The sequence below is a fragment of the Pinus tabuliformis genome, chromosome 9, assembly GCF_031772625.1.
Source record: "Pinus tabuliformis cultivar Carrire ecotype Pingquan chromosome 9, CPIR1, whole genome shotgun sequence".
NCBI lineage: Eukaryota > Viridiplantae > Streptophyta > Pinopsida > Pinales > Pinaceae > Pinus > Pinus tabuliformis.
Window position 1 is genome coordinate 1,816,172,604 of NC_142307.1, and position 72,089 is coordinate 1,816,244,692.

The following is a 72,089-nucleotide window of genomic DNA, read 5'->3' on the forward strand; positions in this document are numbered from 1 at the left end:
AATAATGGGCTAGCGGCCATGAGCCCACTGGACCCCCAACCACCATACCACATTACATATACAAATAGGCGTTGGGTGGGCCACCTCCAATGGACCTGACCCATGCTCCACCTCTCATTGCCACTTATCAAGAACTGGAGGTGACGAGCTTGAACCCGCTTGGCTGCCCCACCTCCCGGTTGCCTCCACACAATTCCAACGTAACCAACCCAAAACCACAAATAGTAATATATGTTAATAACACCGGTGGGAGTTGAACCCCTAGCCGGCAGGTCTGCTGGTGCCACCCACACGGTGACCCCACATTCAATGTTGCCACACCTATTTAGTACAATCCAAACATAAAACAATGGTTGCCACACCAAACATGCACATGGTTACCAAAATGGTTCAATATCACAACAAACTGTGCCCTAAAAAATAAATGTACACGGATTCTTGGGCGATATGTTGGCCCAACGTTATATAACCCTCATTTGCTTAGTGTTATCACTCAGGTTGTCCTTCTGGTCAGCTCAAAAGGATACGACCGAGGTAACCACAGACCAATCTTTGGACTGCAGGTTCTAGCCCACCTATAATCAGAGAGGGCTCTCTCCTTCTGATTTAGCTTTGTTGATATGGTTTTAGGCTAGTTATTGAATTCAAGGGGTTTTGTTTTGATTTTGGTGGGAAGGATGATGCTTTCAAGTAAAGAGGCAGGGATAGCATGAAAGTTTTAGAACCATTGGGCATGGAGTCAAGGAGTAGGACTGCTGGTGCGTTTTCTTGGTCACAAGAGGGAATTATGGAGCAAGACAGTTGCTTATGAAACAATCATTCAAGGTAAAAGAGATGGATTAAAGGCTAAGGAATGAGGGTCAATTAAGAATCTCTCATTCAGGTTAGCAGAAGGAAGATAAATGAGCCCTATCTAGGAGCAGTTAAGAATTCCTAGATGACAGTCATTTATATGTGAAGTAGATCAAACATGAGCCATAACAGAATTCATATTTATGCCTAAATCAAGAGGAAAACATTAAGAAGCCACAGAAACTTAGCATAGAGTGCAGCTAAGCAAATTCTAAACCAATCCTTTGCTCAGTGACTGAAGTATATGTGAAATTGAAATAACAGAGGTAAGGAACACTTATTGATTCATACTGCAGCACAAGAATTCCACATTCAATTCTTCAAACCATTAGACACAGAGCAGACATTCTTTGCTCCAAAGCTTTTCAACAATCTTTGATTAAGTAAAACATCTCAGATATCCAATGCGACTCTCTAATGAAGATTATCAACCAACCAACCCTCTTAACAATGCAGAGGGTCGTATAAATAGGGAAAATTATCCAGAATTAATCTATTACAGCTGACCTAAACATATCTAAAAGAAAATGATTACTTTAACCTAATCTTATCCAGAAATAAAGGCATGAAAATATCTTTGAGCTGCGCTGAGGGCAGCTGTATCAAACTGAGTTAATGTCTATCCTGGGTGGCTTGGTGCAGTCTTTCTGTAATAACTGTGATTTGTCTTTTACCTCCACCTCTAACTTGGTTCTGTTGTTTTTTGGTGGCATTAATGTGCACTACCAGATAAGTTTTTAAATGGCCTTAATTGCTTTGCTGACTTCGATGAAGGTTTTTAATTTTCACCTGCTTTGATGTTGTTGAAATGATACTCTTTGCCACTTCCTGATACTCTTTGGCACTTAACCTATCCTCTTTAATGCCTTCTGAGTACTTTAGACTGTCCCATCAACCTTTATGGCAGCTATTCGACCCTCTGTTTCTTTAAAAACTGTGTTCGCCCCTTTCTGAACGCTTCGCGAAGAAAATCTGGTCATTTTGCGCCTTTTGGGAATGCTGGAGGGCGAGTCACGAAGGGGCTTTCCATTTCGGCCTATTTCCTGTAGCTATGCGCGATTAGCACTAGGCGCTAATTGTTCATTAAAAACTGCCTCAGATTGTGATTCCGGGCTTCCTAGGCTGCGATTTGTGCCTTTCGCACTTTTTGACGGTGACGTTAGCAGGCAGGTCCCAGTACGACGGTGATGTGGCAGGGTGACGTCAGCGGGGTGACGTCAACAGTACGGCCGGGTGACGTGGCGGTACGATGGAGGAGGTGACATGGTAGTACGATGGCAGCTACGTGGCAAGGACATGGTGGCAGGGGGCTGACACGGGATGGTGATGTCAGCGGTGACATGGTGTTGACGCAGGAGGGGGGAAGGCGGTTTACAGTTTCGGGTGCACCGCCTTAGAGCAGAAGTGGTTTCGGAGGGGGCTCCACCACAACCGAGGAGGTGACGCGTGGCAGGAGTATGATGGCAAAGCCGCCCATCTCCCAGGTGCTAACCATCGGCAGATCGGTGGATGGAAAGACCTGCCCACCGTTGATCTGCAGCGCGAGCAATCGGACGGCTGGCGGAACAAACAAGGCGGCGGAGGAATAAAGGACCCGGCCCGCGGCGAATATCCAAATTTTTATACAGCGTTGCGGGGGGTTTAAAACTTAGGAAATGTGGGTTTTATGGATTTATGAGCAAGCGAGTTAAATATTTTACATTTGAGACTTTGGAATAAAGGCGAAACATGGGTTTTGTAGGGCTAGGGTTAGGGGAAAAGGTTGTTAGTCTGACCAGATATTAGACTAACTCCAGCTAGGACACGGACGGGCTAAAAATAGCCCCAGATGGACTGATATTTCCCGGACTTAGGAAAATATGGCTATAATGCCGGGAAAGGGGTATTTATTATTATTTATTTTTTTTTTGGGATTTTTTATATACTTTTTCATATTAAGGGATAGGGAAATGATTTAGGGAGCTAAATAATAGAGTTAGGAGTTAATGTGAAAATGACAAGAAAGCGCTAAGGTGAGGGACCTTAGGCTATTTGAAGGGGAACAGGACTCATAGAGTGAAACAACAGTGCTCCTAAGCAAAGAGGACCTTTACTTAGGCAAATATAATGGGAGATGATGAACTAAAGAGTTATCAAGCAGACCTTGACCTCTTCAAGGAAGTTAGTAAGTGATTTGGGGGAAGAGGAAGAAGGGGAGGTTAGAGATGTCCAGTTCGAGCTCTTCCAAATGGAAAACTGCCTCCAAATTGTGATCTGAAGTACAATATCACTTTAAAACACAAAATTGATCACATATCAACATTCTGCAACCTCAAAAACTACCTACCCAGCCTACTTATCTAGCATTTTTTCTTCTTTTTGGTTTGGGTGCACTTAGACTTGCAGACCCTGCTTTACAATTTTTCTTTTGACTTCCCTCCTATCTAAATCTACACTTATTTCTGCCAAGGGCCCAGATTAAGCAGTTGGGCCCCTTTGATTCTCTACCTATCTACAAGTCTGCCAAGATTAAGTTGTTTGGACAGATATTCATTCTCTATTTCTAAAGCAAGAAATTGAAACCTAGGGAGGCCAAGATTAAGATGTTTGGCCTTACATTTTACAAAACATTCTTCAAAAATGGTTAAGTCATCAAAATTGGAATACAACAGTGGAATTTAGACTGGCACACTCTCATGGCCTCTTCTTTGGCCTCTTTAGGAAATATGGAGCATTGCAGCATGCAAAGTATGACATATTTGGTATGTAAAACTGTCAATCATGAAATATGAACACGTGCTGCAACAGGCGGCTAACACTTAGTACGTGGAGGCCAAGGATAGCACAGAGACCAAGACACATATTTTTTTTAATTAATTTTTGCAGGTGGAACCATGATCCTGGAAAGGAGCATGCAGAACTATGATTGAGCCAAATTTCCAGGAGGGAGAAATTTTGCGAGTGTCCAAATTGGACAAACTTTATGTCGATCCTACACCTCTCATCGACACAAACCAGATGCAATAGACAGAATTTGGATCTGAGCAACAGATCTTCAGATGGCCCAAGGAGGGAATCTTTGAGGAATCTAGGGGGAATCTAAAAGATTCTTGTAGCCCCAGATTTCCACTTTGTCAGAATTTAGAAATTATACAGTCAATTTTACACTATTTGATACCACAAATCTCATGGCACAAATAGATTTTTGATTTGATCATTCCATTTTTCAGCCACTTTTCAAAGTGGAGTGTAGGTGTCAGCATTCAATGTGTGAGCAGTCATTTCCATGAGATTCAACACCCTGAGATTGATGGTACAACCAGATCTATAATTTTATCATCCTCTTCTTTAGATAACTCCTTGATGTGAGGTATATGCAGTGGGATCATGTATTCGTTTATCTCTTTGCTTGATATGCATTGTGTTGTATAAATCCCTGTTTGATGTTTGATGTGGGATCTTGTTTACTTCTTGATGTGAGATGTACTTATTGTCATGTTTTCATTGATATCCCTTTGTCGTCATGTTGAAGGGATACTCTTGTTATAGCCATGTATGTCTAAATTGAGATCCCTTTGATGCCATGTTGGCGATATGCTCATTATTAACATATGTGAAGTTATGTCATGTTAATAGGAATCCCTTTTTGAGTGAGAGTTCCTGTAGCGGAACATGTCTTGGAGCCACTCCTGCGTGAGGGCATATTCCTTGTATGATAGAGAAAAAAATGCATGCATGTACATCATCACTCTTTCCAGCACTTAATGCAGTAGCCTACAGCATCTTGGAACCATGGCCCGGAGACGTAGTCCCTCTTGGACGAACTCTGTTATCAACATCTTTTGTTTTATGTTGTTGATTCTTGTCATGTTCCTTCTTCTTTACAACATGAATATATGTTCGTTTATACTATCTTAAATGCAAATTTAATCACATCATGAAAGCAAAATATCTTGGTTAAATCCGGGAGTGGAGTCAACTTAGATCAACATAATATCCAAGAAGAAACTAGAACAGAATATCCAATGAGACGTAGCTAAGAAATTTTCCCTCAAGGCTACACATTGCCCAAATTATAAATCACCCAATTTTCCAAGTGGTCTCTTCATTTAAATAAATGTTGGTTTATTTCCTAGAACATTAGATCATGAGTCTATTGCATCATATCAAGCTACAACCATGTGTTTTGGGCAAACATTTGTTTGAGTAATGCCATAAACTGAATCTTAAGCAATCGTTCATTAATTAATTATATTTTGAATGAGGACATGGATGGATTGAAGTGCTATGAATGTACATTAAAAATTAGACTGCATTTATTGCTATAGATAGCAACAAGAGATTCAAATATTGTCCTTGAAATAAATTGTGAATTAAAATCGAATTATATTCTCATAGCAACTTGTAAATACTTAATTAAGTTTAATTGACTTTTTCGAGTTGGAATTCTATCTAGAGTCATGTAAGTGTGATCCCTAAATTTTAGGGGTCCGGGTTGAGTTCTTTGGAGTTTTAATTATATAACTCAATACAACTAAGTTATAGTCAATTAAAATAGTTCTAATTGTTGGAGGAACTAGTAGATGTTTAGTCGTGAATGAGTGCACTAGTGCATCCTCAGTGCCACACTAGTTAACTAAAGATTCACTCACAAATAGTTCATGCATGTCAATTCAGAGGAAGACCTAGTTGAGACTAGAGTGAAGGAACAATGTAGTATCAGTTGTATGATTTTATGTGCTATACAGATCATGCATGCAATCAGTTATGGACCTAAGTTTGGATTGAAAAATTTTGGATGAAGGATTTCCCAATTAAATATGGGTTGATTCTCTCAGGAATTGTGCAAGGAAATAGGGGATTGGAAGGTAGTAGAATTGGCTAAGCATTGGCTAGAGAGGGCTTGTGAAGTACAGAATTGATTATACTTGTGCATGAATTGTTCTAGTGAGAACACGCATTGTATTTCTTCTTGGATTTCTGATTAATGCAATCTAGATATTCGGGGTTTTGAGTAGTTTCTTTCCCCATAGAAATATTGTGTTTTGTGCAATTGATATTCTTCCTCTTGTTGATTATTGTTTTCATCAATCATTATTGGTTTCTGTTGTTAAGAGTAGATTATATTCTTGTCTTTTGTTTTAGAAAATTACCTAAGTTATTGAATTTATGAAAAAATCTACATGGTATCAGAGCTGAAGACAACATAGAAGATGATATTTCTAGTTTTTATGTAGGTGAAATTGAAATTTACAGTTCATACTTCATAGTCAGAAAATGGCTTTCTATGGTTTGAGACTAAAGTATGCCTTAGAAGGCAGCTCGAATTACATATCCTGGAAGGACATGATGGAAGCAGTGCTGGAAGACAATGGCCTCAAGGAATTCATTGATCAAGACATTTGTAGTATACATAGGGGGGATAGTATCGGGTATAGAGGGAGGCACCCAAGGGAATAATGTAATAATGGGACGGGTCATAGTTAATAAATAAAGTGGTTAACCTACATTAGGTAAGGGACCACACGTAGTTAGCAATAATGTGATAAGTCCATTGTATTAGATATATGGTATTGAGAGAACCATGGTAATGACCCATGGTATTGTATGTATGAATCATATATAGAGGCTAGAGAATCCCCATGGATAGATGTCAATGATTATTGTATTGGCAAGCACATGGCTTGTGGAGTGTTCTCCTTACTTAAGGAGTGATTTTATGGTGTTACCCTACCTAAAGGGTTTGATCAATAAAGAAGCATGTCATATTACATTATTGGATCAATTTTGTTATTTCTGGGCATTTTTTATTTTTATTTTTTTGGTAGGTAAGCACCCACGTGGGATTTGAACCGGTGACCTATCGTAAGGAGTTCCTTAACAGTGCACCCATTCATCATCAATCCAAAGCCACATGGGTGGAATTTTTCTATTTTCATTATATTTGCAGGTTGGATATATTACAAGTGGTATCATAGCACTTTCTTTGGAAAGTGTAGAGATATTTTTATTTTTACTTTTTGCAAGAATTTTTTGGGGTGGCAAGTTTGCAGATCAAATTTGAAACTACTATTGAAAAATTTTCCGAAACAAACTGCGAAAAAACCCAAATTCAAAAAAAAATCATCCAAATCAGAGTTCGGATGAGGGAGATATCATTGATTTGAAAATCAGTTATGTTGTAGAAATATTTTGATGAAAATTCATGGATGGCAGATCTCTAGTTAAATTTTGTCATTTTTGTGGGGAATTTTAAGAAAATAATTATATATTTGAGATCCTCTTGAAAAATTACCCAATTTCAGAAAAAATCAGTTGAGTTGAAGTCCGGATGAGGGAGATATCACTAATTTAGAATCAGCTCTTTTTTAAGAATTTTTTGTGATGGTGGAACAGTTGCAGTGCATATCTAAAATTTCAGCATGCCTATATTGGGATTTCTATCACATGGGAAGATGCAGAATGGTGGTTCGATTTCCGAAAATAGGTCATAATAAGGATTATGAGCAATATTGACTAAACTGTGGCCATTTTAAATTTTCACTGAGTAAGTGATTTTTTTAAAACCCTCTACATGGCTTCTAGAAAGATGTTTTTTTACAGGAAAAGATGACGACCCTACTATTGAAGAATACACAAGGGAAAAGTCAGTATATGGGAAAAACTGGAAAGATTTCATATGTCTTGGGTTGAAAGATGAGGCTAACATATGGTGGAGCTCACTTGATAGAAAGAAGTACCAACTTTCATATGAAGAATTTGAAAAAATCCTTTTGGACAAATTGTCTCATGCTAGAGAACAGGAGAATGAGAAATGTAAGGGGTTATTTTCAGATGGTATCTCCTTATTACAAGTTCATGGATGTATTTAGAAATAGAAGATAATTGTGTCTATCAATCCTAATATCAAGCATAGTTTTATTAATGTTCATTTGGTTAAAAGATTGTGAGTCCCAGGCAAACAAATGGAGCACACACAAGTTAATAATGAGGAGGTGCAAGTGTATAAAGATTTGAAGATTTCTATGGAAAAGTATGTATTACATTCTAATTTTTATGCTTCAAATATGGCTAATGTGGATGTTGTTTTGGGGTACCCTTCGATGGAATCTGTTGGTACTATCAATATTAATGTGTAGAAACTCTTGAAGCTCTGGTATAAAAAGAAGGAAATTAAATTAAAGGATATTTCCATTAATAAACAAGTAGAGTCCAAGGAGGCTGAAGCAGAAGATGTTCCAGGGACTAACACATCAGATGAGGAATCCATGGTTGAAGTAATATTGAAGGATATAAAACAACAACAGGAGCCCCAACATGTACCGATACCAATCAGGCTCAATTAGGTGGTGAATTAAAGCAAGATACACCATTGGTTAAAACATTAGCATATCAGCACCCACATCACCCAGCAAGAAAACAACCAAGAAGATGGAAATGAATTAGCAACAAGGACAACAAACCCTGCATGACAAATAAAGAAGTGTGACAATCCACCCACAACACATCAATATCGAGGAACTGTCAGGATCAACTCCCATATCAAGTGAGCAAGGCACTGGTAGATCGAGTAATCACTTGTCTCTGGGATGGCTAGATGCACGAGCATATTACCAGTGGAGTACTCTTTTGAGTATATCTTATTATTTATGTTTCAAGGACGAAACATTTTTAAGGGGGGTGGAATGTAGTATACCTAGGTGGGATAGTATGGGGTACAGAGCTAAGTAGCCAAGGGAATAATGTAATAATGGGATGGATCATAGTTAATAAATAAAGTGGTTAACCCACATCATGTTAGGGACCACAAGTAGTTAAAAATAATGTAATATGTCCATTGTATTAGATATATGATATTGAGAGAACCATGGTAATGACCCATGGTATTGTATGTATGAATCATATATAAAGGCTAGAGACTCCCCATGGACAGATGTCAAGGATTATTGTATTGGCAAGCATATGCCTTGTGGAGTGTTCTCCTTCCTTAAGGAGTGATTGTATGGTGTTACTCTACCTCAAGGGTTTGATCAATAAATAAGCATTTCATATTATATTATTGGATCGATCCTGTTATTTCTGGGCATTTTTCTATTTTCATTAAGGAAGGAGAACACTCCATAAGTGATATGTGTGCCAATACAATAATCCTTGGCATCCATCCATCGGGAGTCTCTAGCCTCAATATGTGATTCGTACATACAATACCATGGATCATTACCATGGTTCTCTCAATACCATATATCTAATACAATGGGCTTATCACATTATTGGTAACTACTTGTGGTCCCTTACATGATGTGGGTTAACCACTTTATTTATTAACTATGACCCATCCCATTATTGCATTATTCCATTGGGTACCTCCATTTGTACCCGATACTACCCACTCTAGATATATAACAACATTTCTAAGCCTCCAGCGTTGAATGCTAATGATTTGGCCGAATGGAGAAAGTGTATGGCAAACGCGAGGTAGATTATTCTTGAGGGAATTCGAGACCATATTGTCTCGAGTCTCCATGGCAAGGACACTACATATGCTATGTGGAAGGCATTGACAGACCTTTTAAGAATAGTAGTGACCATAGGAATTTAGCACTAAAGGACAAACTCAGAAAGATCAAGATGGAGAAGGGCGACTCAATTCTGAAATACTTGACCAAGTTTAGTCATTGTCGAGATGAGCTTGGAAGTGTTGGGATTACCATTGCCGAGGATGATATGGTGAGCCTAACTCTTGTAGGACTACCCAAGAGATGGCACAGTTATTAGGACTTTGTCAATGGAAGGGAGCAACTTCCAGATTGGGAATGACTATGGTTGGATTTGGTACAAGAAGAGATTTGGAGGAGCACTAGGGATGGATCATCATCAAAGACTGATGATGAGGAAAATTGTGCCTTAGCAGGTAAGACAAAGAAAGGGAAGGGGAAGGCATCCCATTCCAAATCAGATTCTTTTCATGGAGGAAAGAAGAAGGACACGTCGAAATTCAAGTTCTTTCATTGTCACGATTTGGGATATTTTTATATAAATTTTCCACTCAAGAAGTCCAAGAAGAAGTCCTTAGGAGGAGCAGCAGGTGAAGCTCTTGCCTCGCAATTCAAATTGGACTTTACCCTCATCACATGAATGGTGTCATCGATGGTGGGTAGTGTATGGTAGCTAGACAATTGAGCTTCTTTCCACATTACTAGTAACAAGGAGCTCTTCAGTGACTTAGAGGAGAAGGATCTGCAGATGCATATCGAGATGGGTGATGACGGGAGGTATAGTGCTATCAAGTTTGGTACAGTTACCTTTAAGAGGGATTCAGGTGCTCCCCTCACTCTGTGAGATGTTATGTATGTTCCTGGTTTGAAGAAGAACTTGGTATCTTTTGCTATGTTGGAATATAGAGGCTATGATGTGATCTTTAAAAAAGGAAAGGCGTTCCTTCATCACATAGCCATAGGATAGGTAAAGAGGGGAGGGATTTAGGTGAAGAATCTTTATAAGTTGGTGTTATAGACATTTTTGTGCCTTACAGCATTGAGCATGAAATGTTCGTAATCTAAGGGATCCAAAGTCCCTAAACATTTTGTTCCTACCCCTAGAGGAACAAGGCTAACAAACCACAGCAATTCACAGAAGTTCTCCACCAGAAACTGCTCAAAAACAAGTCAATTCAGGATCAATTCAGTGGCTCCACTAGCTGTCTGTGCTGAATGTCAAAGCGAACACTGGCTACCTACACTGCAACGCAGGTAGAAGCACTACCAGGGTGCGCTGAGCGAGAGTTGACAAATGGCAAGTTCATTCCAAGAGGTGTCAAGACCCAGGAAGCTTCCAGAATCTTCCTCAATGACACTTGCCTCAGTGAATTCGACTAGTGATGAGTAAGAGGTTCCCAATCTCCAAGTGGAATCAAGAACTGACAGAGGGAGAGGACACTAGTCAGATCTCAAGCTGACTCATCTTCTCTCCAAACATCTATATATGGATCTCTCCTCCATGAGATCTAGAGGCTGGAATTTTGTTATTGCAAAGAATTGCTGTTGGTTTGAGTTTGGAATCATTGGGTGCTTAATGCTTTGAGGGAAGGTGAAGATAGGAATTTCATTTTCTCGGAAGGAGATGCTGGATTGGAGCCCTCTGGGTTGTATCTCTTCCTGAACCTTGTTATTCATCAATAAAGCTATCTTGGTTTCTCCTATATACTGATGTATCTTTGATGAATGATTGCATTATTATGTTTAGTTTATTTCTAATCCTGAACTAGTTATGAATATGAATCCATGTCTTGTGTAGTGTTCTCTTCTTGTGATCTTCCAGAAACCTCTTGAATCTGGGCGAGCGAGAAGGCAAGTAGCTGGGAACTCTCCAAGAGAAGGGAAACCAGATCGAGGGACAAACAGAAGACACCGGTTAGTCCATCCATATCTCTTCATTCTTAATTCATAAAGGAAAAATACTAGAATAGTTGTCTCTGTTTGTTGCTAAGGCACTGTCACACCATAGGTGGATAGGATCATCCTGCATAGGCATTTTTCCCCACAACAAATTGGCGACTCCGCTGGGGAGATCTGTTTAGTCATTTTATTTGTGTCTCTATCATTGTTTGTTTCATAGACTCAACAGTAACAATCGAACTGCATCTTCTATTCTCAGATGCAAAGTAGACAGCTGTTGCTTTGATCCAATCACTGGATTTGTCTATGATCTGAACAATGGACTCACAAATGATTTGATGATCCTTTGTGATAGATCTTAGCCCTTCCTCAAAGCATCCCTTTGATTGTACCTTGCTTGTTGCTTTGATTTGGCCTGAAACTGTAGATTAAATAGCAATATGTGACCCAGAAACCAGTGAGAAACTCTCGTTTCTCCTTCAGCGCAGACCCTGTGAAGAGGTTCTGCATTTCAACGCAGGTCCCGTGAAGGCTACCTGCGCTGAATGTCAAAACCCCTGTGTTGAGGTTGCGCTGATCCAGTTAGGCCTTGTGCAGCTAGGGTTCTCTGCTCTGTTTTGCCTTGTTTTGATCTCTGATTTTTGCAGCCTGTAACCAGCATAGGTACCAGTCTGATAACTCCTTTTCTCTGCTTAAATTCCGCCTCCTTTTGTACAAAAAGACTGTGAGTGTTTTTATGTGTTTGTGGCGTCATTTACAGTTTTCCTTTGCAAGAGTGAAATAGTCATCCTGTAGCCCTTGATTCAGATCTATTGATTGTGATCTTAGGAGAGAGTTCATTGGTTGTTTACAGTTGATTATACATTTACTTTTGATTTTGGTTTGAGTTTGTCTCTTTTAAGTGTCGAAACAAGTATTCATTTCGAAAATCGTTAAGTGTTGTAATCTCTTATACCCTCTCTGATTTCGAAAAAGTAAACTTGTTTGTATTTGTCATTTAAAAGCAAATTCAAAGTTGTACAAAAATCTTTCTTTGTAGGCATCAATACTAAGAAAGCGGAAAACAAACACCTGCATTGTGCATTTGCATCTTGATAGTTTGCATGTTTGATTTAGGAAAAGTTCATTAGAGTGTGTTGATTTCTCTTTGAGAAAATATGGTGTCTTTCTTTTCCCTTTGTAGCTAGGATTTTCATAAGTTGAAAAGATATAAAGCTTGCTTATCATCTTTAGACTGCATTTAGGAATTGTACCATACATCTCGTCGTGAACCTCAAAAGGCAAACTTCTAAAAAGATCAACCTAAAATAATTTTAATGAACTTAACAACGCTTTGCAACATAACGCACAACATAGAGGTCTAGGCTAGAGATGTGTTCCGGCATCGTAAAGCCTGGTGATTGTCGATCTCGTTGATGGTGGGTGATTCCTCTTAAGGGACGATAGCGCCAGTACGGATTGTGCTCCCATGTACCGTCGCGTATATATTGGGAGACCCCTATAGGCATAAAACCTTTATCCTTAGGAAGCCGTGTCAGCCGCCCTACTGATCGCAATGCACTGAACACAGCATTCAGGAAGATCGACCGCCCGTACCCTAAAAAGTATTCTGCGGTTTTGCGAAAAGTTTGGCACACCCTCTACCTAGAACTCCAGAGCAGTTCCTTTTGGCCTTTTTCAGACTCTATAACGGAAAAAGTCCATCCGAGCATTTGTCACTTCGGGCTCGTTAAAACATCGAAGGAGACTAGAGTCATCTTCAGCTTTTTCTTGACTCTTTAAAATTGAAAAAGCAAGTTGTGTCTAAAGCGTTGTTAAAATTTATTTTAAACAGAACAATCACCCCTATTCCTGCGTTGATCTTTAGGTTGAGAAAATGGAGCACACCAACCAAGGAATTCCCCTTGGTGGAAATCCTAGTCCCTTCTCCTCTTGGTGAGATGTTGGTGCGCCCCATATGGCCACATTGTCGCTTCCAGGACTGACAATTGGCCTGCCGGTCTGGCTCTTCTCAACCAATGTCATTCAGAACACCACTATTCCTGAACAGTCGAATCAACAGTCAGACCAGACCAGCGTTACCCACCAGCCTTCTACTTCATCTAATTCTCCCTCTCCTCCTTCCTCTTCGCTTGGCGGAACTGGTAAAACAAAAAACCAAGTTCCTAAGGAGAAGAAGGAAAAGAAGAAGAAAGAGAAGAAGAAGAAGGAGCCAAAAGCGACTGGGGGCAAACAAGTGGCGTCTGACAAAAATCCACACACAGCACTGACTAGGCCTAAATCGCCATGTGTCATATGCAAGGGAGACCACTTCCACAGAGATTGTCCCTGCATCCCTCGGATACTAAGGGACTAGTCTCTCCATTTGCACAATTCGGTGGCGTCAACCTCTGATAGCCATGTTGACAGCTCACCGTCAACTAGTGAAAGTGAAGTCACAGGACAGAGAGGGAAAGCTAGATTTCCCTGTAAACTGTGTGAAGGCAACCATGCCATCCACCGTTGTCCCTTCTTAGACGAGGCTAAAAGAGTTTTGGAAGATCGCCCGGTTTTACCAGTGCAACTTCCTCCTGGATATCAAAAACTCTTGCCAAGTCCTTCACTAGTTGAGAACCCGGCTGGCCCGCTCAGGTGGTCAGCCGAAGCACTTATCATTGAGGATGAACCGTCTGAATCCATACCTGACGAAAGTCAAAAGGTTGAGGTGGAAGTTGACCCGGTTTTGCCTTTAGAGGCTCTATCTTCGAATGATACCATCACAGAGGAGAATAAAGACGACACCGTCCAAATTCTCTTCATCAACACAGACTCCGACGAACAAGGGGGCAATTTTCCCATTCCTTTGTCGTAGGAAGGAACTTCGTCAGAGTCATACCCGGCCGTCTACTCGGTCCCACCACCAAGCAACCTAGTTGTCTCGTTCGACTGGAACCAACTAGGCAGACCCTGTTTGCCAGCGAGCATGCCATTCAGGATTATCGTTCAAATATACAGAATGGTAATGGCTGGCACCATTATTGATGAGGGGGCATCTGTGAGTATCCTTTCCTCTATTGCTTGTAAAGCACTTGGTTCGCCAACGCTTTTACCTGAAATGAGAAATCTGATAGGCTTTGATAAAGGAACCAATCGACCTTTAGGGATCCTCCCCAATGTGCCCATAACATTGAAAGGGAAGACCATTCAAATGAACGTGATGGTCGTTCAAGGACCCTTGGATTATAACCTACTCCTTGGACAAGACTATATATATTGCATGGGAGCCATCGTCTCCTCACTCTTTAGAGTAATGTGTTTTCCGCATGAAGGAAGAGTGGTCAAGCTCGTAGACCAACTTTCATTTCCCGGATCACGCATCGCAAATAGTCATGTACCATCCCTAAATGGTCTCTTCACGCAAGAAGTGTCTCAACCCACGGTCCATCCTCCTGATGAGCGCGAGTAATTCGGGAGGATATGACTGGAACCTAGGGGGCATGCATCCTAGTCTGCTTCGGCAGGAAAACTTTGGGTATAAGGTAGGTTTCCGCGGGAGAATATGACTAGTCTATACGTCGTCCTTCTAGGAAGAGGGGTTATTCTAGAATAAGATTATTTTGTCAAAGTTATGTGAGTTGGCGGGCTTCGTCGCTCACCTTTGTCTATTTCGGTAGACATTGCTGAGGAAGTGTTTTGTTTGAAAGATTAACGAGACAATCTTTGGGTAACCTGAAAGAGGTAGGCCTCCCTCGGTGAAACAAATGTTTTCACTGAAATGAAGTAGAGGTAACTTTGAAATCGTACTTTATGCCTGGGGGCATGCGAACCTTTTTGAGTGCAAGCAAGGGGCGGCATTTATTTTTTAAATTTTTAGGTCCTCCCTTTAAACCTGTAGGTCTAACCATTTAAGCGCGTAGGATTAGTCGTTTTCCGAACTTGCATAACGAAAGGATGTGGGGCATAGCTTTGTGAGATGAAGCTCCATAAAAAATAGAATCTTAATGAGACATTCTTATCATATGACTGGGTTATTCGAGCAGTTTTAGCACACAGTTCATGTTCGTTAAAAAATAAACGAAGATCCGAGCAGTTTTAGCACATAGTTCATGCTCGTTAAAAAATAAACATAATACCGAGCAAATGTTTCCACCCGCATTTAAGCTCGTTAAAAAATGAACTATCCCGGTAAATAACCACTATGAATGTAATATCATCAGCCATTAAAGCCTTGGTCGTGTTTGCGCCGTCACCTCCACTTTTCCATTGGCCGATCGTTCACCTCCATATGTTTGTTTACCCATTTTGAGGAACAGATGCGAAGAGTGATTTCACTAGCCATCCTTGTGACACTGTCGTGATTGGAAAATTCCAACCTGTACCTGGAATCAGCTGCTAACCTGTTTCATCACTCGTTCCTCAAAAGACGAGTCTTCTTTATGCTCTTTTCATCTGACTCGTAAAATATGAAAAGATTACCGAGTCCTTGGCCTTCCAGCTCGTTAAAGGGACAAGAAGTGCTATCCCTCCTCTAGATTTTAATCTTTTTGGACCTGAGGGATTATTGCACAAAAGGATTGAGCGCTTGTTTTATTCGGCTCGTTAAAACTATCGAAAACTCATCCCTTCTGTATAGTTTTATACTTTTTCGGACCTAAGAGATTAGATGACGAAAAAGGACTTTTGGAGTTAACTTAATGTACCTTTTCAGACTCTCTAAAAATGAAAAGGACCGAGTTATCTTTGTCGTTAGACTCGTTAAAATCATTAAATAACGACAAACTTGTCTTTAGACGAGAACGAGTTTCACTATCGCTAGGCTCGTTAAAACATAGCGATGGGCTTGCCTAAAGGGCAGGTTATAGAACAAGCACATGTTATCCTCCTCAAGCTTGACAAAAATAAAGAGGTACTGGTCAGCAATGACTGGGGAAAAATTGGGAGAAACTCAAGAAAACTTTGATGGTAGCAAGTCGCTCTTGAACATGACACTTTTCCTCCGTACCACAATCGGGTTGGGTTGTTTCATTCACCGGTCACATCACCATGGTCTTGCCATACCATCCATATTTGGGGTAATGCTACCGATCCATCGCATCAGTGTCGCCATATGTTCAAGAGAAGTCATTCAGAAAGGTAACCGTGTCCCATCCACTGCCGTACATTATCCTTCATCCTTTCATGACCGCCACCATGAATCATATGTCACAGATCGTTTTCACCTCCATCAAAATCATTAGCTCCGTTCCGTGTCATTGATGTGGGATTCATTAAGGCCCTCCTTTGACGGATCGCTTCTTGTCGACATCAGCTCATTATCCAAGAAGTTGATCTAGGAACAACCCCTTCAGTACTTTGAAGCTTGCATGGCTCAATGGCAAGTTTCTCACTTCCGGCGATAGGTATACATCAATGACCTTCGACCGAAATATTTTGCGTGGTGTTCGATGCCAAGTCCTTTATTCACACCACGTGAATTGTACTGCAGTACCTTGAGGGTCATTATCATTATCGGTGATTCCTCTCGTGCTTGTTAATGGTTTACCTCATTGACCGGTAATCAAGTGATGTCTTTCCATGTTCGACTTCAGAACATTTCTCACATGGATCGACTTGTACTTAGAGTGAAGATCGAACGAGTTTGAAGGCCCCAGATCTAGTTTCATCCATCCGGGCTGCGATATATATTCAGGAAAAATAAAGACATTGACATGTACATCATTGCAACAGATAATCATCCTACCCAAAGGATGATAATTTCATCAAAATTATCAGTCTACCATCAGATGATTGTCTGTTCTATGTCCAAGAAAATGAATTTATAAAGCTGAGCATGGGAATGCCCGCCTCACCTAGATCATGAAAGCAGTATGAAAAATAATGTATTGTATTGTATCTTATTACAGGTCTCCTCCCAGCATTGGATGAACTTCGGATCCTCCTGATAAAGCATTTCACCCGATAAACGGCCTCATACTTTAGGGGGCAACTATTATAGACATTTTTGTGCCTTACAGCATTGAGCATGAAATGTCCGTAATCTAAGGGATCCAAAGTCCCTAAACATGTTGTTCCTACCCCTAGAGGAACAATGCTAACAAACCACAGCAATTCACAGAAGTTCTCCACCAGAAACTGCTCAAAAACAAGTCAATTCAGGATCAATTCAGTGGCTCCACTAGCTGTCTGCGCTGAATGTCAAAGCCAACACTGGCTACCTGCACTACAACACAGGTAGAAGCACTACCAGGGTGCACTGAGCGAGCGTTGACAAATGGCAAGTTCATTCCAAGAGGTGTCAAGACCCAGGAAGATTCCAGAATCTTCCTCAATGACACTTGCCTCGGTGAATTCGACTAGTGATGAGTAAGAGGTTCCCAATCTCCAAGTGGAAGCAAGAACCTCCAAGTGGATTCAAGAACTGACAGAGGGAGAGGACACTAGTCAGATCTCAAGCTGACTCATCCTGTCTCCAAACATCTATATATGGATCTCTCCTCCATGAGATCTAGAGGCGGGAATTTTGTTATTGCAAAGAATTGCTATTGGTTTGAGTTTGGAATCATTGTGTGCTTAATGCTTTGAGGGAAGGTGAAGATAGGAATTTCATTTGCTGGGAAGGAGATGCTGGATTGGAGCCCTCTCGGTTGTATCTCTTCCTGAACCTTGTTATTCATCAATAAAGCTATCTTGGTTTCTCCTATATACTGATGTATCTTTGATGAATGATTGCATTAGTATGTTTAGTTTATTTCTAATCCTGAACTAGTAATGAATATGAATCCATGTCTTGTGTAGTGTTCTCTTCTTGTGATCTTGCAGAAACCTCTTGAAGCTGGGCGAGTGAGAAGGCAAGTAGCTGGGAACTCTCTAAGAGAAGGGAAACCGGATTGAGGGACAAACGGAAGACACCGGTTAGTCCATCCATCTCTCTTCATTCTTAATTCATAAAGGAATAATACTAGAATAGTTGTCTCTGTTTGTTGCTAAGGCACTGTCACACCTTAGGTGGATAGGATCGTCCTACATAGGAATTTTTCCCCACAACAGTTGGAGGTATAAGATTATGTATCCTTAACCATCAAACTAGATAAGGTGCAGAGTAGATACATCAGTGAGTTGTGGCACAAGCAATTGGGTCACTTGCATCATGGCACTCTGAAAATCATGCAACAAATTTCTACTGGTCTTCCCAAAGGTACACTAGAGCAAGTTGACAAATGGAAAGGGTGTACTTTGGGAAAAATCACCAAAGATTCCTTTCATGACAATAATAGTCAAGCACAGGTGATTCTAGATCAAGTCCATTTAGATGTGCGTGGACCATTCTCGACAGCATCCATGGCAAAGCATAGGTATTATGTTATATTTGTTGATGATTTTTCTCATAAATTTTGGATCTTTTTCATGGAGAAGAAAGATAAAACTTTTGTAAACTTTTGTGATTTTAAGGAATTGGTCGAGAAGGATACTAGTAGGAAGGTTAAATCTCTCAAGAGTGATAATGGTGGAGAGTATTTTTCGAATGAGTTTAAAATTTTTTTGTAGAAGAAAGGATTAAATGGGAGTTGATAGCACCCCTTGACGCATAGTAGAATGGGGTGGATGAAAGGAAGAATAGAAGCATTATAGGGGTATCACGAGCGATGTTGCATGATCAAGGCCTACCACTACACTTGTGGGTTGAGGCATGTAAGATAGTTGCTTATCTCCAGACAGAAGCCCTCATCAAATCCTTGAGATGAGTACACTAGAGGAGGCTTTCCTAGGGAAGAGACCAAACGTGGGTCGCTTTAGGATTTTTGGCTCATCAATATATTTCCATGTGACAAAAGATGCACAAAAGAAGCTTGAGATGACAACAGTGTTGGGTATATTTGTGGGGCACATTTATACACCTGATAACTATCGGGTGTATCTTCTGATCAGTAGGATGACAGTGGTTCGTAGGGATGTCAAATTCAATGAAGAGAAGGCCATGAGATGTTCCCTTGAGAGGGAGCTTCAGCTACATGCAGTTTAGGAGCTTTTAGCTCCTAAGGAGGAGCCTCAAATTGAAGTGGAACAGCTACATGCAGAGGATTCAGCAGTGGATACATCCACGGAGTTAGAGTCTTCCATAGATAGGAGAAAGTGCACCAGAGACACTGGTAGGTTATTGCAGGATGCGAGAGATAATGTGGGAGCACCCACAACATAACGCAAGCAGATTAAGTCACCTAAGAGGTACATTGGATACATGGCTCTTATAAGCGAATGTGTTCAGATAGAGCCGTCTTCTTTTGAGGAGGTAGTGTAGCAACTAGTTTGGTTTGATGCCATGGTGGAGGTGTATGACTCCATTGTTCATAACAGTGTCTAGGATGTGGTCCCAAGACCGGAAGACAAGTCAGTGGTGATTTCTTGATGGCTTTACAAGATAAAGCAAGTAGCTATATTGTAGTGTGGAGAGACATAAGGCCAGGTTCATGGCCTGAGGTTTTCTTAGGTATAGGAGATTGACTATGATGAGACCTTTGCTCCTGTTGCAAGGTACTCATTAATTAGATCAATTTTGGCACTGTCATGGCAGATGGGATGGAAGATACATTAGATTGATGTAAAGACGACCTTCCTTAATGGAAATATTGAGGAAGAGGTGTATATTAAGTAACCTGAATGTTTTGAGACCATTGACTGTGATTTAGATGTGTGTCGAATCAAGCGAGCACTGTATGGGTTGAAGCAAGCATCTCGTGCTTGTTAAACTAGGAGTGATAGCTACTTCATCGGGTTTGACTTCACCAAAAATGAAGAAAATGTGAACCTATACCATATTTTGGTGGAAGGTAAATTGTTTATTATTGTTTTATATGTCGATAATTTGATTCTAACAGGTGATGATAAGTTGATCAATTCTTGCAAAGAGGATCTTGTAAGAGACTTCAAAATGAAGGACTTGGGGCTCATGTACTACTTTCTGGGCATGGAAGTATGGCAAGGTGATGGGGAACTTTTCGTCTCTTAGGGAAAGAATGCCAATGAGATATTGAAGAGGTTCCACATGGAGAGAAGTAAACCCATGGAGACTCCTCTAGTAGGTAACTTGAGGAAGGAGGATGCTACTTCAGGTGAAGTAGTGGAGGCTATTGTTTACAGGCATCTTATGGGTTCGCTCATGTATTTGGATAACACGCAACTAAACATGTGCTATGCAGTTAACCAACTTATTCAAGTGATGGCTAGGCCTACCAAGCTATATTTGAAGGTGACCAAGCATGTGTTGAGATATCTTAGAGGCACTACTCAGTATGGATTGTGGTACACACAGATAGAGGGAGTGAAGCTTGAAGGCTTCACCAATGTAGATTGGGCAGGGAGTCAATCTGATGGGAAGATCACATTAGGAGGGATCTTCAGTAATGGGTTAGAAGTTGTTTCTTGGTACAGCAGGAACCAAAGATCAGTTTCACTCAATTTTGTAGAGACAGAGTCCATGGCTGCTAGTGAAGCAGCATGTGAGGCCATCTAGATGAGGAAGATTATGGTTGGTTTGTTTGGTCAATAGATGGATCCAATTGTGATTTAATGTGATAATTAGAGCTGTATCAAACTCTTTGAAAATCCATTTTTTCATGATTGGTCCAAGCATATTAATATCTGGTATCATCATCTTTGAGATTGTGTACAAAGGTGGATTATGTTGTTGGAGTACATTCCCATAGAGGAGTAGGATGTTGACATTTTTCAAAGGCATTGCCAAGATGTAAATTCGATTTTCAAAGAGATAGGATTGGTGTAGCTAATGATCCCTTTCTTATTGAGAGGGAGTGTTAAAAATAACAACAAGAAATTCCAATTTAATTTGTCCTTGAACTAAATTGTGAATTAAAATTGAATTCCATTCTCATAGCAACTTATAAATAGTTAATTAAGTTTAATTCACTTAATTGACTTAGGAATTTCAAGTTGGAAGTCTATCTAGAGTCATGTAAGTGTGATACCTAAATTGTAGGGGTCTAAGTTGAGTTATTTGGAGTTGTAATTATATAACTCAATACAACTAAGTTTAGTCAGTTAAACTAGTTATAATTGTTGGAGGAACTAATAGAGGTTTAGTAGTGAGTGAGTGCACCAGTGCATCCTTAGTGCCACACAAGTTAACTAAAGATTCACTCACAAATAATTCATGCATGTCAGTTCAGAGGAAGATCTAGTTGATACTAGAGTGAAGGGACAATGTAGTATCAGTTGTATGATTTTCTGAGGTTTACAGATCATGCATACAATTAGTTATGGACCTAAGTTTGGATTACACAATTTTGGATGAAGGATTTCCCAACTAAATATGGGTTGATTCTCTCAGGAATTGCGCAAGGAAATAGGGGCTTGGTAGGTAATATAACTGGCTAAGTGTTGGCTAGAGCAGGCTTGTGAAGTAGAGAGTTGATTATACTTATGTAGGGATTGCTCTAGTGAGAACAAGTATTGTATTTTCTTCTTAGATTTCGATTTAATGCAATATAGATAGTCGGGGTTTTGAGCAGTTTCTTTCCCCATAGAAATATTGTGTTATGTGCGATTGATATTCTTCCTCTTGCTGATTATTGTTTTCATCGATCATTATTGGTTTCTGTTGTTAATAGTAGAGTAGGTTCTTGTCTTTTGTTTTAGAAAATTACATGAGTTGTTGAATCTATAGAAAAATATACATTTATTAACTTAACACAATAGATTTGTTTAGTAATTGGCCATTACATATAGGGTTATTGCATTTCTTGAATAATCCTCGGTCTTGGCAATACAAGTTGTGATCCAAGCCAACTAGTCTTGACCAAATAGAGCCACTCATTCATCTTTTTTGGAAAAGAAGCCTTGAACTTAACTTGATAGGGAACACATTTTTTTTAATTAATTCCATAAAACTTTCCATGTTTATCAGATGGATAGGCCATAGCCACATCATCTAGATATCAAAATTAGACCATTAATTGCCACAAATCTTAGTGAGACGTGCTTGAGTGTGGGTTGAGTAATCACATTGTGGGAATACTAATACGCATCCCCTATTTATATCAAAAGAATAAAGCTGCATTATAGAATGCATATGGGGTCATAAGAGATGCATCATGTCATTATGCTAGGGATATAAATATAAAGGGGTATAAAAAATGTTGATGAAAAAATGAATATCTTCAATATCTAGTGAAAGTAGGGGTTTTTTAAATTGGGAAAATGTATTTGCTTAGTATTGGTAGGGGGTTAAATAAATTGATTTTTAGAGGTATTTTCCAATATGTATTCAAATTAAGGGTATTGTTTAGTATGTCATGAACGCACGCGTTATGTCAGAGCTTCATTGAGTGAATCCCCTATGTCCTGTGTGCAGTTCGAAGGTCACCCCTCGCCTTTCCAAATAATGGTTTATCTACATGTTCTAGTTTGGTTTAGTATTTGTCAAGTAGTAAATTTACAGTAGGGTGATTTGCACCGTTTAATTCCCTTTCCTTCATTGTCTGCAGTGTGGATTACTAGGCCTTTGATGGAGGGTGGTCGTTCGATTGAGTGCGTAGTTTCTGACTTTGTGTTTCTTGGTTTATTTTGGTGGTCCTTGGCAAAGAATGGGATTAGCATTTGGGTTTTGGGCTTCCTCTTGGACTTTAGCATGAAGCCAAGCCTGTACTCCTTGCGTGCTTTGGTCTAGGAAAAGGAGGAAGTGTCATGCCTCGAGGAAGGATTAATTGCTCAAGAAGGTGTTTAGGGTGTCATAGCGAACGCGAGTGGTGGAAACAATATACGACGTGTTGGTTTAGTGCATGGTGCTAGACGTGGTGGTCATGGAACTCATGGGGGGAAAAGTTCCTTGGTCAGTTCCACGACGGGAAAAGGTAGCATAATGTTAATTTAGAGTGGGTGTGGTGTTTTCGAAGGACACAAAGGATTGGTTCATCGCCAAGCCTTAGTCTCACGGGGACAGAGCAACATCCAAGGTCGTGTGGGGTCAGCGAGTCGTGCTCCTTCTTGGTTTTTTTGGAATTCCACAATGTTTGAAGGGTTGGTACAATCTATCATTGACCTATTAGAATCTCATGATAGAGCTCGAAGGGAGGATCATGACGTAGTTACGACCAAGATGGAATAGATCGACTACTTCCAATGCCATGTTCGTGAAAGAATCGTAGTTGTCTAGCATGCGAAAAATCTTCTCACAGAGAAAGTTGAAAAGGTGGAATCTTGGATTTCCCACTTTGAGAAACATGTCAGTTGCATGTATCACCCTCCTCATCCTCTAGGAATAGGGCTAGATAATCCTGCTTCAGTCACCTCTGACAACTAATTATGGTAACCTCTATCTTTCTAGTTATTTTTGCTTTTTGTTATGTTAGGCCTCTAAGGCTATGGACCTCTCAGTTGGGAATTTTTATTTTTGTATGTTTCATGGTTATAAAAAACCACTCAATACCTAAATACAAAAAATTGAAGGGAGCTCTACTTGAATCATTCATGAGGCACAATACTTGCTAAGGTTTTGCAAATGGGGTAGCAAGCTAAGTGGGCTTCATTGTGGGGAAAACTCCACAATTAAGTGTGCTTGATACAGAGGTGGTTTGGGATGGGTGACCTCCCAGGAAGTCCTGGTTAACGGTTGAAATGCTCAGAAGTGATGATTGACGCTATGTGATTCATTTCACTAGTTTCAATTCCACTTCTTCACCACTGTGAGCATCACCTGATGCAATGACTACTAAATGGACTACTCAAAAGTCATGTGAAATTGATCAGTTACGACTACCTCTCATGGAAATGGTCATAGATGAATGACTTACTTAACGCAGTTGGATCCCCAACAAAAAAAAACATATATAAATGTAAAATGTAAGGTACAGAGCTAACAATTTCATAGGATAAATTGATCTGTATACAATTTAAAGTTAACCTAATATTATTTCTTTAACATATTATTTTCTATATATTATTATTGATATAATAATCAATAATATTGATTATTATTATTTGAAGATATGATTTTAATGATCATCTTCATTATAAGTATTACTATATTAGACCTTACATATATTATTGATATTCTCGATCACATGGAGGAAGGGGGGATAGAGAAGGAAAATAGAGAGAGAGAGTATGGGGAAGAGAAGAAGAGATAGAAAGGGAGGGAGATGAAACAAAGATGGAGAGAGAGGAAGGAAGAGAGAGGAGGTGAAAGAGAGATGGAGTTAGAGGGGGAGAGAGAGGGAAGGAAGAAAAAATACATAGAGATAAAGAGGTGGAAAGAGAGAGGGAGTGAAAAGAGAGATATGGAGAGAAAATGAGGGAGAGAGAAGAGAAGGAGAGGAGAGAGAGAGGGAGACATAGAGATGGAGAGGAGGAGTGAGATAGTGAGAGAGTTGGAGGGTGGAGAGAGGGAGAGAGTGATGGGGGAGAGAGATAGGGAGGTGGAAGATAAAGGGAGAGAGAGGATTTGAGAGATAGAAGGAGAGAGGGAGGAAGAGAGAGATGGAGTTATATGGGGGGAGATAGGGAGGGAAGATGAAAGACATAGAGAGATAAAGGTGGACATAGAGAGAGGTAGTGACAAGCGATAGATGGAGAGAGAGGGAGAGAGAAGAGTGGGAGGGAAGTGAGAGAAAAGGAGAGAGAGGGAGAGAATGGGAAGACAGAGGGGGGGGGGGGTAAATAAATAGATAGATATGGAGAGAGTGTGTGTATATTTGGGGGGTGAGATAGAGACAAAAAAAGGAGATATGGAGGGAGATAGAGTTATAGATGGAAGGGGAATAGGGAAGAAGAGAGAGACAATGAGAGGGAGGGAGGGAGAGAGAGATATGGAGAGTGTGTGTGTGTGTGTGTGTGTTTGGGAGGTGAGACAAAGAGACAAAAGAGGAGAGATGGAGGGATATATAGATATAGATGGTGGGGAGAGAGAGAGAGAGAGAGACAGAGAGAGAGGTGGGGGAAAGAGATAGAAGGAGAGAGGGAGGGAGATAGACACCGATATGGAGGTGAGAGAGAGGGAAGAAGAAAGAGACAGACAAATACATAGATTATATAGTATTATATAATATTTAACATTATTATCTTGTTGAGGCCTTATCCAACCCCCTTAATTTTTTGAAATTACGAGGCCCTTCATATAAATTTTGTTAAGGTCAATTTTAATCTTCACTATTTTTCTTTGATTTTTTTTTGACTTGTTTTGTTTATTATTTCTTATGGCTCCATTTCTTTCACCTCTCTACTTGCTTTCCAATGACAGAGATTTCGTCTATTGTTGTTGCATGATTGAAAAAATATGATTGGTCAAAGTTTGGTCATTTTCACCGGCTAGGCTTATAGATTTGTATATATGTATTTTGTAGTTTCTTGTATTGAATTGTGTAAATGAGATTAATTGAAATATGTAAATATTTTTCTAATTATTTTATTTAAATGTATTTTTTATTTATGTAAATATTGATTTAGTTAAAATATAATTATAGTTTAATTAATTATTTTACTATTATTTAATTAATTTTATAACTTTATATTTAATGAAATCATAATGTAAATATATTAAATATTTTCATTATTATTAATATGTAAATATATTAATAGAACCACCTTAGAAATATTTGTATATAATAATATATATATAAGTTATTAAAACCACCATGTTTAATCCCTTCAAGTATATATTAAAGAAAACATATATCAAAACCCCATGTGCCTAAAACCATCACAGTCGAGAAATATTTATATTAACTAATGTACATAAATAAAACTCTTTTTATTTCAACTTGCATGTGCTTACTAGGGCCCACTCTCCATTTCATCCCAAGAGAAATACCCTAGAGATTTCCCAAGCGACTCCATTCAAAAAGATTGAGGTTAAACTCATGGGACAAACATTTTCACAACAATTAACGTAAACATCCTTTTCATTTTTCCCCGTCGTGGAGGTAATTTCCCTGAAATTTTCCTTTTATAAACTCTAGGACATCTTAGCAATACACATATACATATGGTTCCCTGTTGCACATTATATCATTAGTGTTCGACTACCTCACTTTAGACGTCACCCCCGACTTATTCACCCAAGAGATTTTAATGCGAGCTCCTTTAGTCATCCTCAAGATTTTATCACCGGCGTGACTCATCCTCCATGCAGCACCTCTGTTTTCCCACAATGTGCTTTCGCGTCCCCACATGCCACGTCACCTTGGAACCAAAGTACCTTGAAGTTTTATAAAATTGTTTTCTTTCCTTTTCTTTGGAATTTTATCTTTGCGGTGATGTAAGCCATCGATTTGGGATTGTGGGTCCTGCCTCTTCCTCGTGTTTCTACCTCTATTCATGTCACTGTACCTCCCACTATCCATGTCATCCCAAGACATAATTTTTTCCAGCATTTAACTATTTAATTTGCATCAGTTATTTCTTGTCTCATAATGTACATTCCCTGGTGATTTCTATTTTGAAACTAGCTCACAAAAATATAGAAGAGATAGATGAATGCCTTAGATATAAACCTCTTCAAGGGGGCAACCTCCTCTACATTACACAAATGAACAATTTTTGGATGATACAAATGATAAGACATCCTTTCTATATATAGCAGTCTAAGGGGTCATAATATAATTAGAGCCGACATAACAATAATAATGTAAGGGCACAATAATAATAATAGTGGGCTTCTATGGGGCACAATAATAGAAATATGGGGACTACATGGGGACAACAATATAATAAGCGGTTGTACTAATAACAATAAGGGGTTACACTAGTAGTATAGAGACATGACATGCACCTCTCCTTCAAAAAGTGTTGTCCTCAATGCTTGAGTAGTTCTTGATGCTTCTGTATAAATTCTCGTCCTCCCATTTGGAATCTTCAACAGGTAATTTCTTCCACTTGATGAGATACTCTGAAATTGATCTATTTCATAGCTTTCAATTTCTCGGTCCTATGACTGCTTTAGGTTCCAATGTGATTTTTCCTTCCTTGTCGTGTTCTTGCAATACTATTTGAACTGGGATCTTCTGCAACTTTTGAATCAGTTCCCACTCCTTTGGGCATATGGATATATGTAAGGTGTAATGTTTGGAGGAACACTTCGTGGAATCAAATGAATAGCATGATCATGATCACTAATAGGTGGGAGGCCTTTGGGAGTCTCAAATACCTTGGAATGATTGTCCAAAACATTTTTGAGATCTCGATAAATACATGATTTCGATGTGGGATCCTCTAGTGAACATAATTGTGCAATTACACCCCATTGTTCTTTATTTAGAAGCTTTGTCATGCTATTAGAGTTCATTATCCTTACCGGTTTTCCTTCAATACCCCTCAATTCAACTTCCTTTCCTTCCGAAACAAATTTCAAGAAAATTTCTTGAAAATTAAAAGCTATCGTACCTAAAGATTGTAGCCATTGGACTGCTAGTAAAACATCAACACCACCCATTGGAATGGAAAGCATTGGTCTATTCAATACATATTCTCCCATGGATACCTTGATATTATGGCACTTTCCAAAGAAAATTATGGTTCCTCTACTTGCAACCATCACTTGACACTCTGGAGCTGGATATAGGAAGCAATTCAATTCCTTAGCTATCTTACAATCAATAAAATTATGGGTATTACTTGAATCAATCAACACTCTTACATTTTTCTTCTTGATATGTCCTTCTATATTGATAGTTTGAGGAGTGGTAATTTCTTCCAATGCATTTCAAGATATGGTTGGAATGATTTCTTGAGACTCGATGTGATCTTTCAATTTTTGAACATTTTTCTTCTTGATATGTCCTTCTATCTTGATAGTTTGAGGAGTGGTAATTTTGTCCAATGCATTACAAGATATCGTCAGATTCATTTCTTCTTTCTCAATGTGATCTTTCACTTCTTGAACCTTTTTCTTCTTGATATGTCCTTTTATCTTGAGAGTTTTAGGAGTGGTAATTCTTTCCAATGCTTTACAAGATATGGTCGGATTCATTTCTTCTTTTTCTAGGGTTGGTTCCCGGTGTATATACTCTTCTTTTGATGTTTCTTGATCCTTTTCTTCCTCCTCTCCAATATCAATGTAAAATAATTTCTTCTCAGCACACTTATGACCTTTAATGTATTTGTTATCACAACTGTAATAAATCCCTTTCTCTCTTTTTCTTCCAATTGTTGTGGTGTAACCATTGTAGGTTGTGGAAGGCTAGGAGAAACAACACTTCCATATTTATAGTTATGAGGGGTAGACTTCCTTGTTGCCATAACTTTTCTTTGCACTTTGTAACAAAGCCATTTTTCTCTTTTTCCTTCCAATTGTTGTGGTGTTGCTCTAAAGAAGGTGTTGCTCTTTGTATCCTCATAATGTGCTATCATTTCCTCCATGAAAATTGACCACATAACAAGTTGTTTACGAGAAGAAATCCCTTTATACCATAAAAATTGATCTAGATCTAAATATGAAGTTGCAATACATACCTTTTGTAACAATGGTACACCATGTAGATCAAAATATTGCTCCATCTGTAGTATCCAATTTACTAGATCCTTTCCATCAAACTTTCTCATGTCGCCTTTTCTTGATTTCAGGAGCTCGATCTTGAAATGACTGTAACTCTATACCTTCAGATCTTAAAGTTTTGAAATTGTCTCCTATAGTATCCCTTTGAGTCCTCTTTATAACCTCGCAAGTTTAATCATAATTTGATTCTCCAAGAAAGAGTTATGCCCAATCTCCTAATATGACCTGATTATATAATGTTTTAGTAGATCGAACTTGTACGCTATGCCACGTGTCATTGTTTCAGCCTTCGAATTTGAAAAATATGCACAAGAAACAAAGTACGTCTTCTTTCTGTAACTTCTTACGAAATTTAAATTTGTTGCTCAGAGAGAAAGTTATGACGATTTTTCCAAGGTCACCTATTTAGGATGTAATTTTGGAGTCTGCAAAAACACTAACTTACTCAGACTATATCTCCGAAAGATAGTGCGATAGGATCTAAAATTTGGAGCCGGGGTTTTGATTGATTTCTTCTCAAATGGTTTTTTTTTTTGTAGATTCTGAAACTTTGTAGTGAAAATTCCACGATGACCTATTTGGAGCAGCGAAATCCTAGAATCCAAAGCTCTGATACCAAATGTTATGAAACCAGCCGACAAAAAGATAGAAAAGATAGATGAATGCCTTAGAAATAAGCCTCTTCGAGGGGGAAACCTCCTTTACATTACACAAATGAACAATTCTTGGATGATACAAATGAAAAGACCTCCTTTCTATATATAGGAGTCTAAGGGGTCATGATATAACCAGAGCTAACATAACAATAATAATGTAAGGGCACAATAACAACAATAGTGGGCTTCTATGGGGCACAATAATAACAATATGGGGACTACATGGGCACAACAATATAATAAGGGGATTGTATTGATAGCAATAAGGGGTTACACTAGTAGTATAGGGATGTAACAATTTCCTTCAAAGTTCCTTTGTTTTCTTCCATAATTTTACCATTGGGATGACGTGGACTAGCTAACCATTATTCCTCACCCACATCCTTCCAATGTGCACTGACACGTAACCGTGCAATAATTTTCCCAACAATTTTAAAGGGAGCTCCCTTAGTTTCTTCCAGGATTTTTTTCAATGGTGACACATCAACCAACGTGTCACTTTCCTTTTAGTATGTCTCTCTCCTCATCATCCACAGCGATGCCTATATGGATTACCTACTACATCAACCCAAAAAAATTACGTCAATGATTTATTGAAATGCCCCCCGTTAATTTCCCCTAAGATTTTAGTGTTGGGATTACGTGTCTCGCATGGCCCTTCTCTCCCCTTCCACGTAGCGCCCTCTTTGCAATGGGTTAATGAAATTGGTTGCAAGTGCTTTCCCATTACACCTCATCTTAGAGCCTTAAAACTTGAGCATTTTCATGCCCTAATCATCTAAATAGACCTCCAGGACATAATATTTTGGCGAATAATATCCCAGTCAACCATTTGTCATCTCAGGATGTATTCTCAAATTTTTACATAGGCTCCCCTTTTGATTTCTCCCTGGATGGAAACATTAGGGTGATGTAGGATATTCACACCAAATACTCGTTTCCTTGTGTCTTCCCTATACTACTATTTTTTACGTTTTTTCCATCTAACTACTAATATCATGTCACTCGAGCTACCACTGTGTAAATGGGCATTGAACTTGATTTTGGGTTTCATTTTTCATTTTTATTAAAATTGTTGATATCCATTTTAATGAATTTGTTTTCTTTTGTTACAAGTATTGATCTAAAATGGAGCAGATTGATAATGTTGTGCTAATTCCCCATTCAGAATAAAACCCAAGATGCTTATCATTTTCTTATAAAGTGCTTAAGGATTCACCGTGTTTGCTTAGTTAATTAATTCCCATGAGATTTTCTTATGTAATTTTTATATACAGTTTAACATAAAACATATGCTAAACAACAGCAAAATAACAACAAATAACATCAAAATACAACACACAACATAGAGATTTGATTAGGATTTCACCCCTCCTGGGCTACGTCTCCTTGGTCCATCTTCCAATGCTTGGGCCTCTCTATTATGCTCAAAATTACAACAAAAGTGTGTTTAAAATGCTCAAGTGACTCTGAAACCTATCTCAATGAGTTCAGAATACCCAAAAATGGCTATCTAGCCTCTCTTTGCATCCAATTTAGATAAGAATTGAAAAAGTTATGACTTCTCCTAGTTCTCCCACTATTTGTTCCACAAATTGCTCCAAAACTAACATAATCCCACAAATTTTCTCCAAAATCCGCTAACTGAGCGATAATTTAGCCGCGTCATGGGCCATAAATTGTTGGTTGTATCACAAATTTCAATTGACAAGTGATGTGGGCTCTTATGGTGTGTCAATAGAAATGATGATTTGCGATTGCAATATTATGGACTTGACAGGATATTAAATCACAACCTATAGTGGCATCGCATCGGGTAACTATCGCATTTCGAAATCAGTGAATTTTAGTAGGCTAAGGGTCTTGTTAACACGGCGGAATGTTGTGATAGCGATATCGCTGACCCAGTGGGAGTATAAACTACAACATTTAAAATATCACATCTGGGGTCTTATTGCTATCGAAACTCATCGCATTTCATTATCAGTGAATAATCCTTGTATCATATATATATATATATATATATATATATATATATATATATATATATATATAGACATACATATACATATACATATACATATACATATATCGACAAGTATTGGGTATGATATGCTATTGCGATATATTGCATCACAACCCTGATGTGCTAGGGGTCGATTCTATAACTCCTCCTTTCTTGTAATTACGATATAAGATATCACAAATCATAATTGGCGTTTCCTGGGGGCCGATTCTTACCTAAAACTTGTGATATGCGATATGCAAGGGCCAATGGTGGCCTACCACTTGGCGCCTTCTTCTTTGCTAGGATCTTTTCCACGTCATCCAATCTTGCCATGTAGACAAGTCAAACTTGAACTTTGACTTGCTCTAAATTTTGTATATGAGCTCAGATTTGAGTGTCATTCACACCATTGGATTCATAATGACAAGCTCTTCGATCTAAAGTTGATTTTGACAAGATTCTGACACTTAATTTTTAGCATAAACTTAAGCACTTGATCACTCCTTCCCACTGCAAGCCTTTTGGAACCCAAAAGATTATATTCAGTTATTGAACATATGAGGTTACAATTCCTTCACCTTCCCCTTTTCAATCCATTTGCTCACTCATGGATTTGTACCTTTGAGATGCACTCAAAGATAATCAACATTTCCCCTCTTTGATGACCTCATTCTTTTGTCAAGTATGGTGTCTTGCTGAAGATTGTCAACAAATTCTAGAGAAAAATATTCAATTTATGGAATCTGTACACTTTCTCCTTGGTCTTCAATCAAAGGGGGCTCATACAATCTCAAATTTTCAACATTAACAAGGGAATAAATTTTCATATATGAAGGCAAACCAAGCTTGCGAGAATTATTACCAATCTTTTCCAAAATTTTAAGTGGACCATATTGGATTGGTGTCAGCTTTTTACCTTCACCTTGAGTCCCTTCCTTTCTAATGTATAGCCAAACTTCATCACCTACTTGAAACTAATGATCCACATGATGCTTATCGTGCCTTTGCCTTATACATTCCTTGACTCTTTTCTAGTTGTTCTTGAACTGTTTGGTGAATCAACTGAATTTTCTCAATGAATTTCTTTGCTCTGCCTATGTCACTATGTCCATATATAGCTACATATTTTTCAAACATTAAATTCAAAGGTTATTTAGGTAAATAAGCAAGACATGTCTCAAAAGGCGAAGTTAGAGTAGAAGAGTGTTTTGCTTGGTTGTAAGCATGTTGAATATAATGCAACTATTCATCCCACAACTTAGGATGTTTGCTACAATGTCCTTTTAGAAAATGAATAAATGTCATGTTAAACACTTCAGTTTGACCATCTATTTTTGGATGGAAGGTTGTACTTTTCTTCAACTTAGTGTCCATTAAGTTCCATAAACTTGACCAAAAGTTCCCAACAAATCGGGAATCATGATAACTTACCTATTGGGTGCAGGAATTGCGTTTAAGCAAACTCCTCAATACTTAATTGTCAACCCAAGGGTTTCGTAAACTTAGAGTTGAAGCATAGGAAATGCTAGAAGTGGTATGAAATTTGCCTATTCCTAATCCTACTTCTTAGAGGAAATGCTTGCAGAATCAGATAGAAAACAATCATAAAGGCAATTGACACCAAAGCAACTCTAGTGCTGGAATGTAAAAGAACAATTTGCAAGTAAATCAAGTAAAGGAGTTTTCACGCAACTGAAACATTCTAAAATGTTGGAATGAAATGTTATGTTCATCTTTAGATGGGTGGCTAACAGTTTGACAGGTGGGCCCTTGCAGAGATTTGTTTTCATCTTGATCTTCCTTTTACACAAACAACCTATTCTTTCATTGTTGCAATCTTCTTGCACTAGTGTAGGTACAATGTCTCTCTGTAAAAGTATATTTGACCTCCCTTAATAAATATTTATATCTTAGTGAAGGTGCTCTAAGCTTCAAGGCTTAGAGCACTCTGTTTCTGTGATAAGATTCTAGCTCTTGCACCGAGATAGAGTTTCCTTCACCTAGTTTCCAACTTACTTTCAAAAGGACTGAAAGATGTGCTGAGAAAGAATTGAAACTGAAAATGAAATCCTAAAGTAAATTATTTGTGGAAAATAAATCCTTTAATCAATTAAATCCTGCAAATGAGGTAAACTTCATGAAATGAAAGCAACTCAAAGGAATCAAGGTAGTGGTCTAAGTGATCTGCATGTGTCAACTAACTTTGGTAATCCACTCAAAGTGTTTATGTTCTTTGTTCATAAGACATAAAATGCAAGTATAACATGTTTATGATAAATTCATGCAAGTGTTCTCAGATCTTCTCGAGATATAATTTTAATGTTGAAGACAATTACTGAAGTTAACAGTTCATTTGCTTGCAAAATAACTAGAAATAATATGCAGGAAAGTAATTCAATGTTTGCTGCAAAATGAAGAAATGAACCAAAGTGTAGGAAACCACATGCATTGGTGCAGGAAAGAGCTTCCTGCATGATCTGAGCGAAAGTGAATTGAGACAAGGATTGAGAGTAAAGAAAATGCGAGAAAGGAATTTCATAAATGAAATAAACTCAGCTAACTCCCAAAGCCACGGATCTGTTGCACACTTTAAATACAAAAGAGATTTAAATCAGGATTTCAAAAATAAATATCAGAATTGTCGCACTACGTAGCTTCAAAAGGAAATATTCACACTGTCTTTCTGGATAACAAAAGTACAATGGGTAAACGAGTTGGGTTGGCTCGTTTCCTGTCTGAGGAATGAAAAAGCTAAGCACTCAAATATGCATCAAGGATAAATTAAACACTGTGTATGAAAGTCATGGAAGATTTCTTTTATTTCTCGATTCAGAAAATGTACATAGCAGTGAAGTTATAGCCCCAGAGCTAAGGTGATACCTAGATTACATGAAAATGGAATTATATTCGATAGTTCGCTACCTAGTCCTACCTATGATCTATATCTTATACATCCTTTTGGCCTTAGCCATTTTCCACTAGTTATAGAAATTTTCTTATTCAGGCCTTTTGGCTGAATAGACTAACAACCGAAATTACAAAATTGGCCAGCAGTTATAATCCAACGTGTATCTCGCTTGGTTGTAGACTAACTTTGGAAAACATTCCTTGATTGTGTACCACTGGTATCCTTCTTCTGTTCATTAGCAACTAAACTCGGAGTCAAGGATGAAACCCATCCTTGTGGAAAGAGTTGGCTCACGGAAATCTCGGATAGTCCTCATGGCAGTGCAGGAATCTACCTGCACTAGTCATACTTACTCATAATTAATACTAAGTTCATCAATTACTCTATGAAATTAACATAAGTTACAAGAGGTACGTAATAGGCATGAATCCATATAAAAATGATTAATAAAACACTTTAATAAATCTTAATGTAAAATACAAAAATTGATTAGGAATAGATGGTTATCTTGGACTAGTGCAGGAAAGAGAGGTTTATGTTGAGATAAAAAAGAGGTTAAAATGGCATAGAAAATAGAGAAATTTTGGAAACCAACATCCTCCCATACCTAAGCTATTGTGTTTCCTCACACAACATTTTACCTTCTACGAAAGATCCTCAAAAATGAATGGCCAGATCCTCAATCCTAAACTTCAATGTTTATTCCTGCTTTCACTATCTTCATCTTTTTGTCTCAGGCTCTTCGCAACTGTTTAGTCACCTTCTTCAGGCATTTGTAGCATTTGGAGGCCCGATACTTCCATACGTTTACTTGTTGCCTATGCTTTTTATCTCTGCAACCACCTCGCTCTGCATGTGCCAACTCTGCTCCTTCATGACCTAGTTCAAAGCGTCCAGGTCATGAACTTGCTACTCCAAATCTACTATTCGACTATTGAGGTAGAGAGTGGAGGGTGCCCTACTAAGATATTCAGGCGTAAATTTCTTCTTTGCAATGGACTCAAAATAGGTCTCATCATCGTCAAGGTCAAGGTCATCAAATGTCTACATTATGATTTCATTGAGGGTTTCTACACTCAGGGTTTTCTTGTCACTGAGGGTTTTAATGTCGTCCACAATATTTGTGCCAAGGGTTTCAATATCTTGTGCACTCAATTCCTCAGGGCTTTTAACACCCTGTTCTTCTAGTTTCTGAGGGGGTTCAGCACCCTATCTTTCCAAATCAGTAGGGGTTTCAGTTCCCCATTCTTCTACAACATGCGGGGCTTGAGTACCCTGTCCTTCTAAAATCGCAGGGGATTCAGTACCTTATCCTTCTAAAATAGTATGGGTTTCATTACCGCGTTACTCAAAATCATTGATGGTTTCCATGTTTGGTTCACTAAAATTATCAAGGGTCTCTACATGTTGTTCCTCATCATGATCATGACCCTCTATTTGGACTTCAGTAGTACTCAATGTCATATTCTCTTTCCTTATTCTGCTGAAAAAAGTTGAAAACAATATGTCATCCTCTGCGTTCTCTTAATCTTCCACAGTGTGTGCTACTGTATCTGCAAGCACCAAGAGATTATGAACTATAGGGGAAACTTGGTTTGATTCCTCGATTATGATCGAAGAGCTTAACTAGTTCGTCCTTCGAGAGACCGTCTTCCTCCTCACCGAGGTTCTGGTCTTTCTCTTCTTACTATAGGTGGAGTATTTTCAATAGTCTTCTTCTCTGCTTGCACTAGTGTACATTCATGTCATTGCTTGGTAGGAGACAATGTCTCTGCTTTCCTCTTCTTACTTGTACTCTTTCTAGTAGGATTCTCTACATCCCTCGCTCGAAATTCTTTTAGAAATTATCCCCAAGTTACTCCCTTTTCTTCTAGCTTATTCTTGACCAAAATCATGATAAACCCATCATGGTAAAGCTTGGTTATAACTTGGCTTGCATTTCCACTCTGCACACCTTTCGCCGTCGTCTCAAGACTCCTAAGAAAGTAGTAAGGGAAATTAATCAATTTTCCCGACTCGAAGTGAAACAATAATCGAAGGTGATATACAAACACCAATGTATAGCGTCCCTCCCCAGTTAGGAATTTCTGTAGTATAAACAATATGTCTCGCCACTTCTTGACCATGGAACTTTGTGGAAGTACCTCCTCCAGTCGACCTTAATCTTCTTGTCAACCATGAACCAGTGCCATCGTTTCTTCGCGAGCCACTCCTTTTTAAACCAGTGTTCTCTTATAAGTGGCAAGCTTGTGGCTTGTCCAATAGACTCCTCTGTAGCTTTGAACTTTAATGATATGGCCCTGACTCAGCCTCCTTTAAATGTCCTTGCGAACTCCAGTACCACAACCATATCGAACCCATCAAACTTTTGTAGGAATGGGAGGAACCCAGATTCTTGCAATAGTACAAGATTGTTCCTATACTCTACAGTTTGCTCAATCTCCTACAAGGACATTGGCTCACTCCTTACAGGTGCCATTTCGAACTGCACTTGACCCTTTCTTATCACACCCTAGAAATAATTTTTGCCAGTGACTCCAACGTTTTTTAAGAGCTTTATGCTAAAGGTTCATCACCCTCCATCGTTTCAGACCCACTCACCTGATTATGATGGAACAACCCTTCTTATCAGGTGTTGGTTCATGCCAGACCACTACGAGTGAATCATAATGATTGGGTGCAATGGAGATGTAGGCAATGGTGGCACAACTTTTACAATGATCAGATTACAGGTAAGGTAATAATGGACAAGCAATGTAGAATTATTTCAAGGAGGGTGAATTGTTGGACACCTAATCCTAAAGGGTTAGTGTGGAAGCCGAAAAGACTAAGCAGTCCAAGAGACCTTGGGATCTGAAACCCAAGAGTCACAACATTGTATTATAAATGTACATCTCCTGTTAATAAAAAAATGAACTCACTGATTTATCTTTCATATCTGTCTTGCTGTCCATGTGAGTTTAACATGGTATCAGAGCCACTTGTTTTTCTGTGGCCTGTTATGTGCATGTCAGTCCTGGCCCTCTGCCATATAACGCCTCTCTCATCAATGCCTCTGTCCTGACACTGCGCCCTCTACCGTGTTGAATGTGCGTTTTGGAAATCTGAATGTGCGTTTCGGTTAAACCTTGACTGCGCCCTCTGCACTCCCTGGGCTGTGCATATTCCTTTCCTGCGTGTTGTCTGCACTGTCCATGAGCGTTTCATGATAATTACGCTGCTATGTCCTGCGCTGTCTCTACCATTCTGAATCTGCTCAACAATCTGCGCTCTGTGTGATAATGGGTAACGCTTGGAATACCTACTCCAGTGCGTTCCTCTTCATTGCAATCATTTCCCATCCAACGTTCAGCCTGTTGTTATGAACTTTTCTTTTTGGGCTGCAATCTTTAATGGTCTGAAATTTTTTCCTACGCTGCTATTGATTTACAGCCCTCTGTAAATATTGACCGAGTGAGTATAATTGCACATGTTGTAGCATCTTCAGCAACATCATTAGTTGCATTGGCCAGTTGCTTAACGAGACTAGCACCCACATTCTTTACTCTGTCTTTGAACTCAATACTTTTTGCTACAGTGACACCATCCTTCGTGACCTTTGGAGCTCCAAAACTTTGTTCGATGACAACATTGCGACCCTTTGGTCCCATCGTCACCTTCACTGCATCTGCAAGTTGTTCAATACCTTGCAGCATTGCTGATCGTGCATCAACTCCAAATCGGATCTCTTTTGCAGCATAATTTCTACTCCAACCGAATCTACTAGCAGTCTGTATACGAGAGCTCCGCCTCCCGATTGTAGAAGCTACGGATGCTGCTGCTCTATACATCTTGTATTAGATCTTCTGAAGTTGAAGATGAAGTGAAATGAAACGAAGCGAATATACAGTCAGAACAGATGGGTGTTTTAGCCGGTTAATAATGTCACTCAAATGCAACAGTCGAGAATGATGACTCCAGCTCCTCCCCCCGCTTCTCGTGTGTGAGGAGTGACGGCTCAGAGCGTTTGTCACTCGAGCCTAGTATTACTCGAGGCCATACTTGGTTCTGTTGAGCGCATGCTTGCAATACTTTTGGAGCATTATGCAGGGAAATGGCCTTTCTGGCTCAGTCCTCGGCAGGCAATTGTATGCCCGGTGTCAGAGAAATCTTCAGAGTATGCATTGAGAGTTCGTGATCAGATTCATCAAGCTGGTTATTATGTTGATGTTGATACGTCAGACAGAAAGATTCAGAAGAAGGTCCGGGAGGCACAGCTAGCACAATACAACTATATTTTAGTTGTTGGTGAAGAGGAAGCAAACACTGGACAGGTTAGTGTTCGCATCCGAGATAAATCAACACATGAAGTAAGGAGTATGGATGAACTTCTTAAATTGTTTAGAGAGGAGATTGAAGCGTTTCATTAGCTCAAGGCAGGCTAAGCTGCTTAGAAAATTATAAAATTTCAGAGTTAAAATTCTCCTCGGTCTTTATTTCTCAGCTAATTTTGTTGCCCTGAATTGGAAAGAAATTTTATATCATATTTGGAAGTGAAGAAATGCACAATGTAGTGTAAAAACCTATGTTCTCTGATCAGGAAATGTATATCAAGGTTCAAGGTTTGACCTGAACCAAGTCAAAGTTATTATTGATGAAATTTTCTGTATTGATGAGTAAAGTGACCACAGAAATATAAAAAATATTTTCCAATATTTTTTGAATTGGCTAATAAGGGATGCCATTCTTGTTTAGTCTCTGATATTGATGCATCTTTGAGCTGCTGCTACAGTCCAGTCCCTTCTTTCTGAGGAACTGCCATGGGAGATTTACAACTGAAGAAAAACCAGAGATTCATTTGATACTGAGCGTTATTATTGTTGTTGCAAGAGAAAGCAGGAGCGCAGAACTAAAGAACCTTAGAACAGTTCCTTATTTGGTCAGCTTCTTCAAGATCCATTTGCCAACTATGTCATCCAGTGTGCTCTAAAGGAGTCAAAGGGTTCTCTTCATTCTACATTGGTTGATGCAATTCGGCCACATTTACCAACTTTGCGCAGTAGTCCTTTTGGCAAGCGAATTCTTTCACGTAACAATTTGAAAAAGTAACCTGTATACATGTCATTTTGGAGACTCGTGGTTTTATAGAATACAGCTCTGGCACCCAACGTTCTCATCAGTGTGCCACATTTTGTAGACTGTAGATTATTTTCTTTTTATTGCCGTGTAAAATCAAGTATTGAATGTGTAGCCTCGTAATAAGATCTTGTGGCTAGCAAGAGCACTGTATTTGTTGTTTAGATTGGAGGGTAACGAGTGCCTGTATCGGCTCACAGTTGTACACCGAATCAAATCAGTAATTGTTTCATGAGGAAGTGTCATTTGCAGCCAAAAGTGTATATCTTTTGAGAATCCCTATAGAGCAATCATTTTAGATACAAAGATTAATGAGTGTTCCACAGACAGGCTTGTAAGGACATTTTTCTGTCTGTGGTTATGTATCAGCTGTTTTCTTTTATAGCTTCCTGGATATAACTCCAAAAGCTTGCTGCTGATACTATAAAAGGAGGACTATAAACTCAGATCTTTATAGTGACAGAAAGTGCCCAGTTGGATCCTGCTGAAGAGTGGAGCATGCTTTGTTGGAAGTTAAACTCTCAGGTGAATTGAAGAAAATTCATTTTTTGAATGAGGAGTCTGTTTTCTGGATATCACCATTCTTTGTATGTTGAATCTATTGCAAGCTGATCGATTTGAAGTTGTTGCCATAAGTTTATTTGGTGTCCATCTTTTCCTCATTGTTTTACTATCTTTTGAGGTTAGAAATGGCTCCAATCGGTGCAATATTAGAGTTAGTGGACAATCTAATACTCTCTAGTATGAATAATACAGTCAAAATCAGCAAGGATTTTCTCACCGATATTCATAGTTGTTTGCAAAATGTACAAGAAAAGATCGATTTTTTGCAGCTTGAATCACAGCTACAGCAAGAAGAGCTACATCAAAATAGACACCATTCTGAACTTGTTTTTGTTCAGAACATTGAGACAACCACCCATCAGCAGCATGTTAATAATGGTACAGTTCATTCAAATAAAGCAGCAGTTGTATATGCAGATGCAGAAACTCAGTCTGCACTTCCCAAGCCCATCATCAGACCTTGGGAACAGCTTGTCCACAACAAGCACAGAACTGGTCTTGGATATGACAAGGACTTGTCCTTTCATATTCCAGACTACTCAAAGCCCATTCAGTTTCAAAGTGTTGGATTCATTGATGACAGTTCACCTGCCTCTCATGATAGTTCAGCTTCAGCTGTTCCAGAATCTGCCCCTCTTCCGCAACAACAACAACAACAGATTGTGAAATGCCAACACTGTGATCGAGTTGGCCATTTGAAAGATCACTATTTTGATCTTCATCCATGTAAGCACTGTCATAAAACCAGTCATTCTTCACACAGATGCTTCAGAAACAAACGTCCTGCAAGAACAAAGATTCATCTTGGATGGATCGCTTCTTGGCAATGGGAATCAACAGCCAAGAAGATATTCCAAACACATGTCAGAACTTGTTCCAGAATATTGAACAGTCTTGCAGTTGAGTTTTCTCCATCTTCTCACCTTGTACCTGACAGGGGGGAAATGATGGTCATATACAAGCTTCAAAGTCACATCAAGCGAGCCTGAGCCACAACCTGCCACACCAGTTTCAGAGTTGTAGCCAGCGACAAAGATGCCCCTGAACATGCCTTCAGTTGGCAATCTAGGACACTTCCTCTAGCAGAAGACTCCAGCTTCTTGCCAGTTTTGGAAGAGTTCCAGGAATTGTAGAGTTGTTGGTCATCCTTAAACCATCACAGATTATGAACACTTCCTCTAGCAGAAGACTCCAGCTTCTTGCCAGTTTTGGAAGAGTTCCAGGAATTGCATTAAGCATTCCAGAGTTGTTGGTCATCCTTAAACCATCACAGATTGAGAACACTTCCTCTAGCAAAAAACTTCAGTTTCTTGCCAGTTTTGGAAGAGTTCTGGGAACTGCACTAAGCGTTCCAGTGTTGGTGGTCATCCTTAAACCACCGCCCTTTTTTACCAACATTTCATAGAGCACATTCAGCCTAGTGTTGCCATGCATATTTGCACATTTTGTATTATAGCTCTCTTCTTGGACTCACACATAACCCTTCGGATTAAGGGGGGGGATGTTGGACACCTAATCCTAAAGGGTTAGTGTGGAAGCCAAAAATACTAAGCAATCCAAGAGACCTTGGGATCTGAAACCCAAGAGTCACAACATTGTATTATAAATGTACATCTCCTGTTAATAAAAAAAAATGAACTCACTGATTTATCTTTCATATCTGTCTTGCTGTCCATGTGAGTTTAACATGAATAAAGGCTATCAGACAACAGTATTATCCCACAGTCAGTATCATAATTTAGTCAAGACATACTTCAGCACTTATTAAAAAGATTATATTTCAAAACCCTATAAATCTTGCACTTTAAATATTTTTCCTAGGTTAGTAAATAAAGAAACAGATTATCAATTGAAACATGCAATTCTATGATATATCAGTATGCCTTCATAGGAAAGTACAGATCCATAAGTATCCTTGATAAAAAAATCCAAGACTGTGTGAATTTTACCTGCTTTCACAGTCACTTGTGTTCTTGCACTAAACCAGAGACTTTTACCAAAACAGAGACTTGCATTGTGCATCCTGCACCACAGACTTTTAACAAAACAAAGAATCTGATAGAACATACTTTTGTAGCTAGACTTTAAAAGAAAATCGCCAATATACAAGAGAAAATTATTCTCCATCCTTTGGTGTTTCACGAGCATGCCTTCTGGATTGACTGCATCAAATTCTACAATCAAATTATGCGAGAATAAAGAAGTGGGAAGGGGGTAAAATTTTTAGAATGGGAAGGAATATTACAATAGAGATTCCATAAACAATATCACCAAGAGGGATAAACGAAACGAGATGTGGAAAAATCTCAAGGGAAAAGAGGGATTTTACGAAATCGGGCAAGGGTAGCTTCTTAGAAGAAAGAAGAAGGTAATTTATTAGGGATTTTAGAAGATAAACTAGTGGGAATTTTCAAAATGGGAGATAGAATAAATACAATGGTTTTACCTTGAAATCTACCTGCATTGGTGTGGGAAAAAAATAACTGCAGCGGGAAGTAAGCGTTTACTTGAAATAAGAATGTCCATGCTAGTTACCCCAAACTTGGGTAAGTGCTCGGTTTCGTGAACCTGGTTCTTCTTGGTGGAAGAAAAAATATCTAAAAATCAAGTAACATTCCCTTTTTATTAAAATTTCAGTCTTCTTGCTAGCTTACTGGTTTTCAAGTTGATCCTTCTGCAATCACATCAATCAACTGATTTTCATAATTACAAGAATTTTTTTTCTTTTTTTCTCTTTATTTTTGTCATTTTTTTCTTTTTATTTTTCTTTTATTATTTTTTCAATAAGTATAAGAAGGAATCAAATCTTCAAAAGGTTGGTGCTACCACCGACCAACTCCTTTTCAAATGGTTGTTTGACTTGCTGCATAAAATCTCCTTTAGTAAGGGGCCGAAAATATACCTTCAATCTATGCCCATTTACCAGGAACATAGAGTTACGTCCATCAATAGTTTTGATTTCTATCCCTCCATTTTCAAACACTTTGACCACCTCATAGGGTCCCATCCAGTGTGTATGAAATTTTCCTTTAAAATATTTGAATCTCGAATCGTAAAGGAGTACCCAATCACATGGTTGGAACTGCTTTGTCTAAATGGACTTGTCATGCCACTTCTTGCATTGTTGTTGAACCAAGATGTTTTGTTGAATATCATCGCTTCAAAATTCATCTAACTCAGTTAATTGCAGAATACATTTTTGTTGTGCTTTAGAGAGATTTAGTCCCAATTGGACTGCAGTCCCGAAAGTCTTGATCTGGAATTCTATCGACAAGAGGAGTTGTTTTCCGTACACCAGCTCATATCGTGTGTGCCCTATGTTGTTTCTCCAAGTGGTTCGATAGGCCCATAGTGCTTCTGATAATTTTTTAGCCCAATCCTTTTCTGTGCATGTTTACTACCTTTGTGAGGATGGAATCAATTACCTTATTCGTGGACTCCACCTGACCATTTGCTTGCGTGTGATACGATGTAGATTTCCTATGTCATATTTTTTATTGCTCCATCACACCCTATATCGGATTAGAAATAAACTATGGTCCATTGTCAAAAACAATTTCTCTAGGCACACCAAATCTAGTAAAGGTTTCAGTAAAAATAAAATCAACAACAACTCTTTTAGTAGCAAAATAAATAGCTTTAGTTTCTACCCATTCTATAACAAAATCTGTACCAACCAAAACATGTTTTTTATTTGATGATGCTGGATTTATTGGTCCTGCGAAATCAATGACCCATTTTTCAAAAGGCTCAATCATAACCTGAGGACATAAAGGCATTTCTTTGGTTTGATTAGGCTGGCCAACTCGCTGACAGTTGTCACACTGCTTGACATATTTTTTGGAATCTTTGAACAAAGAAGGCCAAAAATAGCTAGCTCATAACACTTTGTATGTAGTCTGCTTATCAGCGAAGTGACCCCCACAACGTTCATCATGGGAATATTTTAGAATATCAAACACTTATTTCTCTTACACATCTATGGATAATGAGATCTGCTCCAGTGTAAAAGAGGTCTCCTTGGATCCAAGAATATGCAGCACTTTTCTGAAAGATATTCCGCTTTTCACGAGTGGATAAGTGAGGTGGTAATTTTTTGGTTACTAAATAGTTAGCGATGTCAGGAAACCATGGGGACTTTGTTGATGCATCAAAAAGATGTTTGTTAGGAAAATCATCATCAATAGGAATTGCTTCACCAGGATTATGTAATCTTGAAAGATAATTTGCTACTACATTTGATTTTCCTGGTCTATCAACAATAGTAATATTAAATTCATGTATCACTCTACCACTAATTAATAGTTTTTTCATCAAATATATTATTTTGGAATGGTCAGTATGTACAAATACTTCATTACCTATAATATAATGTCTGAATTTATTAATAGAAAAAATTATAGGTAAAACTCTTTCTCATAACCATATAATTGAGTTCAGCGAATGACAAGTTTTTACTAATAAAATAAATAGCATAATATTGTTTGTCTTCTTCTTTTCCTAAAGTTGCACCAATGGAAGTATCTGAGGCATCATAGGAAATATGGAATGGTAGGGACCAGTTTTTTCCTCTCAAAACTGGTTCCTGGACTAATTTTTCCTTCAATGTCTCAGAGGACTGTTGGCAAGTTGTCGACCAAGAAAACTCACTATATTTAGCCAAAAGTTGGAAAAGGGGGTAGCTATCCTTGATAAATTCTCATTGAATCTCCTATAGTAGCCTGCATGTCCTAGAAAACCTTTCAGTTCCCTTTGAGTTTTGGGTATAGGAAGACTCAAAATGACTTCTATTTTTGTAGGGTCAACCTGGAATCCTTTATCAGAAATAAGATGGGCAAGAAATAATCCCACCTTGCACATTAATATAAATTTATTATCACTCAAGGCGAGATGAGCTTATTGGTAGTGAAGAAGCACTTTTTCTAGATTCTTCAGGGCTTCCCCGAATGAATCACCAAACATAGAGAAATTGTCCATATAGATTTCTACGCACCCAAGGTCAACAGAAATAGCCAAAATTTCCCTTTGAAAGGTAGTCGAGGCATTACATAGCCCAAAGGGATGTATTCGATAAGAAAATGTACCCCATGGACATGTAAAATTGGTTTTGTCTTGATCCTCAAGTGTTATCTATATCTGGTTATATCTGCTAAAGTCATCTAGAAAAGAAAAGTACTTCTTACCACCAAGGGTATCGAGTACCTGGTCGACGAAAGGAAGTGGTAAGTAATCTATGAGAGTGGATTTATTCAATTCTCTATAGTCAATACAAATTTACCATCTCCCATATTTCTTTCGGACTAATACTAATGTAGAGACTCACTGGTGGTCAGAAACAGGATAGATAAAATCAAATTCTAAGTGTTTTTGCAATTCTTCCTTTACAACGTCTCTTAGAGCTAGGTTCATTTGCCTTTGGGGTTTTTGGACAAGTTGGGCTCCCTCTTGAATATAGATATGATGTGTACAAGTTTCAGGAGGGATTCCTTTCAAATCTTCATAACCCAATGCAAAGGCATCGAGATGGTTTCTCAACAAATTCACAAGTTGCTCTTGCTGAGAAGGATCCAAGTCTAAACTAACATACAAGGATTTATTTGGACTAATCTCAACAAGAGTAGTATCAGGCTCAAGAGTACAAAATGGTGTTGCTAGAGATGGTGGTGATGGAGGTAGAGAGTCATATCTTTCCTGAAAATATAGACTAAAAATCTGGCTCAATGACTCGAAATTAGGCATGGTGTCTAGATTTTTCAGGAAGTCTTGAATCTCACCCTCCTGTAAGGACTCAGCATTCTGGTGTATCAAGGGAATAGGCTAAGTCTCCTCATCACTACTGTAGTCTATCCATAAAGTGTCTTGGAGCTACTAAATGGATCTAGCAGGTGGATATAAGGTGACCTTCTTTCTAGAATTTCCATGGGAAATATACATATCACTAGAACGACATCCGATATAAACATCGGCCGTAGCAGGCCATGGTCGTCTCAAGATCGAGGAATGCCCTCCCACAAGGTTCTTTGGCTGAAGCACAATGAAATCTACAGTATATTCCCAAGAATATGGAAATGACCACATCATCTAACATGCCTTCCGGATTGATTTTAGATCTATCGGCCAGTTCAAGCACATTGGGAGTACGATGAGTATGGACCAATCCAAGTTGATCCATGGTTTTCTTGGTCATAACATTAGAGGCTGCCCCTAGGTCTATAAGTACATTGGATACAAGGACATCACCTATCTGAATAGAGACAATAGGGTTTCTGAGGTCGGTATATTTTTCCATGTACATACACCCTGTCATCAACTCTGTTGCTTTACCAACAAATTGAATAGTTTGAGGTTCCAATCTTGTCCTTTCTAGCTTCTTGAACTAGATTTCCCTAACTATTTTTGTACAAATGGGGATCTCTTTGATAGCTTGGAGCAAGGTACCCTTATGAAAAGGTTCCTAAGTTCACAATCCAGGCTAGACTCAGGAATGGGGTCTTTCTTCTCCATAACTAACCTCTCTAGGTAGTGAAGTCGGTTGGAAGAAGATGACAAGGGCTCAGAATGTATAGTGACAGGGTGAATGGTCTCATATTTTTCATAATGGTCAGGAGTCTCCTCCTCTCCTTTCTCATTGATAATCACCATAGGTTTCTTTTGATTTTCTGAGGTTACTACCTTCCCCAATCTCAATTGCAGATCATTGACTCCAACTGGAATAGTTTGATATCTAGATGAAGAAAGCGGGTTGATAGAATGGATCATTTGTACCGCTTTATTATTAGGGTTGGTTAAAGGTTGAGCAGGTAGCTGAGAAGGTCTAAATGGTGGAGGTAAAGGTAATGGTGGCATAGGTTGGCTCAGCTAAGGTAATGATGGTTGAGGCATTGGGTAAGGTGCATATGTAGGAGGGTATCATTGCATAGGTGCAAGATAGAAATGATGTGAATGATGTGAATGGTTTGGCCCTCTGCATCCTTGTTTCCAAGATTGGGAGGGTTGTCCATACTAATATTGAATCCCATGTTGCCAATGTTGAGAGTGACCAGTGTTAGGATATGAATATGAGTGTGCATTATAACCAAAAAAATGTGGTGGAGATTCAAGAACCATACCTGCACTTACTTGAGGCCAATTTCTTCGTGCTCCCATAGCATGCAGTGATTCAGCTTCACGTTGTCCCCCTTCAAGTACAACTTTCAACTCAGGTATGGAGGGACATTTTTCTGTATCATGGCTATCTACACAAATTACACATTTATTATTTTCTTTAATATCAAGAGGACATTCTCTTAAAGGATGATTTCTTCTACATTTAGGACAGAAAATAGATAATATCTCTTGCTCTTCTACAAGTTTTTGCTGAAACTTCAAAGAGTATATTTGTTTACTAACATTATTTATTATTTCAATTTTCATATTGTCCATTTTGTTTTCTAATCCAATAATCATCACATCAGTAGATTCAGTTTTCATGTTTCTATTCCAAATTCCTTTACCAGATCTATATTGGTTCCTTGAGTATTTCCTGCACAAGTCACAGATCTGATCAAAATTTTTTTGAGCAATATCCTCTTGTCCTAACAGATTTAAATTATTTCTAGCATCATCAGTAAACCCACGTAGGAACAAGGTTATAATGGTACTTAGATCAAATTTGTGATTTGACCTTTGGAGGATGTACAAGAATCTCTCCAAGTAGTCCTCTAACATTTCATCATCATTTTTCCCAATAGTAAAGATTTCATCTTGAATATATCTACTTTTACAATATTCTTGATATTTCGATAAGGACACTCTCTTCATTTGCTCCAAAGAATTTATAGTGTTTCCTTCTAGTCCCATGAACCAGTGGAATGTTGCGTCCTTGAGAGTTGCAGGAAACAACTTTAACTTTTGGGCATTAGATGAGTAATCATAACTTCTACACAAAATATCAAACTCAAATAAGAAAGAGTCTGGATCTTCATGTACCTTACCATAGAAATGAGGAAGAGATGATGGTGAAATATTTTTCATTTGTACTTGTATATTAGGATTCAAAATTGAGAATCCGAAAGTGGATTGTTCTTTGTTTACCTGATTCTCACCACTTCCTTCTACATGGTCTTCCATATCTTCCATTTTTGTTCTTCCATGTGAACCTCTCTCAATAGGCTGAGAAGGCTGACTACGTATTCCAACATTCCCCTTCTTCCCCTTTATGGGTTGTGTCACACCTGGACCATTGCTACCAGAGCCTATGTGGACTATTCCTGCATGATGATTCTAAGTTTTTTTGGACTTTCTGCCTACAAAAGAAGGCCCAATATGAGTTTTTGTTTCAGATTTGTCAGTATTTCTTTGGCCCTTAGTGGGCTTCGTACCCCTAGCTCTTTTAGGCATTCATTTCAAAAAATGACAGAATGAATTTCAAATAAAAACTGTAATTTTCAAAATAAATCAGCACCTATAAATTCCTTCAAACAATAGAAACACACTGCAAGAAAAAATAATAGCAAACTTACCCCAATTGAAAAAAAATAGAAAATTCTTACCAATTCAAATCACCTCCCCCGCAATGGTGCCAAAATGTTGGGTGTAGGAATTGCACTTTAGAAAACTCCTCAACACTTAATTGTCAACCTAGGAGTTTCGTAAACTTAGAGACGAAGCACAGGAAATGTGATAAGTGGTATGAACTTTTCATGTTCCTAATCCTACTTCTTAAAGGAAATTATTGCAGAATCATACAAAAAACAATCGTAAAGGCAATTGACACCAAAGAAACTATAGTGCTGGAATGTAAAAGAACAATTTGCAAGTAAATCAAGTATGGAGTTTTCACACAATTGAAACAATCTTAAATGCTATAATGAAATTCTATGTTCATGCTTATATGGATGGCTAATAGTCTAACAAGTGGTCCCTTGCAGAGATCTGTTTTCCTCTTGATCTTCCTTCTACACAAACAACCCATTCTTGCATTGTTGCAATCTGCTTGCAGTAGTGCAGGTATAGTGTCTCTTTGTAAAAGTATATTTGACCTCCCTTACTGAAGGTTTATGTCTTAGTGAAGGTGATCTAAGCTTCAGGGTTTAGAACACTCCATTTTTGTGACAAGAGACCAGCTCTTGCACCGAGGTAGAGTTACCTTCACCCAGTTTCCAACTCACTTTCGAAAGGATTTAAAGATGTGCTGAAAAAGAATTGCAACTGCAAATGAAATCCTGAAGTAAATTATCTGTGGAAAAGAAATGCTTTAATTAATTAAATCCTGCAAAGGAAGTAAACTTCATGAAATTAAAGCAACTCAAAGGAATAAAGATAGTGTTCTAAGTGATCTGCATATGTCAACTAACTTTGGTAATCCACTCGAGGTGTTTTTGTTCTTTGTTCATAAGACATAAAATGCAATTATAACATGTTTATGATAAATTCATGCAAGTGTTTTCAGATCTTATAGAGATATACTTTTAATGTTAAAGACAATTACTGAAGTTAACAGTTCATTCACATGAAAAATAACTCGAAATAATATGCAGGAAAGCAATTCAATGTTTGCTACCAAATGAAGAATTGAACCAAAGTGCAGGCAACCACATGCACTGGTGCAGGAAAGATCTTCTTGCACGATCCAAGTGAAAGCGAATTGAGACAAGGATTGAGAGTAAAGAAAATGTGAGAAAGGAATTTCATAAACGAAATAAACTCAGCTAACTCCCAAAGCCACGGATCCATTTCACACTTTAACTACAAAAGAGATTTAAATCAAGATTTCATAAATAAATATCAGAACTGTCACACCACACAACTGCAAAAGGAAATATTCACATTGTCCTTTTGGATAATGAAAGTACAAGGGGTAAATGAGCTGGATTGGCTAAGCCCTAGCCAACCAGCTCATTTCCTGTTGAAGGAATGAAAAGTCTTAGCACTCAAATATGCATCAAAGATAAATTAAGCATTGTGTATGGAAATCATGGTAGAATTCTTGTATTACTCGATTTAGAAAATGTACATAACAGTGCAAGTCTATCCCCAAAGCTGAGGCGATACCCAGATTACATGAAAATGAAATTATAATCGATGGTTCGCTACATAGTCCTACCTATGATCTATATCTTATACATCCTTTCAACTTTATCCATTTTCCACTAATTACAAACATTTTCTTATTCAAGCCTTTTGTCTGAATAGACTAACAACTGAAATTAAAAAATTGGCTAGCAATTATAATGGAACATGTATCTCGCTTGGTCGTAGACTAACTTTGGAAAACATTCACCGATTGCATGCCACCAGTATCCTTCTTCAGTTCATCAACAACTAAACTTGGTGTCAAGGATCAAATCCGTCCTCGTGGAAATATTTAGCTCATGGAAATCTCAGACAATCCTTGTGGCGATGCAGGAATCTACCTGTACTAGTCATACTTACTCATAATTAATACTAAGTTCATCAATTACTTCTAGGAAATTGACTTAAGTTACGAGAGGTATGTAATAGGCATGCAATCCATATAAAAATGATTAATAAATCACTTTAATAAATCTTAATGTAAAATACAAAGCATATGCAGGAATAGGTAGTTATCTTCAACTAATGCAGGAAAGAGAGGTTTATGTTGAGATAAAACAGGGGTTAAAATGGGGTAGAAAATAGGGAAATTTGGGACACCAACACTTACAATAGAAGTAGGTAATCCAAAATGAACCCATACATTTTGAAATAAAATTTGAGTTGTTTATTCAGCTATACTTTGTTTTTTACAAGGCATCAATATGCACATCTTGTTGAACCTATCCACAACTACATACAAATAATCATGAAATTTTCTTGATAAAGGAAGACCTCCTACAAAATCCATAGAAACACTCTCCCATGGATGTCAAGGCACTGGAAGTGGTGTGTACAATCCTAGTTTCCTATTACTAGGCTTACTAACTATACACAATGAACAACCTCTGATAAAACTTGACACACTTTCAAGCATACAAGGCTAGTAAAAATACCTTGGAAGACTTGCCATTGTTTTACTTACACTGAAATGTCCAACAATAAGAGAAGTATGCACTTCCTTTGTGACATTTATTCTCTCTCCCTGTGGAACACAAAGTTTTCCCAAATGATACAATAGATTATCATGTACATGGTAGTCTAATTCCTCAACTTGGTGGCCTTGACTCAAGTTTGAATATACCTCTTGAAAGTCAGCATCATGTGCATATTGTTCAACATAACTTTCTGGCAAAATAGAATTATTCTTGAGTAAAATGGTTACATTAAGAACTGGTCTAGAAAACATATTAGAAACTCTTTTATGAATACCTTTCTTGTACTTGATTACCAAGTGGAATTGTTATAAGAATCCCATCCAACGAAAGTGCCTTTATTGTTGCAATTTTGTTTGAGATTGTAGATATCGCAAATGTTGATGATCGATGTGAATAATGGTTTATTTACCCATCAAGTAATGCTTCCATTTATTCACACTTTGCACCAATGTGTAAAGCTCTTTATCATGTGTAGGATCATTAATAACAGCACCATTAAAAATCTCATAATGAAATTAAATGGGCTTACCATGTTGTAAAAGAACTGCACCCATGGCATAGTCACTTCGATCTGTTTGTATTTCAAATGGTTGTTTCAAATCTGGAAATGCTAAAACTGGGGCTTAGCTGATATTTTGTTTTAAAGAATCAAATGTTTTTTGTTTTCTGCCTCCCCACTGGAAGACAACCTTCACGTTGGTCAAAGCATGTAGTGAAGCTACTATGGAAGAGAAATTGGAAATGAACTTCCTCCAGTATTGTGCTTATCCCAGAAAACTCCTTACTTCTATGACTAAATTGGGTATTGGCCAATTCACAATGACCAAAACTTTAGAGGCGTCAATCCTCATCTCACCTCCTCCAACTATGTGGCTCAAATACACTAAGGAAGTTTTCCCCAATTCACATTTAGACATCTTCAGAAATAACTGTTATTTTCTCAAGACATCCAACACTTTCCTCACATGCTTGACATGCTCTTCTCTTGATTTGTTGAATATCAAAATATCATCTAAATAGATAATTACAAACTCATCAAAAAAGGATCTTTAAAAATCATTCATAACTCTAATGAATGTAGTTGGAGCATTGCAAAGACCGAAAGGCATAACCAACCACTCAAACAATCTCTATTTGGTTTTAAAAGTAGTCTTCAAAATATCATCCTTAGCTATTCTAACTTGATTATATCCACTTCTCAAGTCTAATTTATGAAATATTTTGCATTCTTCAATTGATCTAGCAAATCATCCATTATGGGCAGTGAGTATTGATTCTTTATTGTAATTTTATTCAAATCTCGATAATATACGCACATGCACCAGGTTCCATCTTTCTTGGGTAACAAAATAATTGGCGAACCACATGGAAAAGTAGAGGGATGAATTACACCTTTATCTAACAATTTCTAAACTTGTTTCTTAATCCCTAAACTTTCCAAAATTCACATTCGATACATACAGATGTTTGGGAGTAAACAGTCTTGTTGTAGCTGAATTTATGCTAAGTTCCCCTTTCTGGGAGCAATCCCTTTGGTTCTTGAAACATGTTTCCATATTGAATGACCACATCAACCAATTCAACTTTCAGCTTCACATCACAACCTGCAAAGGGTTCGTGCTCTGTGTCATTCTTCTGCTTAACCATAAGGAGCACAATACCCTTGTTCGAATTGACCAGTTGTTTCATTTTCCCTGCACTTGCAAAAGTAGATTAAGCTTCCTGCAATGGGTTCTCATAATATACTCCACTTGGTCTTTGAACAAAAGATATTTTTTCTTAAATCTATGGAAAAATCCAGTGGTACCGCATCTAATTCAACTTCATCAACAAAATTGGCATTAATTACAAACCTGAAAATGCATTTCCGTGTGACCTAAAGATTGGCATCCTTGGTTATCCAACCCAATGGATACGGTTGATGATGAGGCATGATTTCCAAATGCAATTTCTTGACCATGTCTTTAGAAATTAAATTTTCCTGAGATCCATTGTCAAATAGCATATCAATCTTGGTGTGTTTGGAAATAACTAAGATATGGAATAACTCAATTGTGTTTTCCTCATTTGAAGCATTATTGCAGTGATTTTTTATACTGGTGCTTGCCATGGCTTCCTCTTTGCTTTCTTTTTCCATGGAGTTTCCTTAGTGATTGTGGCTACAATCTTTGATTCATTGCCCAAGTCAAAACCCAATTTTTGCTGTACAGCAACATTCGTCTCTTGTTTCCATTTATTGTTAGATTTTTTCAGTCTTAATTCAAGATGAAGCTTCCAGCAATGCACTTCATCATGACCCTCTTTGGAACAATTATTGCACATGGTTTTCTCCCCTTCTTTCTTAATAGAAGCATTTTTCTTTTTCTTTCCTTTTGCACCACTCTGGAATGGATTCTTCTTACCTTCTTCTTGTACATTTTTCCCGCTTGCTTTAACGTATGTAGCTTGAACATAGACCTCATCAAGATCTATCAGATTAAACATAAGAATGGTTTGTCAAATATAGCTATGTAAACCTCCTATATATTTCAACAAAGTATCTTGTGACTGCAAGTCTACTCCTATCATAAGATCTTCTTTCCTAAACTCTTGAGAATACTCTTGCACATTTTGACCTTTTAACTGTCTGAAATTTTTACAATTCATGATAGCCTTTTGCAGATGGGCTAAAGGTTAGAATTGTCTTTTTATAGAAGAAATGAAATTAGACCAAGTTATAGAGATCTTACCATTTTTTTAATCTCATCTTGAGTCCCTTCTTCCCACCAAATGAGTGTTGCACCCTCCATTCTCAATGAAGCCAACCGAATTTTGATATCATCCTCTTGAAGGTTCTGAATTCTACAATACACCTCCAATTGATGAATCTAGTTATCTGGCTTTCTTGCATTAACTTCTCCATTGTGCATAGGACACTTGAGTTTAACATCAAGATTTAGAAAAGGTGATTTACTAGTTCGTTTTGCAAAATGCTGATGAGTATGAATAAGGGTTCTATTAGCGGAAGAGTGTGAAGATGCTTGTGAAGTAGAATATAAAGAAGATGGTGGAGAGGGTGGAGGTTTGTATCCATTCCCATTACCTCATATTCCATTATCTCCTCCTGAAGAGCCTTCTCCTTTGGGAGGTTTAGAACTTTCTCCTTGCAACCTGCTATTCCTCTCTTCATAGAAGACCTTCACCATCTCTGTCATATCAGATAAAGCCTTTCTGAAGGTCTTCTAATATTTTGTCATGTTTGTAGGTTGTCCTTCATGAGACATGATCTCTGGAGTCTCAACTGGAGCTTGAGGTTGAACTAGTGTTGGAGATTGTGGAAACCTTACTCTTCTTTCCCTTGACCCAACTATATGGCTTTGAACCAGCTTCCCTTCTCCTCTTTTGAGTTTTAACCTTGTTATCATGCAAATTTAAAATTATGTAGAAAATAAAGAACAATGGAATAAAAATATCACACACAAATTTTACATAAGATATGTTATGGGAAACTCTTTCAGTAGAAAAACCAAGCTAGAAGGGGAGGTTGCTCCACTCTCTTTCTCTGTACAGAAATATGGTTGCGAGTACAAAGAAGTATGGCCTATGGGTTGTGGGCTAATGCAATGCACAAATTCTCTATGTGTGCTCTACGTCCTATCCCTCTTGGCTATTTTTCCTCAACTATGGAACAATTGCACTCAAAAGAATGGAAGCCCTCTTCCTCCTAGTGGCCTGGTTATAACACAGCTCGATAGCCTACTAGTGGATAGGTTTGACAATCTCAAATCTTAACCAGAGTTTCAATGTACACTTATAGAGTCGTTTACATCATAATTGTGTGGCTAGTCCCATTTTCATGAATAATTGGGGTTGGCATGGCATCCTCTCGAATTATGGTGGTGAAAACAGGAAGGTCAACTTCTAAGTGGCATAACTTTCACATATGGACTTTGATTGATGCAATTCTTGCGTTGTTCCAAAGGTATTTATGTGTAGAATAGGAAAAAAAAATATGGCACTAAAGCAACAAAGTTTTACCCACAAAAAATGTTATTTGATTCCTCAAAACACTCCAAAAATGTTTTAGAACATGTTTTACCAAACTGGGTCCCACCAGTAAAAATGGTCTCATGAGCTGATTCCTCCACTTTTCCTCTCTAAAAGCATAGATATGTATGGAAAAAAATATAATGATCCAATCTATATTATTTGTAGTGATAAATATATCTAATTTATTGATATGTTTTCCTCCTTCCAAATCTTCACCATCCAGTCTAGACCATTTGGTAAGTAGAATGGCGTTGTTTATCCAATGTACATGGACGCCCAACAGTTAGAGATAAATCTCTCTTTCTTCCTGTAGCATTATCAATACTTGCAATCTCTTTTCTTCTTCCTTGGATACTTGGAGGAAATTCAAACCTCATGAAGTCCCTTGATGATAAGTGTGGAGGCATCTGAAGGTTGGACGTTGACTCAATCTTTTTCCAGAAAACAAACAAAAGCTTTTAGCTTGTAGACATTGATACTAAAAATGGCATATTTACATGTAATAGCAAGTGGGGAGGAGCCTAGTAGGTGGAATCAAAACTAGATCATTTCTTACTATCAGAGGTGGGATCTTTTTCTGAAATCCTCCATCCTCCCAATCCATGGCTTAGACCATTGGACCACAGCCTAAACATTTATCTAAAAAGTCAGCCTTGCAATTGGCCTTTCCATTTTGAAATATTCTAACTTCACCATTCCAAATTCTGAGCAAGCATACAACATTGGTGGGACAAGTCAGTAATAGAAAAATGCTCATCAATGTTTAATCTTCATCAACATCTTGAACATATCAATCTAGACTAAATTAGGACTATAAAAAAATCAAATTTGGACATATTTTAGAAGAAAAATGTTGACTAGAGCAAAACGTGGAAGAGATCCAACAAGAAGCCATTATTTATGGTGGATCAAAGACTTTAATAAAAGAAGAATCATCCACCTTAATTGAATTGGAGGAGTGGAGAAATCAAGAAGAACTCTTATGGCAGCACAAATCCAAAATTCATCGACTTAAATAAGGGGAGAAGAACACTCCCTTTTTCCATATCTCAATGCTCCAACACATACATCATAATCAAATCTCTTTCATCAAAAATATTGTAGGTCAAATATTATAGACCCTCTAGGAGATTACCTTTTAGCTAAATCACTTCTTTCAAAATTTATTTTGGAACCCTCTACTCATTGGTAATTGGAAGCTCATAGTATACTCCAGCACATTCCTAAATTGATCATTGTTGAATAGAATGAAGCTTTTTAACAAGTCATTTCCTTGGATGAAGTATATACGACAATAAAATCTATGCCTAGTAACAAAGTGTTTGTACCATATGGATTCACCATTGAATTCTTTCAGGCATTTTGGTCAATCATTGAGTATGATGTCTGACAAGCAGTGGAGGAATCATGACAGTCAAGATCCATTCTTAAAACAATTGTTGTCATGTTCCTTACATTGGTAACAAAAAAATAAAATGTCGAGAATCCGAATGGCTATAGGACTATATCACTGCACAATGTCATTTACAAAATCATTATTATACTTATCATAAATAGGTGCAAGTCATTGCTCCCAAATCTCATATCTCCATAACAAATGGGTTTTGTTGAAGGATGAACAATCCTGAATGGAATTATGGTGGCCTGTGAAGCCATACATTCCTTGAGAATTATAAATAAGCATAGCATGATGTTTAAGCTATACCTTTCTAAAGCTTTTGATATGCTAAACTAGTAGTTTTTACGAAACATCCTCAATGCTTTTGGCTTCTATAATGAGTTGGTAGAGTGGATCAACAATATCCTCTCATCAACTTCTTTATCCATTCTTATCAATGGATCTCCCTCTACAAGTTTCACCTCATCTTGTGGGATCTAGAATGGAGATCACCTCTCGCCTTTCCTCTTCATCATCGGAATGGAAGGGCTGGGTTGCTCCCTTGAATTGGTGGCTTCAAAGAAAAGGCTTTAGGGTCTTAGGTTTCTTGAGGATGTTCTCTCACTTACTCATCAACAATTTGTTGACGATATGATGGGAATTGACACACCAATGATTCATGAAGTGTAGGAATTCACAAAAATCTTAGAGAATTTCTCTCTAACCTTAGGTATAGATATCAATAAAATCAAATCTCATGTCTATTTTTTTGATACCCCCTTGATGGTCTAGAGACATATTGCTCGGATTTTGGGTTTTCAAATTCACAAACTTCCCCCAAAATACCTCAAAGCCCCTTTGGCTTCTAGTTCCCTATAATGGAGTTTATGGGAGGAACTAATATCCAAACTCAACTACAAAATGGCAGGATGGGCATTTATATCCCTACATATAGTGGGGTGACATCTACTTCTTAAAGTCTTTTTCCAAGTGCTACCTATCTAAATATGCTCAACAATGATAGTCCTTGCCTTGATTTTACAAGATATCCATCGTATTCAAAGAACCTTCCTCTATAGGGGAACATGCTTGGAAAAACGATGGTCTCTAGTGGCATGGAACAAGCTTTCCAAACCAATGTTAAACGGAGGACTTGGGCTACTAGATCCCCATACTATGGCAACAACCTAGGGTGCCAAAATTTTGGAGGTGTTGGTTACAAGGAGGGATAGATATATGGAAAATCATCTAGCACCATAAGTATTCCCCCAAACTTCTATGGCACAGTGGTCACGGGTTCATTTATATGCTCACTTTCAAAAAGAGGTTCGCATATAATCCAACATCATTATTTCCAGGAAGTAAATGATGGCCAAACAACACTATTTTGGAATAACTTATGGTAGTAACTCCCCAAACTAAGTGATCAACAACATATTGATAGGTTGAGAATACAGATGATATCTTAAGGCATGACCAATCTCTCTAACTATTGGATTCAATCTGATCCTAGTTTTTTATGGTGAAAACGGCTCCCTCTAGAGGTGTGGCAACCCAAACCAAACTTAGGTATTTGGAAAAAAAATTGGAGAAACCTTCAGAAAAGGTGTATTCCCTTCTCAATCCTTCTAGATAAAATTTGTTGGGGCTACTCATCTAATAGAATGTTTTCTATCCAATAACCATACCACCTAAGAGAAGGGCACCAATTGACACCAATAAAAGAAATTTTGTCCAAAACCTGTAAACATAACTTCTGGCCTAAAGTCTCCTTTCTTTGGCTATTGATGCAAAGAAAATCTTTAACATAGGACAATATCCAAAAGTTTAGTTACCAAGGACCATCTCGCTACCCACCATGTCTCTTTCATCCTAAATATTTGGAGCATCTCCTCAATAACTATGTATTGTCGATGATTCTATGGTACAAACTCAAGGAAATCCTCACCTACTATAACAAGGATCCCACAAATACTTTTAGAAACATTGTGGGTTTGCACTCCCAGGCCTTCTCAAATCTTATTTCAAATCAAATATAGTCCATTTCCCCTAGTATCCTTCTCTGGGTAATTTGGAAAGAGCATAATAGAATAATATTCAAGGGCTCATTTATCCCCTCTGAATCCCTTTGGATTTCCTTCCTTTCTAACATAAAGGAGTCAATCCTCTCCCTCACTTTGTCTCCTCAATATTGGAAAGAATCTATAAGTGAAGCAAGAATACTTTAGTTTCAATCTCCCCCTATCCTCTTAATTATCCCTTAAGCCTAGTCTCCCCCTCCACCTACCTTCTCTAAGTTTAATTTTGATGGGGAATCTGAAGGGAATCACGTCCCATTGGGATATGGAGGCATCATAAAATATCATGAATTCCAACCCATCTTTATCTACTCTCTAACTCTTGGAATCGATAGTAACAATGTTACAGAGCTTATGGCTCTCCTTACAAGGCTCGAAACAACTCACTCCCAAGGAATAACGAAGCTTCTAGTTGAAGGAGACTCCTAGCTCATCATGAAATTCTCCGTAAAATGTAGAATGACAACCTGATTCAAAAAGTCTCCACAAGCTACTACCTAGAAGCCCTCCTAAACTAGATCCTTTCTCTTATCACCAATATCCTGGTGATTATTCCAACACACATCAAGCTGTTTGGAAATAAAATTCTTTATTTGTTGGAAAATTACAGGATCTTATACTAATCCTCCCCTCTGTCCTCTATATTGAGTGTTTTTGAGATGAAAATGGCAGGGGGGAGGGGGTGGTGTCGGGTGGGGCGCACTGCTACCATCCCACCTAGCTAAAGAATTAGGGGAGATGCAAACATGCCCCTATGATAGTTTTCATAACACTACGTTGGAGCATGAAATCCATAATTTTTATTACCTTGCAATCATCCCTTAGTGGCATTCCAATCACTTAAATGGTCATTGAAAGGTTCAATCATGATATCTAGTGGATGCAACATTTATCCATGGCCTTGATGCTTTTATTCTAGCTCATTTTTTGTTATAGTGTGCTTGGCGAGGACTGTAACCTGTCGTGGGTGACGATAGGATCCTCCAACACCTCTACTCGCAGATTTTCTTTTCCTGGTTCGTCGGTGCCCCCATCAAGGAAAAAACATTCTCCCTAGATAGAATTCTACTCTTAGCCTCCCCTGGCTTCTAGCTCCTTTCGTCCTCTGAACTCCTTCTAACCTGTGCTCTCCCCCTTATCTTGCTATTTCAACCCACCTCAGAGGTCCATTGGTGATTCCTTCTCAAGCCCTTAACAACTGGCTATTGGAATTCCCATGTAACCACTATCCTTATCATTAGCAGGCATGCCTAGAAGCTCCCCATGGAAATCACTCCCTTTCTGTTCTCCCCCCTCCTCGTGTCTCCATGATGTGGTATCTCCTTGGAGCCAAGTCAACCTCCTTATCCCCATCCCTGGTGTTAGATTTTTTATATTTTTTGCCCCTTCTCCCATGCTTCGACAACGAGCCTAGGTGTTAGAGGAGTGGCCTACTATCAAGAGGGGACCCATAGGGGTAGCACATGCACACATCATCACTTGAAGTAATAAACCGGCCATTATCGATACCTCACTCCAAGGCACGTCCAGGAAGAAATTACCCCATGCCAAGGGAGAAGTTTGGCATATGGAGTTCCCATTGGGCATAGTTCTCTTAAATCGTCAATTGAACATTAGACAAACATTCTCTGTCCTTAAGCATCTACACTAGCATATGAAGGACCTAGACTAATGAATCGAGTGCATAAAGTGGCATCTTATAATTACTCCCTCAAAGGGAGGCACAAAAAAAGACAACAAATAACCCATCCAGGTCATTGCTACAGGCTCAAACCCATTTTCTTAATTTTATGTCATGGTCTCACTATATTGGTTTTTTATTCCTATTGTTTACTTTCAGCTAGTTAGGTCTGCTACTCTATTTTGTATGATTTTGAACCAATCCTCCACTTAGATATCTTATATCTCTATACAAAGAGTTCAATTTTTGCTCTAACTGGGTCTCCCCTATGAGAGATCGACCTACGAATTTTGGTACTAATATGTAATTCCTAGTATTGAAAGAAATACAATTCACTACATAGGAAAAAATGTTGAAAATAATTAATTAAGATTTAAGATCAAATTAAATTCCATTATATACATATATATTATTATATTAAGTATCAATTTCAGTTTATGAAATATGTTAAAAACTATTTAGTTATTTTTTGTCAGTCAAAATTCTTCTATTAATTCATCAAAACATTACATCATAGTTGTTCAGTTCTCCCAATTCTCTTAGCCTCACTCCTATCGAATTTTCTGGGCAAAGAGAAACGCAAAAACTAATTACAAAATTCCAAAGACAACTGAGAAATTGTAAATGAAAAGACCAAAAATCCTAAATTACTCCTAAGATGAAGTTACAACCCATAGACATCAGGGATCAGAAGGATTTAAAGGATCTAGATTATTCATTCCATTACTAGGTGAAGTTGGAGGTTTGAAATCACAACGAACATGAATTTACATGTGAGCTAGCCTCCCATCCATATGCTCCATTTTATCACACATTCTCCTCAAGCCCCACTGTAACATAGTTAATCTATCTTACATGTACGATTGATTATGTTTCAGGTCATTCATAAAACAAATGACCGAATTTTTGTCATCATTTTCGGCTTGTCCTAACTAATTCAGAAGAAGAATGACGCGTTGGAACTGAGTTTCTAAAGAATAAAAGGGTGGGTGTGTTGATTTTTGTAGCTTGGGAGGTACTATAAGCCCTAGGGTTCAGGGTTTGGAGGGAAAGCACCATAAGGGAAGCTTATGGGCCTGGAACCCAATTGTGGGTTTTTGGTACCCATTGAGATTTGGGAAAAAACGGTGATATATTTACAAAATGTAATGGATGAGGATAATAGTTCTTGGAAATACAATTCCAACACAAAAATAAATCATCTGAATATGAGTTTTTTTTAGAGAGATATTGATTTTTGAACTTGACAAATTATTTATTGGTTGTCAAGTAGGTCAACTTGATGTAAACAACTCCAATAGATGTGTCTCTTCTTAAATCGTGGGAGCCCCTATTTATGACTATAAAAGGAGGATGAAAGCTCATTGTTTAGGCATCAATTTCTGAGAAGTACACTCAAGTAATAGCTCTAAAATTTCGTGGAGACTTAAAGACAACTTGAAAGAGGCCTGAAAGATCAGCATGCATTTTCTGTTTTTTGTAGGTGATAGCGTGGAGGATAAGGGTTGTTTTGAGGCATGAACAGGACTATCTTAAGTGAATATTAGGGTCAGATTGAGGGGTTGTTTGGGCAGAGGATATTAGGAGTTGTATACATTGTTTTGAATGTCGTTTGTTGGTGTGTTTGAGGGGAACGAATCCCTACAGTAGTTGTTGTGCAAGGTCACAAATGATAACCAGTAGTTTGGCTATCTCTAAGGGTTGCATTGAAGTATTAACTCTAGACTGGGATAAACATAACAGTGGAGAGTCTCCCCTTGGTGAATCGAAACCTTAGAAGGCTTGAATTTATGACTATGTGGACGATTGAGGGTTGCAGTTGATGCCATGACTAGAATTGCGGAGTGTAACAGTTAAGCGTGGTTAACAACAATGTTTTATAGATATGTATTGGGTCAAGGCTTGACCATGTTTGCATCATTTGTTGATAAGCATGTTGGTGCCATGTGGATGACATTCCTTGGTGGTGAAGTGTCATCTTGGGAGAAGAATCAATAGTGAGTTGATTGGGTGTCATAGAGCTGGTTGGAGAGCAGTGATTTGGCTACCCAAAGTAGCCCTAGATGAACTACCTTGAAGGAATAAGAGAAGCTAAAGGTTGGGTGAAGATCGGTGCTGAAGTGAAACACTTTGATGGACGAAATTTGTTTCTAGCATGGCAGATTGGAGCTCAAAAATTAGGCCTACCCAAAGAGTAGTTCGATGAGGCCATGTTCATTGTAGTAGACATGACTTGCAACAGTGATAGGAGGTAGCCCTCTTGGAGTCTCGATGTGTAGTGGCCTTGATGGACTAAGGAACTACTAGTGAGCAGTACAGAAGTGAAGGACCGATAGGACAAGATATGAAATAGAAGTTGCAACAAAGTTTGTCATTGTATCTTGTATACCATAGACTGTTGTATTATTCAGATTTAGTTTAATATAACAAAGATTGGGATTGTACAATATTATACAATTTTGTTTTAAATTGTGTATAGGGTGCACATATGATTTACTTCTTTATATTTCCACTGTACAAAGTACTTTATGCTTGATATTCTTGGTTTGGTAGTATCAGTGATTTTATGACTCTAACCTAGACCCAAGGTTGTGGAAATTCAATATGGTATGAAAGAATTTTTAGCTACTTTGGAAGTAAGTAAATCAGAGCTGTGCACAGTGAAGTACATTGTGAGAGGGAGTTGGTCATATTGTGAGTGTAGGTTTCACTACAATGTAAAAGTTGCAGTTAGGTATCTAATATGAGAATAGGTTGGAGGGGTTGTCCAACTATAGTCCATGGAAGGAAAGAATAAAGTTGATATTGCAGGTCAACAGGATATGGGATTTTTCTGGGGGAGAGATCAAGAAGCCAACCAACCCTAAGGAGCCGGAAATATGGGAAGATTTGGTTAAGATGGTAATATTAATCATCCTAGATGGTGTGAGGGATACCTTAATACCTCATTTGCCTAGGAATAAAACTGCACATGAGATGTGGGTGTATCTTCAGAATTTGTTCTAGAATAAGAACGAGAATCGGGTATTAGTATTGGATGATAAGTTGAATTCAACCAAGATGATAAAGGGTGAAAGTGTGACCTCATATCTGACGAGAATGTCTCAGGTCAAAGATGAGCTTTCTGCCATCAGTGTGACTGTCTCAGATAGAGATATGGTAAGGATTTCCTTGAAAGGGTTCACCAAGGAATGGAAGACCTTCATTAAAGGGATCGTTGCTGGGGAGAAGTTTCCAGACTGGGATAAGTTGTGGGATGACTTCATTTAGGAAGAGTTGTGAGACAATGATCTTAAGCTGAAGCATAAAGCTTCATATGATGACATGGCACTTGCATCATGAATGAAAGGTAAGAGAAAGAAGGACTTGAGTAAAGTCAATTGTTTCAACTATGGTGACATGGGTCATTTTTCATCGAGATGTTTGATGAAGGACAAGGGAAATGATGAGAAGAAGAAAGAAAGTGGGTCATTGGCGTTTCCACTTTAGCAGAGATAGAAGATCTCTCTAGGACATTAGAAGAGGACTTTTCTATGATTTCTCATACCTCACAGAGTACTATCATTGATGATGGATGGTATGTGGACAGTGGTGCGACGAAGCATATGACAAGGTCATAAGAGTTTTTTAAGACTCTAGCTAGATGGGATTCAAAGTTTCACATGGCGTTGGGTGACAAGAGTCAGTTGGAGATTCAAGGATCAGCTATTGTACCATTCAGGATTGAGACAGGATGTGTGATGCAAGTCCAACATGTATTGTTTGTACCAGGAATCAGATATAGCGTGATTTCCATCTCAATGATCAAAAGGAAAGGGTTTGAGGTCCTATTCTAAGATGGGAAGCAAGACTTAGGATCAGAGGATCTAAGTCAGATGGGATTATACTTGGAGTTAGAGGGAATGGTCTCTACCAGTTGACGGCCAAGCCTGTGGATCATGGAAAGAAGCAGGTGGAGTAGGTACAGGTTCCAGAGATGCAAGAGAAAGTGTAGGTGTAAGTGTAGGCTTCAGAGGAGAAGGTATAGGTTACCGAGAAGAAGTTACCCTTTCCCTAGAAGGTATACTTTCTAGAGATTCAAAGGGAGTCTAGTTCTAGAGGGAGCTTGTAGATTCAGAGGGAGACTCTGTAACCCAAGAAGACTGCGTGGTTAGTGGTGAGAAAGGGTGCTCCTACAATTTCCAAGAAGGAATCATGGAAAGAGTGTAAGATGTTACAAGATAAGAAGAAGCAGGTTGCTTTCAGTAGTGAAAATGATCCGAATTTAAACAGGAATGCAAAAAATTACAGATATAACCATAAATATAGAGATGCAGTAGAAATAAAACTTCCTTTTATTAATATCAAATAATGAAATATGGATACAAATAGTAATGAAATGAGACTAGCTGAGCGATGGTAGCTTATCTCTGAGAAGAGATGTGGTGGCTACATTCCTCTTAACTATGTTACAATGAGGCTCAAGGGCCTTTTTATTATTGAACAATAAGAGAAAACCCTAACTTGAGGAGATGTAACACCAAGAGTTTATGGACCCCTTTGGGGTTAGTTGGACAGGCAACTTTCCGAGGTCATGACTTGGTCATATTATCTCTGTTTGACGTGCATGATACTCCGTTGGAAAGATCTCTCCAAGGACTACGAAGAAGAATATGATTTTATCAAAAAATATTTGGTGGTAGATAGCCAAAAAATGTTGTTTAGGGCCTAAAAACGGCTCCAGAAGTTTAGGACACGAAAAACTGCTAAAAATAGTAAACTATGCTACAATTAAGGAAACTGGAAAAATGAAAGAAACAATGGTGGGGGTCCAAGTGGAATTGGTAGATGGCCACCAATATCCACCTGGATCATTCCTTCCCCCTTAGGAGGAAATGGTCCCCATTACATTGAGTTCATCCATGAGATGAGGAAACTTCTGTTGAACTTGGTCCCTGGTGAGCCACTTGCCCTGGTGAAGGAGTTAGCCTACTTTGACAACTCGATATAGTTGGATCTACTTCTGGTGATTTTCTTGATCTACGTGTCCATGATGTAATTAGTTTCATCTTGTTCAATGCAATCTGGATTTAACTCTGTTGATGTGAGTTGTTCTACAATGTCGGATGTGTCTAGTAATGGTGGAAAGTGTGGCCTAAGGTGATCCACATTAAATGATGGGTGCAGGCCAAGGAATGGGGGAATGCTGAGCTCAAAATGATTATCTCCCATAGCCTTGGTGATGGTGTATGGCCCATATCGGAGCAAACAAATCTTGTGGTGGGGCCCAGCGAGGCACTCCTTCTGCAAACGTAGCCAAACATTGTCGCCCACTTGGAACTTGTGTGGCACCCGATGTTGATCATGGCACTACTTGTAATTTCCATTGATTTTGTCCAATATGTCATGCATCTGTTGGAAAATGTGTTGAATATGCTCAATGAAGTTGTTTTCCTTGTCGGCTTCAGACTAGACATGAGCTGAATCTCCTTGAGTCGCTACAACTGGTATGGCCGCATCAATGGGACATAGTGGCTGGAATCCCAAGCCCACTTGAAAAGGGTGGTAGCCATTCGAGTTGTGTTTGAGCCCAGTTGTAGCTATGTTGGACATAGTGGAGGGTCTCATCCCATGTGCGTGGATGCTTTGAGTTGTACATGTGTAGAATGTGTACAATCATCCCGTTGATGACCTCTGTCTGGCCATCAGTTTGGGGATGGAAAGTTGTGGACTTAGTGAGCTTGGTGTCCAGCATCGACTAGAGACTGGACAAAAATGTACTGAGGAACCTATTGTCCTGATCGGAGATAATAGACTGTGGGATCCCAAAGTGTACTCACACTCGTTCAAAGAAGACTTTAACAGTGTCTTCTACTATGATACTATTCTTGTAGGCCGCCATAATGTCCATGTTTGAGAATCAGTCGATGACCAAAAAAAAGAGTTATTTCCATGCTTAGTAGAAGGAAGGCCTGATATGTAATCCATGGAGATCGATTCCCAAGATCAACTAGGGGTAGGTAGTAGAGTGTAGAGACCTTGCTTCTTGATGGTCAGTTTGGCGATGGTGTAGGCAGTGCGGGATTTGATGTAATTCCTAACATCCTGTCAAATATTCAGCCAATAGAAATATTTATGTAGTACTCCCACTATTTTCTCAACCCCAAAATGCCCCATGGCTTGACTGTAGTGTGCTTCCCAAATCATCTTTGTACGCTGGCTTGAAGGAACACAAAGGTGTCCCATATGGCATAACAACGCATCCTGGAGGTGAATACCTAGAACTTGCTGACCCCCCCAAGAGCATATAGTATGTGTGACCAAATTTTCGGTTGCTTTTGTAGAGAAGTGGCCAATCAGAAGTTTCATGCCCACAAGAGTTGAGCACAGTAGTTAACGCCATGATCAGTGGTCGACTGAGGTAGTACACAACATTATTTGTCTTGCCCTTCTTATACTTGATATTCAAATGGAACTGTTGTAGGTATGTGGACACCTTCTAATGGAAATCATTCTCCAACTTCCCTTACATATGTATGAATTACAAGGGTCACTGGTTTGTGTGGATGATCATTTCCTTCCCCAAAATGTAATGCTTCCATTTTCAGAAGGCCTACACAATGGAATACATCTCTTTATCAGAAGTGGGATACTTCCAGACTGTGTCTGAAAGTCTCTCACTATGATATTCCATTGGATTCCATTGTTGAGTACGGACTGCCCCAATAACATAGTCAGAGGCATCTGCCTCAATCTCAAATGGTTTTTGCAAGTATGGTAATGTGAGCACTGGTGCAGAGTAGAGGTGATGTTTCAACTCTTCAAATGCCTTCTATTGAGATTCAGACCAAAAGAATTTTTCTTTCACTCCTCCTTTGGTGACTTGACTCAAGGGCCAAGTGATATGAGAGAACCCCAACATGAACCTACAGTAGAAATTGGCAAGACCCAGAAAGTTGTGGAGCTTTGTCAGAGTGGTTGGGGCTAGCCAATCTCGAATGACTTGGATATTGGCTGGATCCACCTGCACCCCCCGTTCATCAATAATGTATCCTAGATAGTGAACTTGGGTCATGACAAAAGTACATTTCTCCAAATTGGCACATAGCTTGTGTTTCCACAGTGTTTGGAGAACCTATCAGATGTGGTGGAGGTGCTCTTCCCAACTCTCGTTGAAGATCACAATGTCATCCAAGTATACCACTACAAATGAGTTGGTGAATGGCCATAAGATTTCATCCATGAGCCTCGTGAAAGTTGCAGGAGAATTCGTCAACCCGAAAGGGATAACCAACCATTCAAAAAAGACCTCCTTGGCTTTGAAGGCAGTCTTCCACACATTGGAGGGTTCGATTGGTACCTGGTGATATCCAGACATCAAGTCGATCTTCCTAAAATATTTTTCTCCCGTGAGTTGGTCCAGAAGATCATTAATCCATTGGATCAATTACCTATTCTGGACAATGATCTTGTTTAGCAGACGATAGTGAATACAGAGTCTCCAAGTCCCATCCTTCTTCTGTATCAGCATGATCAAGCTCCCACAGGGTGATGAACTTGGCCGAATGTGACCTTTCTGTAGCAGCTCCTATGCCTCTTGATTTCATTGTTCTCTAGAATGGAGCATTGATAGATTAGTCCATTCAGTAACGATGCGCCTCAGGTTAGATCGATGGATTGCTTGAGCTAACAGTGCAAAGGCACCCCTGTGGGGGAGGTGAAGATGTCCTCGTACTCCTCCATGACCTTGTCCATATGTTGTTGTCATGTGGAGGGGCCTCAACTTGAGGTCGTGGCCACTGTCTTCTTCTTTCCTTGAGGGCATATCATTAGGAAAACAAATTTCCTAGTTTTTGAGATTAGTTTACTCCATTGTTTTGCGGTAACTAGAGAGATGGCGGTAGGCGAGTCTACCTCCAGTATCATGTACAACTTATTCCTTAATGTAACAATAATAGCGTGAGGCCTTGACTCATACATTTCATGTCACTTCCACAAGTATGGTTGGCCTAATAATACATCACAAACATCAAGGGGGAGAAACATCACATAATACCTCATATGTGAAGGGCTTGATGATGTATGGAATGCGACATTATTGGCTCACACACAGTATCATCCTTGGTGAAGCCAAATGATGATGTATGGTTGTTGGTGTGCTGTGGTTGATAAGTCCAACTGCTTCACAACCTCTACTATAATGAGGTTCTTTTGGCTCCTGCTGTCGATAATGAATTGTAGTAGGGAACCCTTCACCCACATCTTGGAGTAGAAGAGACGCTCCTCCTCCTCTAAATCTTCGGGTTCCTCCTTCTAGATATTTTTGGTGGCGATAGTGACGTTGGACTCTGCATCAATAATATGCTTCCCCTTGTCATTCCCCTTGTTAGGTTCTGACTCAGAGTCATAACATGCATCTGATTTTGAAACATTTATCTCAGCCACTAGTGATTTCTTGGCCCCACACTCAGTTGCGTTTTGGGTGGAGCTCTTATGAAACCCACACCACTTTCTCGTGCCCTTCTTTAGCTCTGTAGTGTTGTCCTTTGCTTATGGCCTTGGCCGGTTGTCCTAGGTCATCCCACCTTGGCTTTGTCCTTTGTTCTGCGGTTTGGGGTCACTTTTCCCTTGCTTCGGGTTCACAGATACAAAGTCTCTCTTCTTCTGTTCAAACTTCTACTAGATCTTGATGGCATATCAATACAGCGTGCCAAGCGAGGAGATGTCTAGGAACTCCATCTCGTCCTGGACATCTCTATGTTGGTAGTCGTAGTACTTGAGTAAAAAATGTTTCTTAGAATCCTTGATGCCAAACTTCATGCATAGGGTATGAAAAACATTGGTAAAATCTGGCACATCTTGGTCCCTTCCCTGTCGCAGCATGGTCCACTTTACCTATTTATCGTAATAGCTCCCAACAAGGTAATACTACTCCTTGATGGAATCTCAGAATGAATTCCAAGTGAGAGTGCTGAAAATAGTGAGTTCGTGCTTTCATCCTTCTGCTCACAATAGGTTTCTCACCATTCCTTGACGTGGGGGGTGGCTTTGAGAAGAGCAAAAGTAATATTTTCTCAATTGGAAAAATCTTGAACAAAAAATAATCCTTCTAACATATTCACCCATTAATCTATGGTGTTTTCATCTATTTGGTCCTCAAATATGGGAATGTCAAATTTTACTTGTACCTTAAAAGGTGTGGAGCCTCCAGAGTGGCTGTTGGATGTGGATGTGCCACTGGTGGGCAACGGTTGAAGGATTTGAGCAAAGTTATCCATCGTCGCGTTCCTTTGTTTCTCAAGGGACTCCTTCACTAATATTTTGATAGTATCTCCCGCTCCCTCGTCTTACTTTTCTTCCTCCATGGGAGGTCGTCGGAATCTACAAGGCTGGTCTTGCAAAGGTTTGACGAGTTCGAGCCCTGACTCCTTATATCCCGACCTCATTGGGGACATGAAAATAAAAATACAGAAAGAGCATACCAATCTGATACCACCGATCCAAATTTAAAAAGGAATGCAAAAAATTACAAATATAACCATAAATACAGAGATCTAGTAGAAATAACACTTCCTTTGATTAATATCAAATAATGAAATATGCTTACAAATAGTATGGAATGAGACTAGGTCGGTGATGGTAGCTTATCTCTGAGGAGAGATTTGGTGGCTACATGCCTCTGAACTATGTTACAATGAAGATCAAGGGCCTTTTTATTCTTGAACAATAAGAGCAAACCCTAAACAAACAAAACCCTAACCCGAGGAGATGTAACACCAAGAGTTTATGGGCCCCGTTGGCGTTAGTTGGACAACCAACTTCGCGGGGTCATGACTTGGTCATATTATCTCCATTTGACACACATGATACCTTGATGGAAAGATCTCTCCTAGGACTACGACGGAAAAGATGATTTTATCAGAAAATCATTAGCAGTAGATTGCCAAAAAAATCCCGGGGTCATGACTTGGTCATATTATCTCCATTTGACGCACATGATACCTTGATGGAAAGATATCTCCTAGGACTACGACGGAAAAGATGATTTTATCAGAAAATCATTCGTGGTAGATTGCCAAAAAAAATCGTTTAGGGCCTTGAAATGGCTTCGGAAGTTTAGGACCCGAAAAATTGCTAAAAATAGTAAATTAAAAAAACGAAAGAAATAATGTTGGGGGTCCAAATGGAATTTGTGTGTGGCTACCAATATCCACCTGGATCAGACAATGCCACTTTGGTCAAGGGTGTAGTTCACTATACATGGATTGTTGTGATTGGGAGTGCCAGGAGGTGGGAAAGTGTTGCGAGCAGTGATGATGAGGATGAGATACTTCCTAGTCTTGGAAGTACCTCCCTTCTTAAGAGGGAGTAATGATTTTTGTAGCTTGGGAGGTACTCCAAGCCCTAGGGTTCAAGCTCTGGAGAGAAAAGAACCACAAGGGTAGCTTGTGGGCTTGGAACCCAATTGTGGGGTTTTGGCACCCATCAATATTCGGACAAAACGATGATGGATTTACAACATGTGATGGATGAAGATGGTAGTGCTTGGAAATAAAATTCCAACGCAATGAAAATCATATAAATCCAAGTTGTCGTTAGAGAGATATTGATTTTGAAGTTGACAAATTAATTATTGGTTGTCAAATAGGCCGACTTGATGTAAACAAGTCCAATAGATGTATCTCTTCTTAAATTGTGGGAGCCCCTCTTTATGCCTATAAAAGGAGGATGAAGTTTCATTGTTTAGGGATACATTTATGAGAAATACACTCAAGTAATAACTCTAAAATTTCATGGAGGAATATCTCAGTTTAGCCATAACAAAGGAGACTTAAAGACAAAGTGAAAGAGGCCTGGAAGATCAACATGGAATTTTCGTTTGTTGTAGGTGACAGCATGGAGGAGAGGGGTTGTTTTGAGGTGTGAACAGGATTGTCTTAAGTGGAGATTAGGGCCAAATTGAAGGGTTATTTTGGCAGAGGAGATTAGGAGTTGTCTCCATTGTTTTGAAGGTATTTTGTTGGTGTGTTTGAGGGGATTGAAGGCCTACAACAGCTGTTGTGCAAGGTCGCATACCATATACAACATTTAGGCTATCTCTAAGGGTTGCATTGAAGTATTAAGCCTAGATTTTGGGTAGCATAGTAGTGGAGAGTATCCCCTTGTTTAACCATAGCCTTAGAAGGCTTGACTTGATGACTGCGTGGAGGATTGAGGGTTGCAGTTGATGCCCTAACCAGAATTGTAGAGTGCAGCAGTCAAGCGTGGTGAACAATAGCATTTTAGAGATATGTATTGGGTCAAGGCTTGACCATGTTTGGAACAATTATTGAGTAGCATGTTGGTGCCATGTGGATGAAATTCCATGGTGGTGAACTGCCATCTTAGGAGAAGAATCACCGATGAGTTGATTGAGTATCATAGAGTTGGTTTTAGGGCAGTGATTTGGATACCCAAAGTAGCCCTAGATGAGCTATCTTGAAGGAAGAAGAGCAACTGAAGTTTGGGTGAAGATCGGTGTTGAAGTGCAATGCTTTCATGGACAAAGGTTGTTGCTAGCATAGCAAATTGGAGCTCAGGAATTAGGCCTACCCAGAGAGCAGTTTGATGAGCCTGTGTTTATTGTATCAGACGTGACTTGTAGTAGTGATAGGAGGTACCCCTTTTGGAGTCTCGATGTGCAGTGGCCTTGATGGACTAAGGAACTACTAGTGAGCAGTACAGAAGCAAAGGACCGATAGGACGAGATAAGACATAGAAGATGAAATGACGTTTTTCATTGTATCTTGTATACCATAGACTCTTGTATTATTCAGATTTAGTTTAATATAATAAAGATTGGGATCGTACAATATTGTACAATTTTTTTTAAAACTGTATATTGTGCATACGTGATTTATTGCTTTATATTTCCATTGTGCAAAGTAGTTTGTGATTGAGGTTCTTGGTTTGGTAGAAT

General features: G+C 38.6%; 1 pseudogene; it reads left to right on the forward strand.

Annotated features, from left to right (window-relative positions):
* Positions 1-38,143: 38,143 nt before the first annotated feature.
* On the forward strand, positions 38,144-38,799 carry LOC149156039 (threonine--tRNA ligase, mitochondrial 1 pseudogene; annotated as a pseudogene).
* Positions 38,800-72,089: the final 33,290 nt, after the last annotated feature.